The 72089-nt window shown below is 36.5% G+C and overlaps 2 pseudogenes; one reads left to right on the top strand and one right to left on the bottom strand.

Moving 5' to 3' along the window:
* Positions 1-29848: 29848 nt before the first annotated feature.
* LOC119522413 lies at positions 29849-37361 on the bottom strand (annotated as a pseudogene).
* A 20425-nt stretch (positions 37362-57786) lies between these two features.
* LOC119522414 lies at positions 57787-60096 on the top strand (annotated as a pseudogene).
* The last annotated feature ends 11993 nt before the right edge of the window (positions 60097-72089 follow it).

Raw genomic sequence — 72089 nt, forward strand, 5'->3', positions numbered from 1 at the left:
TCTTTAGCTTTGGTATATTACCTTTGTTACATTAAAGGAAACATAATACATAGTTTTTTTTTTTTTTAATAAGCCGAATACCACCCTATTTTTAACACCTTTCAAGGTTGACATTCATTGTTTTTGCCTTCATTTAAAAACATATTTGCACATTTTATCACAACTGTTGAGCACTTTAGGTTTCACTGAGATATACAGTCCCAGTCTTTATCCTTCTTCTCTCCCTCTGACATCCCACATGCTCCTAACCTTCCTCTTTCAACCATACTCACAGTCATCTTTGTTCAGTGTACTTACATGGCTGTGCTACCATCACCCAAAATTGTGTTCCAAACTTCTCACTCCTGTCTTTTCCTATTTGTCTGCAGTGCTCCCTTTAGTATTTCCTGTAGCATAGGTATTTTGCTCACAAATTCTCTCATTGTCTTTTTGTCAGAATATTTTCAACTTTCCCTCATAGTTGAAGGGCAGTTTTGCCAGATATCGGATTCTTGGTTGGCAGTTTTTCTCTGTCAGTGTCTTAAACATATCACATCACTTCCTTCTTGCCTCCATGGTTTCTACTGAGAAATCCACACATAGTCTTATCAAGCTTCCTTTGTATGTGATGGATTACTTTTCTCTCAATGCGTTTTCCTAATATATTTTGTAGTTTTCTGTTGTCTAGGCATCTGGTTTCCTTGGTTACCCCAGTCAGATTTTCCCAGACCAGAATGGGTTCAGGTCTCAGAATGGAGACATATTCAGGTTGTATCTTAGAGCAATGACAGACTTTCCTGTGAGGTTTCCAGTCAATGTTCTTTTCCTAACTTGCCCATCATGTGGCTCCTGTCAGTCTGTCACTCCTGATTGGTGCAAGGAGATGTGTTTTGGCTTCAGTTTCTGTTTGGATGTTTTCCCCCAAGCTCTAGGGTTTGGTTCTGAAGGGAAGTCTGGGCCCCACCTCCTTACTCTTAGGGGAAATACACCCCTTAGGGATTTATCATTTCATTTGAATTGTCTCTCTGTCTCTGTTATCTCCACCCCTGTCTGAGTCAGAGCACTGCAAACTGAAAATGGCTGTGGCTATCTCTTCTGAGCCCTGAGGTTGAGAGAAAAAAGGGACAGAAAGCCCACTTTTGGAGATGGTACACAGCACCCCAGTTTCACTCATCAGCTAGAGGTAACACCCAGTCTTCTGGGCTCCCCCTTCCAGTACAGATTAGTCTTCTGGGTTCTTTAACATCAGTCAACACTAAAAGCCTTTATCTGCTTGTTGGGTGTTTGCATCTTGTATTCAGCAGTCTACATTTGTTAACTAAAACCCCAGTTGGAGCTCAACTGAGCTATATTCCCTTTCTGGGAGAGTGCTGCTAGTTTCTACCACAGCAAGGTTTTGCAGCAAAGCCTTCCATGCGAAGAGGGCTCCCAGCACATTTCTGCAGCTTTTATATTGCTGACAGGGCAATGCAGGAATGAAACACGGACACAAAATATAAAGCTCTGGGAGCAGGGGACTCAGAGCCTTGTAGGCAAAGAGTGCCTCCACTTGATCCACATCATATTTATTAGCTTCATTTTCTCACAGAAAGTAGGGGAGTTACTAACAGGCCAGAGAAAGCAAGATATGGAAGTTAGCAAAACAGGGAAGTCAAGGACAGACCATCCAAAACTTGCATGCTTCTTGTATCAACAATACGGTTGCTGCCATGGACAATGTTCTGTCCGGGCAAGACTTGATGTTCTGCACCCCCAAGCACATCAAGGATGCACTCCCAGCTCAGGCTATTTTCCCACATATCCCCCTTTTTATTTTTATATAGAGAAAAAAACTGAGCGAGCTGTTTCCTTTTGCATTGCCAATATTTACATCTTTTTGCATATTAGAAGGAGCAGTCTAGGTAAAGGACAATAGTAAAACATTGTCATCATGGTCCCAAGACACATATCTTTATGAGGTGTGCCTGCACAGCGTTCCATGCAGGCATGTGGCTTAGTGTTCCAAGCCACCACCCCAGGTATGGCTTAAGCATCATGTAAGACTTGGCTTCCCACATGTCCATGTCCCTCTTTACCTCTTCAGTGCTGACAAGATTGACCAAGCAGTTTCTTTTTGCTTTAGGTCTGAGAGGGTTTTTCTTGTACATCTGAGGACTAGACAAAGACATATCAGAATTAGTAAAATAACAAATACACTACCTAGGAAATGTGGGAAAATGGCCTGAGCCTGTTGGCACAGATTTTTAATTTGTCTCTATGTAGGAGGAAAAGCCTCAGTGGTGGCCAGCGTTGGTTCGATGTGAGTCGTTTTCAGTGAGAGGCCCTCCATCTGCATCACCAGAAGTTTTATGTTTCACACGAACTTTCTTTTTTTCTTGCTTATGGTGCAGTTTCAAAGTGTCATGCAGGTACCTAAATAGGAGTTTGATCTTCACCTGTAGAGACACAAGCAAAACCTCACCCCCATGTTAACAATTTTTTTATTGTCCATTGTTTTATCACAGGGTTCTTCCTCCACACAGGAGGACTTTTAGTAAAAATATATTTGGACATAGTAGACGGGCTGAAAAAATGTTTTTTCTGCAGGAGTGCCATGAAGTTTTTCATAAAAATTTAAATAATTCAAGGTAAACAAAACACAGGAGAGACAGACTGCAGGAGTGATTTTATCCATACTCTCATCTCCCCCTTTTTGTTTTTGTAAATATTTTGGTAATGTTTTGCTACAAAATGTAAAGTTGATGAGGTTTGGAATAGCATTTAAGTGCATCTTATTTAGATTATTGGAAATGACATTTTACAAAATGAATTTTATTTTTAAATTAATATTTTAATAATTTTACTGTAGTGACAGAATAAATTACTGATAATTTATAAAATATTTATTAAACTGTAGTTGATTACATCAGTAGGTTGAAGAAATTCATTGTTTCAATAGTTACCCTAATTTAACTCTCTATTTTGCAAAGCATTGTTTTGTTATTAGAATAACAGAAAGAATGTGAAATAGTTGAGGAAATTTATTTCTATTGCTCACTATGTGGTTATACAAAGAATAAAGAAGCAGATCTTTTATATTTCACCAATTTTATACTTTGTTCACTGCCTTACAAAGTTTTTGGTGCATTTATGATTATAAACTATATATTAAAGTCCTTAAATGAACACTCTCAAATATAACTGGGCACTTTGATATCAATTACAGTTTAAATTTATAAGATTAAATTTATAATTTCACCAAGTAGGAAAAATATGAGTACAATACAATAATAATAATTTTTAGAGAAGAGGATATTGCAAGTGAATTAAATTTAATTTAGATAAATGGATTTAGTTTGGTAAAATTACTTACAAAAAGGAAAGTAAGTTAAGTGTTTTTAAGGGCAAAGAAGCTATTAATAATAGCATGAATTATATTCCTCTACATTTTTTAAGTACTGCTATCATTGGAGCATGATAGACATTATATCTATATATATACACACATATATATAAATTATAGAAGTAATAAATTTTAAGTACTTGATTTAACTTTTTATAATTTAAAAGACAACTAAGTAAAGTGGTTATATTTTTTCAGGCTTTATTCCCACAGTATACTTATGGGACTATATTTGTACAATTTTTAAAAATAGTTTCCATTTACTTACATAATTACTTTAATGTTTTAATATGTCTTAACATGTATTTTAAAATACATTTTAAGTGTTAATTATGTGCAGACAGATATAATTAAATATAATATGTTCTCAGTGAAATCTATTTATAAATATTTAAAAGTAGTAGAGTTCAAAGAGATACATTATCTTTGTTAAGAGTAGGATAAGCAGATTCATAATATAATACTATTATATTATATTATATTATGTTATATAATATTACAAAATAGATTTGATTGCGGCAAATCTTATTTATTGACAAGCAAGTTATGAGTGAGACAATATTCCCTTTATATATGTATATTTTTAATGAGACAATAAATAAGTTAAATAAAATGGCCATTTGAATTAGGCTCTGGGAATATTTTTATAAACTTTTACTAAGAAATAATGCCTTAATAATTTAAGGAAACTTTTAATAAAAGCACATTTAAAAAAATATTTCATATTAAAAGTTACTAATGATTTTGGAAATTGTTTTTAAGCAAATATTTTATAACATACAATTATTATGATGAGAAGTAGAATAGGAGAAGCAGAAAAAGAGTGGCTAGGTTGATAATAAAACAGCAGGAGTATATTTTGTGAATTATTAGGCACATACATACAACATTGAATATTAATTACTGCTTAGGTGGTGGTTAGAATATTTAATGCTATTTTGTTTTACAATACCACTTTTTTTCTTTAAGTTGTGATATTTCATTTTTAAGTAGTGTTATTACTAGTTTTTACTATTTTTTAACTTTGACCACAGAAATAATTTTTTCCACAAACTTTTTACAGCTTTTTGTATTTATTTTTTAACTTTGACTACAGAAATAAATTTTTCACTTTATAAACTTTTTGCAACTTTTGTATTCATTCCAGCTTTATCCTACATTCTTAAACAATTAGTTATTTAGAGCAAAGCTACTTTCTCTTTCCCTCTAATTAGAAAAACATTCTTTATACTTTATACAACATGCTATTACCATTAAAATCGAACTTGCTAGAATAATGCCAAACATTTAAAACACTTTAGTTAATGCATTCTGAAACAGTAATAAACAATCTTTTGGCAGGGATTAATGGAATGTATAGGTGTTACATTGTTCCATAACAGGACGCCGAGAATTGTTAAGAATAGGAATTTGTTTTTTGTGTTGCTTGTCCTGCAAAGGCAGAGGAGGCAGAGGCAGCCAATTTTCCTCTTTTTTAATTACTTCTTTTTTTCGGACTCCTCAGGGAGAGCCCTGGGCTGAACGAGAATGACTGAAGGGGACATAGGGCAGTACAAACTAGCCCCCAGGTTATTAAGGTTGAGACCAATATTTTGCTTTCTAATTTGTGTTTCTTCTTAAGGATGTAGTTGACTAGTTTCCAAAATTTTAAATTTAAAGTGCCTCGTTGAATAGAAGACAGCTGGGGGTTTTTGTTCCCAGTACAGGTGGGGGAGCAGGAGGAGGCAGTGAAAGCTCCTTAAATTGAGGTGGGGGAGCGGAGGGTGATGGAGAGTGTGGCTTAAGGGGGGGGGGATCTTCACTCTCTGGGTCTGCCAGATTATCATTTTTCTCCTCCTCATCCTCAGTTTTTAAGGTCTCAAGAATAGATTTAATTAAATTCCAGGTGGACCAAATAGTAATGGGTAGGTTAAATCCTTGCAAATGTTTTTGCTTTAATTTTTTGCCTACCCTTTCCCAGTCATGGAGTTCAAGAGAGCCGAGGGTGGGAAACCAAGAGCAGTACTTTTCAATAATTTGTAACAATTTCAAAATTTGTGCCTTTCCGACCTTGATGCTACCAGCTCGCAGCAGCTGTCATGGAAGAGAAATACATGGCACATATTTATCGTGTCTTTCCACATTACCCATTACCCTGCTATTATGCTCAGGGTCGTTCTACAAGGAACGCATAAAAACACGGCCGTTACCTCCACCCGAGTTCCAGCACTGCTATACCTCAGTCATTCAAGCGATTCTTCTGTCAGGAACCAGGTCCGGTTCTTAAGGCCCCAACGTGGGGTGCCAGTTATTGCTGACAGAGTGGCGCAGGAATGAAACACGGACACAAAATATAAAGTTCTGGGAGCAGGGGACTCAGAGCCTTGTAGGCAAAGAGCACCTCCCACTTGCTCCACATCATATTTATTAGCTTCATTTTCTCACAGAAAATAGGGGAGTTACTAACAGACCAGAAAAAGCAAGATAGGGAAGTTAGCAAAACAGGAAGGTCAAGGACAGACCATCCAAGACTTGCATACTTCTTGTATCAACAATGCAAGTGCTGCCCTGGACAGTGTTCTGTCCGGGCAAGACTTGATGTTCTGCACCCCTGAGCATGTCCAGGATGCACTCCCAGCTCAGGCTATTTTCCCACACTTTTACTTACAGATTCTGTGCTGTGAACTCAGGCATTCTTCCCAATGCAGGTTAGTGTATGAAGTGTGGACAGTCATGGCTGTCCCCCAGCAATTATCTCAGATTATTTACTAGTTGTTCCTGGTTGTTTATTAGTTGTTTCAGAGGGCTGACTAAATTCCACTCCTCTCTATGCCACCATCTTGCTCCGCTCCCTCCTGTAACAGATTCTGATAGCATCTTGTACCTACCCATTGTTACTAAAATGATTTGTGTTTTTGTGGTATTGTGAATGAATGCATTTTGTGTATAGAAAGATCATGTCATTTTGTGTTCTGGGGGTGGAATGTGCTGGTTGGGGTGTATTATGCCCCCCAAAATGCCATGTTCTTTAACGTAACCTTGTGGGGGCTGACATATTAGTGTTGGTTAGGTTGGAATCTTTGGATTAGGCTGTTTCCATGGAGATGTGACCCACCCAACTGTGGGTAATACCTTTGAGTACATTATGTCCATAGAGGTGTGGCCCCACTGATTCAGTGTGGGTATTGATTAGTTTTCTGGGGCCATATAAAACTTCACAAACAGAAGGACCTCAGAGCATCTGCAGCTTAGAGAGACATTTTGGAAAACACCATTTTGAAATGCAACCTTGGAGCAAACAAATGCCAGCCGCATGCCTTCCCAGCTAACAGAGGTTTTCCAGATGTCATCGGTGTTTTTCAGTGATGGTACCCTATTGTTGATGCCTTTTTTTGGACATTTGCATGGCCATACAACTGTAACTTTGTAATCATAAACCCCCTTTATAAAAACCAATCCATTTCTTGTATTTTGCATAATGGCAGCATTAGCAAACTGGGACACCTAGTCTCCAGAGCCCCAAAACTGCTTCTTTGTGCAGTTTCTGTCTGTTCTCTAGGTGATATTGGCAGAGGATTGAGTTCTGCCTCTCCTTATTCCACTATTTTTCTGGAAGTCCTTCTTTCATTTTTCAAGCTATGTTTTCTTGATCTGGCACTTTCCATGTTATGGCAGCCCTTTAATAGTTTTCCATAGTTTAGAGGAAGGTACTATCTTTAAATCTCCTCAGTGTCTTTTGTCATGAGGAATGGAACTATGGCTGCCCTCAGAGCTGGTCCACAGGGATGTGAAATAGCTTATCAAAAGCAGTGAAAGCAGTGGTCAGTGATCAGACATCATACGCCCAGATTTTGGAGTACTTTATATCTCACTCTAGCACCAGCAAACTGCACCATGAGCTGGGGCTCTGAGCCCCACTGCTGCATGCCATGGGGCTGAAGGATGTGGGTTGCTAGCCACTGCATATAATTTGAAATTCACTAGTAATTGCTAAAATATTTCAAACTCTTATCCAGCTCTTCCTTGGATACTTCAAATTGTTCCCCTATCAAAATAGTGGATTCAGACAGTTCCTGTCAGTTCATAGATGTTTTGGTTGAGGGACAGATTCCTCAGCTTCCTACTCTGCTATCTTCCCATAATCCCTCTTTTATTCACTTATGTGGAAGTCATTTCATTTTAAATATTTTCTATCTTTCAGTTTTATTTTTTTCATTAACCCATTATTTAGAAACATTTTTCACTATTTTCCAACATTTGGTTTGTTTCAAGGTAACTTTTAAAATAAACCTGTTTTCCTGTGGTCAGAGACTTTGACACATATCATCCTATGGCAACATTTTTCTGTAAAGGACCACACAGTAAAAATGTTAGGATTTGTTTCCCATCATTCTCTGTTACCCAATAAACTGCCATTGTAGCAGCAATGAATTATTCATAATCAAATGGGTGTTGCTGTGTTCCAATAAAATAATTTTTATAAAAAGGCAGTAGGCCAGATTTGGTCCATGAACTACATTTTGCTAACTCTGGTGTTTATGATACCATTCTTAAAAAATTAAAAGGAATGTTTTACTTTTTTACAGCCTTCTTTAAATGCCTTATATATTTAGATAAATTTTGTCCAAGTGTCTGTTTCCATGTTTTATATACATACATATGTGTTTGTATGCCTATATCTGTATAGAATTCTGTCATTCATTTACTGTATATCCTTACATATCTTTTGTCTATTTGTTTTCTCCATTAGTCAGATAGGTGTATAATTTCCACATATAATAATAGATTTTATATATCTTCTTGTAGTGTTAATATTTTTCATTTTTTTTCATTTGTTATTCCATTTATTAGGTTAATAAAATCAAAATATCAATTTCTTCATGCAGTATTGACACAATCTTTTTTTAGTGACCCTCTATTTCTCCATTAATGTTTTTTGCCTTAAAGACTGTTTTGTCTCATATTAATATATCTTCATTATCCTTCAATTGTTTAGAAATTTCTGTTACATGTTTTATTCTAATATTTTAATATCAAAATTTTAAGCCACATTTTTAAACAATTTGCAAAAATATTTTTATTATGGAAAACTAAAAATTAATAGTCATATATATCAAACAATCATCATGGATATTCAATATATGAAAGGTTTTTATATTTGTACAGTTCCATGCATAAGAATATACATTTTTATCAAGAATATAAATAAATAGATTGTTTTATGCTACAATGCATTGCATAAAAGCTATCATTACAAAATATATTTTCAAGCATCAATTGCTAACCATGACATCTATTTACTTCCTATACTTTTGATGAAATTTTCCTCAATTGTTTGGCACTTTTCTTAGTTATTAGAAGGTTCATGTGAAATTTTCTCATGTTTTAAGTTTTGAGAATTTGATGAATAGACTATATGACCACATAACTATACTAAGATAAAATTACATTTCAGTTCACTATGCAATTATATCAATTTTATACATTGAAGTTGAAGTTATATTCTAAATAGGTCAGATGTTGCATATAGTAAAATTTTATAGCATATGCAAGCCAGGGCTTATGATACAGTGATAGCAAATTACAGCCCCCATATTCTCTTATTTTCAATAAATATAAGGACTCCACCCTTGAGTCCCTTATTAAATAATCTAACACAGAAAAATCACTCTCTCAGAAGCCTTACTTGGCTATGAATGAGGTATTATTATTCCTTTGCCATTCCATCCACCTCCACATTAACCCACCAATGCAGGTATATGGTAACCCAAAACCAGCTGGGCCTTGGTTGACAAGGCAAGTCTGAGATAAAGGTAGTAATAATTCAGAATATACAAGGCATACAATCTTAAAAGTACACTTCTTTCTCTCTGAACATATCTGCAAGAGACACCTGAAAAACTTCCTGAGAAAGAAATGTCAGGAGGGAAAATATAACAGAAAACCTTCTCCTGGCAAATAATACTAAATTATTGCTTGTGTGCTATACTACACTTTTGTTTGAGTATTTCAGCTATATTTTGGTCCTTTCTCTATGAAGTCTCATTTCAGTAGGTGGGGAGACTTAAGTTTCTCAAAATGCCATTTCCCTGAAAGTTCTTGGCTGGTGTAAACAGGAAAGCATTACATGTGTATAAATATTAAGTCATATGACTGTCGCACAATGTTAAGAACATAAGCTCTGGATTCAGACAGACCAAGAATCCAATCCAACTTGACAAGTGCATTGCCATGTAATTTTAAATGTCTTCCAATTAAACTCTTTAAAATACTGATAATTTTAACTACCTTAAAGAATAAATGAGAGTGGCAGGACAAGATAGTAGCGCAGGGGGTGTGAAACTTGGTTAGACCTCTAGAACAACCAACAAGTAGCCAAGGACAACTAGTAAATAATCCAGAACAACTATTGGGAAAATCCATGACTGGACACATAACATACACCAGTCAGTAATAGGTGGAATGCCTGAGAAAAGAGCATAGAATTGTAAGTGAAGTTCCCCAAAGTGCAGAGATGGCACCCCTCCTACACAGGTGGCCATACCTCAGAGAATTCAGTCCCCTGGTCCTAGTGGGGACAGAAAAACTTAAGCTTGGCTTATGACACCCTTGGCCCCTGACTGGGACAGGGTTCACTGAGAATTAAAGGCACTGTACCTTATTACACCAATGCAGAGCTGTGGCTGACAACAACACCTGTTTTGCAGGATAGGAATAGCACAGAGTCTAGAGGCCTCACAGGAAAGTCTGACACCTGCTGGGGCTCATCTTCAAGTAAACCTGTTACTGATTACACCCTCCTCCTTAGATCTGGGCCTATCCGGTCTGGGAAAATCTGTTTGGGGTAGTCAAGGGAACCAGATGCCTAGATGACAAAAAAATATGAACCACACTAGGAAAAATGAAGATATGGCCCAGGAAAAGGAATAAACTTGCACTTCAAATGAGATAAGGAACTGAAACAACCAATTAAAGATGTTCAAACAAATCTTCTAAATCAAATCAATGAGTTGAAGGAAATGTGGCAAAATAGATGGATATATAGAAGACACTGGGTGACCATAAATAAGAATTTGGAAGCTTGAAAAAAAAACAATTGCAGAACTTAAGGGGATGAAAGACAAAATATAAGACATGAAAAACACAATGAAGACACACAACAGCAGATTTGAAGAGGGAGAAAAAAGGATTCATGAACTGGAGGACAGTCATCTGAAATCCTACCCAGAAAAGAACAGATAGGGAAAAGGATGGAAAAACATGAGCAGCATCCCAGGGAATTTACTGAAAATATGAAGCATATGAACATACATGTCTTGGGTGTCCCAGAAGAAGCAGAGAAAGGAAAAGGGGTGGAAACAATACTGGAGGAAATAATCACTGAAAATTTCCCATCTCTTATGAAAGATATTAAATTACCTATCCAAGAAGCAGAAGCACAGTATATGCCAAACAGAATACATCTGAATAAACCTACTTCAAGACTCTTAGTAATCATATTATCAAATATCAAAGACAAAGAGAATTCTAAAAGCAGCAAGAGAAAAGTGATTCATCACATGCAAAGGAAGCTCAATAAGACTATAGGTGGATTTCTCAGTAGAAACCATGGAGGCAAGAAGGCAGCAGTGTGATATATTTAAGATACTGAAAGAGAAAAACTGTCAATCATAAATTTTATATCTGGCAAAATTGCCCTTCAAAATTGAGAGAGGGTTTAAAATTTTTCAGACAAACAGAAACTGAGAGAGTTTGTGAACAAGTGACCTGCTCTACAAGAAATACTAAAGGGAGAACTACAGGCAAATAAGAAAAGACAGGAGAAAGAGTTTTAGAGGAGAGTGTAGAAATGAAGACTATCAGTAAGGGTAAAATGAGAGAGAGGGAGAGAGAGAGAGAGATGACATATAAAATCCAAAAGACAAACAGGTAGACAGGAGTCATTGCACTGAGTGAAATTAGCCAGAAACAAAAGGACACATATTGTATGGTCTCACTAATATGAACTAAGATTAGTGAGTTAATCTTGAAATGTTAAGTTGAGAACACAGGTTATCAAGAGATAGAAAGAGGGTAGAGATCAGTCATCTGATACTATATTCATGATTTGCAATGGATGGAGTTGGTTTAAGGGTACATTGGCTGATAAACTGCATGGTAAAATGTGTTGTACACATACAACGGAGTACATAATGTTCAATGGGATAGATTTTATACTTCTAGAAGTAGATAGCACAGTACTGTGTGATGGTAGCAAAATATAAGAACTCTGAACAATGAGTGTGACCACACAGGTGAAAGAGGAATGCTAGGGGAATGTATGAAAACAGAAAGAAAGATAGAGGATAAATACTGGGACTGTATAACTTACTGAAACCTAGAGTAGTCACTAATGGTTATAAGTATACTAATATAAGAATGTTTTTTTATGAGGGAGAACAAATGAATGTCAAGATTGCAAGGTGTTGAAAACTGGGTGGTATAAGGGAAAACTACAATCAATGCAAACTAGAGTCTATAGTTAATGGGATAATTGTAACATGCTTCCATTAATTTTAACCAAGGCAATATATCAAAGCTAAATGTCTATAAGGGAGATAAAGGAGTAGTATGGGATTCTTGATGCTGCCATTGTTTTATGACCTTTTCATTGTACTTTATTATATTTTATTTTTCTTCTATCTTTTTTTATTCTTAATTGTTTTTTCTCCTCTTTGTCTTTCATTGCAGAAGAAATGGAATTGTCCTCAAATAGATTGTGGGGGTAAATGCATAACTATGTGATTATAATGGGAATCATTGATGGTTTACTTAAGATGGATTGTATGGGGCTTGAATAAAACTATTTTAAAAATAAACAGAGGGATACATGTGCTGGAGAAAATGTGGAGAGAATGATGTACCTATTCACTGTTGGTGGGGAAGTAGAATGGTGCAGCCCATCTGAAGGGCAATGTGGTGGTTCCACAGGGAGCAAAGTATGGGATTGTCATAGGGTCCCACAACCTTGTTATTGATTGTATATTGGGAAGAACTAAGAGCAGGGGCATGAATGGACATTTGCACACTGTTTGTGGTGGCAATATTCATGATTTGCAATAGATGGAGATGGCCTAAGCCTGAATCGACTGATCAACCAAATAGTGAAAAGTGGTGTACACATAAAGTGGAATATTGAGTGGTGGCAAGAAGGAACAAAGTTGTGAGGTATGCCACTAGGTGAATGGAACTTGCGGACAGTATGTTGAGTGAAATAAGCCAGAAATGAAAAGACAAATATTATAACACCCCACTAATATGTACTAACTATATGCAAACTTTGATAATTGAATATGGGAGCATTGGTTATCAGGCGGAAGCTTATTTTAAAGGTTCCTAGATTGTAAGTTCTTACTACAGTCACTCTATTTGTGATTTGTAACAGTTATATCTAAATTCTGAGATGCTGAGCTGTTTGTGTGTGACCTGGTCAGTCCCTGGAGGTTTGGGTGTCTGTGTGGAGCCTGGTATTCAGAGTCAGGGATCAACAGCTGTTAGTGTTGGCATTGACCCATGCAGCAACTGTTAAAGAGGCTGAAATGGAGATCAGACTTCAATTGGAGATATGAACTAAGTGGACTTTGTTGAAATTGTGGTAGATCAGAATAAAGGGTAGAGGATATTAACTCTTTTTAAAACTTTGGCTCCTAATATATATGTAAGGCCCCCCTGAGGAGACAAGGGAAAATGCAGAGGTGTTGGACTTCCTCACTTGGATTGTTGCTGATGTTCTCACAAACATTGAGGACTGACAATTTGATGTGCCAGGCCCTCTATCACAGGACTTGCTCTTATGAAGCTCCTTACTGCAAAGAAGAGGCTAAATCTGCTTATAATTGTGCCTAAGAGTCTCCTGCTGTTTACCTCTTTGTTGCTCAGATGCAGTCTTTTCTCTCTAGCTAAACCAACTCAGTGGGTGAATTCACTGCCCTCCCCCCTACGTGGATCTGTCTCCCAGGACTGTAAATCTCCCTGGCAATGTGAGATATGACTCCCAGGGATGAATCTATACCTGTCACCATGAGATTGAGAACATCTTCTTGACCAAAAGGAGATGAGAAATGAAACAAAATAAAGTTTCAGTGTCTGAGAGATTCCAAATGGAGTCAAGATGTCACAATGGTGGGCACTCTTATGCACTATATACATAACACTTTTTAGGTTTTAGTGCAGTGAAGTAGCTAGCAATAAATTCCTGAAACTATCAAACTACAACCCAGTAGCCGTGACTCTTGAAGATGATTGTATAGCAATACAGCTTACAAGGGGTGACAGTTTGTGAAAATCTTGTGGATTGCAGTCCTTTTATCCAGCATATGGATGGATGAGTAGAAAAATGGTGACAAAAAACTAAATGAAAAATGGGGGGGGGATGATTTGGATGTTCTTTTTTACTTTTATTTATTATTCTTTTTTTCACTTTGGTACAAGGAAAAGGTTCAGAAAATAGATTGGGGCAATAAATGAACAACTATATGATGGTACTGTGAACAATTGACTGTATACTTTGGATGACTGGATGGTATATGAATATATCTCAATAAAAATGGATTAAAGAAAACTTTGGCTTCTGCGTGGAACCAAAGGAAGAGATATTCATTTGGTGCAAAATCTGTATTTTCTGTAGCACACTGATGGTTAGGTTCATGTGTCAACTTTGCCAGGTGATGCTATCTGGGTGTTTGGTCAAGTAAGCACTGGCCTAACCATTACTATAAGGACATCTGTGGCTGGTTAATAAACCAGAAGGCTCATTTGTTAAATCATCAGTCAATAGACTGCAGCTGTGAATGATTACATCAATGAAGGGTGTGTCTTCCACAATGAGAGAATGCAATCAGCTGGATTTAATCCAATCAGTTGAAGACTTTAAGGGAGAAAGATAGAGGACCTTTTTCTTTTTCTTCAGCTAGCCAATGAAGCATTTCCAGAGGTGTTCACTGAACACTTTCAATGGATTTGCCAGTTTGCTAGTTTGCTGCCTGAGGAGTTCATCAAACACCTTCATCGGAGTTGCCAGTTTGCTACCTGAGGAATTCACTGAACCCCTTCATCAGAGTTGCCAGTTCCCTGCCTGTCCTATGGAATTTGGACTCATGAATTCCCACAGCTGCATGAGACACTTTTATAAAATCTTATTTTTACAGATGTCTCTTATTGATTCTGTTTCCCTATAGAGCCCTAATACACACATTATATAATTTAACTTGTGTGGTCACTTTACACAAACACAATAATTACATGCAACCTTGAATAGAGAATGAGATCTGGTTGGTTTGTACAGGTTATTGTGAAGCCCCAATACATTCCAGAGTAATTTGGGCAGAGAATAGAAAGTATTTGCAATGCCTCCTTGGGGGAATGTGGGAAAATGTGGAAATATTAAACTTCTGCTTCTGGGGAATTCCTGATATTCTCACAAGCTTGGGGATGACAAGTTTAGTAGGCCAAACCCTCAATCTTGGGGCTTGATCTTATGAAGCTTGTTACTGCAAAGGAGAGGATAACCCTACTTAAAATTGTGCCTGAGAATCACCAACAGAGAATATCTTTTGTTGCTGAAATGTGGCCTCTATCTCTAAGCCAACTCAGCCAGTAAACTTGCTACCCTACCCCCTACATGGTACTTGATACCCAGGGGTGTAAATCTCCCTGACAACATGGGACATGACTCCCAGGCATGAGCCCATCCCTGGCATCATTGGATTTTGAAAGTCTTTCTGACCTAAATGGGGATGAGAAATGAAACAAAATAAAGTTTCAGTGGCTGAGAGATTTCAAATGGTGTTGAGAGGTCACTCTGGAAGTAACTCTTTTGCATTATATAGATTTCCCTTTTTAGTTTTTAGTTTATTAGAACAGCTAGAAGGAAATATCTGAAACTGTTGAACTACCATCCAGTATCCTTGATTCTTGAAGACAATTGTGTAACTATATATCTTATACGGTATGACTGTATGATTTTGCAAACCTTATGGCTCACACTCCCTTTACCCAGAGTATGGACAAATGAGTAGAAAAGTGAGAGCAAAAATAAACAAATAATAGCAGGGGAGGAGGGTTATGGATGTTTTGGTTGTTCTTTTTTACTTTTATTTTTATTCTTATATTTATTTTTTGGAGTAATGAAAATGTTCAAAAATTGTTTGTGGTGATGAATGCACAACTATATAATAACACTGTGAGCAACTTTTATACACTTTGGATGATTATATGGTGTGCAAATATATTTCAATAAAATTGCATTAAAAAAGAATAAATGAGAAATTGCACATGTAGAACTTCCCATAGTATGTGGCACATATATTCCTTTGTTAAATTATAATTACTGTTAGGAAAAAAATAAAATGGGATAATCAATTATCACACCATTTTCAAGCATGATTCCTCAGGCCTTAGGGTAATCTGATTATTGTAAAATCTTCTGAATGTGGCCATATCTCAATTGCCAGTTCTCAATTAATGAAGTATAAACCCCTAATGTTCTCTCAAGTAGCCATCCTAACTGACCCAGGCTCCAGGGTATACATATACAAATGATAGATATGGTCTTCCCCTATCCAATCTGGCACATTTAGATAAAAACATAAGGCTCCTTTGCCTCAAAAATGTGCATAGGTTTTATTATTCAGATTTGTAACAGTCTTCTAATTGTTGACTGTATTCTAAACATTTTATTTACCTATCAATATTACCTGGTACATAAAGGCCTGAATTCCAATCTTATTAGGGTGCAAGAATCTCCAGTTATGAGGATGAGCAGAACACATAAACTATCCTTACAAATGAATGTGCAAATGCTTAGGAGAATCTCTTTCTCATTCTACCTGTTATAATATAATTTTGAAGGACACATAATGCTGCTAAGTCTCCATTACTGGATTTTTGAATCGCTCATTCAAATCTGGATGTTAAAAACTGAATATCTTGGCTTTCAATTGTGCTTACCACATAAAATATGATCAAATATACAAACATCTCAGACCAAAGGAATATCTGTATTTGTCCCAGGTTTACTTTTCCTCCTGTACAGACTGCCAAATTGGAGTCAGTGATGAGTTTTCCAGCATTCAAATAATAAGTCAGAAAAGGTTAATAATGGACTGAATTGCTTTTATTACTTTTCTTGGAGAAGTTGGAGGCAGGTTGACTTTTGGAAACCCCTTACCTTTCTTCCCTTTTGAGAGAATGTTAATGCCAAATGTAATTGTCAGAACTTTTCCTTTTCTGTTCCTTTTTTTCTTTCCCTGACCCCTTTAAATATAGCAGCTCCTCTTCTTTTGGCCTTTTAAAAACTGATACTTCTTCCTCCTCATCTCATTTTGTTTTCCCTCTATCACTTTAGAATCAGTGCCATAATAAATTAGTATTGCTAATGAAAATCTATCATATTGCTAATGAAATTTGGGACAGAAAATTAGGTCATGTACTACTGGTCTTTGACATAGACTTTAAAATGGAAAACCATGAATACTAAACCTGCATGAATTCAGTTTATTATATTTCATGACCATCACTATATACCTTACATCAAATACATATATTGGTCACAGGAGTTACAAAATAAATGTTGAAGAATCATTATGACTCTATGTCTGTAACTTCTGAAATAATGGAAATGAATATCCTTTGATAACAGGACCAAATGGATACTCATATTTTAAAACCTTCCCAAGGGATTAATTTTGGTCAATAATTTGACACATCAGTCTATGGATGACTGCATCAGCCTCTCCAGGGGTGCTTTCTTTTCCCCTGGGATGCTTTTTAAAGAGAAAGATAAAAATATAAAAACAGCAAAACAACAACAAAGATAGCTGTGATGAAAGCCAGGAGACCTACTGAATTACAATCTTGGTGATAATAGAATCTGTGAATCTATAATGTAATAACCTCTTGAGAATATTCTCATAGCCTGTTTTGTAAGAAGAGTACTGATTTAAGGTCTAGAACTTGAGAAATGAGAAAGATCAATGTGATGTTTTTATCCTTTTCTTGTACTCACCATTTTTCCAATCATTTAATGAATTTGCAAAAATAATAGGAGTATTTCAACTGGAACAGAAAAGAGTGAAAAACAGAGGCATCATAGGAGGTAAGCATTAGGACTATTTGGAGAATTGTACAGATGCTATGGTATGGTGTCCAGATCCCACCATTTAGAACAAGTATTCATTCCCCCAGCAGTCAGGACTGTTATCTATTGATGATTCATAGCTGAAGATCTCCCCAGGAATAGTCCTCAGTTAAAGGGAGGTGACTTGCCTGAGATTGAGCTGCCTCCACAGTGTATCCCACATCCAATGACTGGTCAATGAGGGAGTACACAGGCCCAGCACCTTTGATTCAATTTGCAACATCTCAGAAGGGTCATCTCAGATACAGCACTTTCCATGGATTTAGCTAAAGCCTATGACACAAATGTACCACAGTTAAACTTCTGCCTTTGCTCAGTTCTTCTTCCCTAACTCCCTCCCAGGAATTGCTGAGAAGAGTACTCACCAACATACTTCCTCTATGAAAATCGCTATCTTGAAGCCTGTGTCACAGGAAACATAAATAGAATATTTGGTCCCAGGAGTGGTCTGAGGTACAGAATCTAAAATGGGATTTTGGATCTGAATCATTGACTGGCTGGATGGCAATGAGAACCCCATAAATAGCACCTGACATCATGCTCTACAGTTGTAATTATATATATATATATATATATATATATATATATAAAATCTCACCTGAATTGAGTTGGAATCAGATACACTGGTGAAAGGGAATACACTAGTGGGTACTGTATCTCAGAAGTTTGAGAGGTTTGGTGCAGTAGTAATTATAAATAAAATAGAATTGGATGACTTCTGCTGAGTGAAATGTTGCATTGGAGAAAGACAACGAAATTCTGAGGGTGATTCAATCAGCAATATAAAGTTACATGCAAAAGTCAGGGCCTCTTTGGCAGCACATAAAGAGACTCTTATTTCTTACAGCTAGGGGCAGAAAAAGTGAGGGTCAGGTTCAGAATTTAGCTATAGGAGTAGTGGAGCTCCAGATATGGAAGGATTCTCAGTCTTTGCAAAGATCATGGTTAGGAAGGAGTGGGATCCTGAAATCCAAAGCAATGCACTTAAATTGCACTTCAATCTCTTGTTTCCACTGAACCTGCTTATGCTACAGAGATAGCCCACTGCTCCCTGTTAAAGTCTAGTACCTTTTTCTGCTTTAGAAGGCAACAAAGGTGACCTGAACTTACCTTCTTCACTGATTTAGGCCTCTAGACCAACAACTTTAGTCAATACACAACATAATTTGTCCAAGAAAAGATTAGACCTGCTAATACAGATTTTAACAACATGGCAATAATCCTGGGAGGTGGTATTAATGCACTTCTAGGATGGTTCTTGGAATCTTGGAAGAAGTGATGATCCACACCAGGTTATGTAGAAACAAAAGATATCCCAAGGAAGATAGTAGAAGATGTATCAAAAGCTTTAGAAAATTGGCCATGATATAGTATATGTATTTGTATAAGAATGGAAAGTCTATCAGCCAACTATGTTCTGTGAGAAGGTTCCATTTATTGAAATAATGTATGTACTGGTAAAAGGGTCACCAAAATTGTTGAGAATATCTGCGGTGGCTGCCCTCAATAATGGCAGGGCTGATAGTAAAATATACTATTATATAGTAGGGCTCCCTGATAGCAATAGCAGGAGCCTGAAATAACAAAGGCCAAGTGAAGGCATTTATATGTAAGAAGAAATATAGGCATGACTATCATAATGAATAGCAAGTTAACAGTGGCAGCCAGGATAGCCTGGCCCTAAGAAAGCTATGAAGATGATTAAGGCAACATGGAGACCTCAGGGGCAAATCTCAAAGGTAACCAACAAAGTGTTGCTAAATCTATAGATTCTAGGTAAATCAAGGATGGGCAACCAGAAGGCTTATAGTAGTAGCCCCACAAAAATAACTCAATTCAATGCCCATGGTAGACTGAATCATGTACTCCAACAAAAGGCATGTTCTTAATCTTAATCTGCATTCCTGTGAATGTGAGCCTATTTGTAAATAGAACACTTTGAAGTTGTATTATCAGTTAAGTCATGGACTCATTTGTGAATAGGATCTTCCAAGATCCTATTTAGGTGTCATCAAACTGAATCAGGGTGGGATTTAATTCATATTAATTGGAGGTCCTATAGAAAGAAGCCAGAAGTCAGAGAAAACAACAGGAGGAGACTGTGATGGTTCAGTCACATGTCATATTGGCTAGATTATGGTGTCCAGTTGTTGATCAAGCAGGCACGGCCAGACTAACTCTGAGGATATTTCATGGATTTGAATCATCAGTTAGTTGATTGTATCTGTGGCTGTTTACATCTATAATCAATTAAGGCAATTGCCTTCAGCAATGGGAGACATCTTATCCAATCAGTTGAAGGCCTTAAAGGGATAACTGATGATTTCAGCAGTCAGAAAGAATTTCTATTTCTACTACAACCTGCCAGCTTCTCCTGGGGAATTCAATGAAACTTTCATTGGAGTTCCCAGCATGAGGCTTGCTCTACAGAATTTAGATTTGCCACTCCTAGCAGTCCAGTCTGGTGAGCCAATTCTGATAATAAATCTCATCATATTAATATTGTACATATCCTCTCAGTTCTTTTACCCTGACTAATGCAGAGACAAGGAAATAATCATGTGCTGGAAGCAGAGATGCAAGACAAAGAACCCAAAGGACAGCAGTGAGCCAGCACAAAAATGCTACTGAACTGCAGAAGAAAGTGTGACCTTGATGGTGCCCTGATTTTTGACCTCTAGCCTCTGAAACCTTGAGCTAACAAATATGTGTTGTTTAAGTCAACCTATTGTGTGAACTAAAAACTGTCTTAGTTTTCCTAACACACTATGACAATGCCCAATTTCCAAATTTTAGACCAGATTCATGAACTCAAATAAATTCTGGCTCCTCATGACAAAGGACTCTGCAAGTCTATGGCAATTATATACAGTAATAATTTCCCTAGTGCTTTCCAACCATACATACATTTATTTGTATAAATACATACATTTTATTTGGATAACTGAACACTGAGGAACTGGAAATACCAGAAATTTTCAATATTAAAAGACATAAGATCTGATCAACATTGATATCCAAGTACAAAAAGTGTCAGCATGGCCCCCTATAAGAGTGGGTATTCATGGAATCTTGGCACAGTTCAGCTCCTACTGAGTGCATTGAGTCTATAGAACTACCCATTGACCATTACCCAGATTCCAAATATGTACTGGACAGACACACTGAACTACACTGGTAGTTAAAGGAAACTTCACATTGAGTAATTGGCTTGTGGAGCAAAATAACCCAGTGGAGGAAGCCAAGTGATAGTCTCTGAAACTACCTCCTTACTCTGAAAAATATAGTGAATATTGAAAAGTACATTCTTAAAGGAATGTAGTAGAATGGCAGAGATTGCATCTATGCTTAAAGAAATAAACATACAATAATAGTAGTCCCTAACATATTCCCATTTACTTCACCAGTCCTAGCCCCTAAAAATTCTAATGGATCCAACAGGATGACAAGAGTGAACTATCATAAACTCTACAAAGTAGTCATCCCAAATGCCCCTACTATGTCTGCTACAGTACATTTTATAGAGCAGATTAACATGAACCTCACTTGTATGATGTGTGGCCACTTATCTGGATATTGATTTCATTGCCATCTCCATAAAGAATGAGAATTAGAAGCAGTTTTTGCTCACATGGGGCAGAAAATATTCATTTGTGGTTGTGCCACAGGCCTATATTATCTCACCCAACCTCTGTCTCAATATAGTCTAAAGGGATCTACACTCTTTGGACATTTTTCAGTAAATCATATTGAATGACTATATTTAATAAATTGAAATATTGCATTACATCATTGATGCAATATTTACTATATTGTTACCTCTTGTTAATCAGAACAGATGAGCAAGAAGTGAAGTCTATTTTGGAGACCTGAGCAAGATATATGAGCTCCAGAGTGTTGGAAATAAAGCCTATTAAGACTTGGGGGCCTGCCACATCAATGGACTTTCTAGAGATTTGGTGGACTCGGGTATGCTAATGCATCCCCTCAAAAGTAAAGGACAAATTATTGCATCTAGCAATACCCATCACTAAGAAGGAAAGACAACATCTGACCATCTTTAGATTCTGAAGGTGGCATATACTATATCTGAAGATACTTTGCCTGCCCATTTACCAAGGACCATTAAAAGCTGATGGCTTCAAGTAAAACACAGACCAGGAAAAGTTTCTGTATTAATTCCATGCTGTAGTACAAGTTGTCCTGCCACTTGTCTTATATGAATCAACAGACTCTAAGGTATAGTGTTACCTGTTGTCTTAGTTTGCTAATGCTGGAGAATGCAAAACACCAGAGATGGATAGGCTTTTATAAAACGGGGGTTTATTTCACTACGCAGTTACAGTCTTAAGGCCACAAAGCGTCCAAGACAACACATCAGCAATCAGGCACCTTCACGGGAGGATGGCCAATGACGTCCAGAAAACCTCTGCTAGCTAGGAAGTCAGCCGGCGTCTGCTCCAAAGCTCCAGCCTCAAAACAGCTTTCTCCCAGGACGTTCCTCTCTAGCAAGCTTGCTTCTCTTCAAAACATCACTCCCAGCTGCACTCTCTTCCTCCCCCCGAGTCAGCTCATTTATGTAGCTCCACCGATCAAGGCCCACCCCAAATGGGTGGGGCCACGCCTCCATGAGAACATCTCATCAGAATCATTGCCCACAGCTGGGTGGGGCACATTCCAAGCAAATCCAACCATCACCAAAACGCCTGCCCCACACAAAACCACAAAGATAATGGCATTTGGGGGACACAATACACTCAAACCGGCACACCTGTAGTGGGAAAGCATGCTTTGTAGAGTTTGTAGAAGCTTCCAATTGGATATAATGGAAAAGCTATGTAGTAAGGCATGCTATTTGCAGTGGAGATTATAGTCCATTCAAAAGAGATAGAAAACCTGGCCATGGGGCAAAAAAATTACCATGCAGCCAGAACTGCTCAACAGGATCTGGCTTCTTTCAAATTCATCATGCTGTAATGTCAGAATGCTCCAGTAGCAATCCATTATAATAAAAATTGTATATCCAGGATTGTGCGTGAGCATGGTCAGTGGGCACAAGTAAGTTGCATGATCAGGTACAGAAAATCCCAGTATCACAGATCACTGTTGCACTGGCTTCTCTCTTTTAGCTCACAAATATGACCACATTTGTGGGTATTCCCTATGACCAACTGACAGAAGAGGCAAAAAGTCGAGCTTGTTCATGGATGGGGAACCTTGGTTTGTGGCCAAAGCAAAAAACATACAATTTCTGCCCTACAATATGATTCAGACTTGAAATTCAGTGGGAAAGTTTCAAATAATATTCCAGTCATCCACATTGCTTAGAAAGAGATGTAGTCTCATATTAGAATATATAATTTTGGGCAGTGGCAAATGGCTTAGACAGTCATTCAGGATCCTAACAGAGTATTTGGGTGGGCCTATACAAATGGACACAAAGTGAGAACTCTTTGTTTCACATGTTAATGCCAACAAGAAAACATACACCTTGGAACAGGTACTAAACCAGGTGTCCAGAATGAATATGTGAGGTGGAATATTCATTCTGTCAGTGCTGGAATCCTGGATGCATTATAAGAGTAAAATGATAGCAGTGATGGAGGATAATCATGGGATAAATATCATAGGTTTCCACTCTTCAAAGATGATCTGACAAATGCTGTTGTCAAATATCCAACCTGAAAACAATAGAAACCAATATTAAGCCCTAATACAGCACTATCCCTTGCAGAGACCAACTAGCCACTTTGTGACAACTTTGTGCCAAGTGATTATTTTGGACTCCTTCCATACTGGAAGTGTATGTGATTCATCATGATTGGCATCAACATGTATTCTGAGTATAGGTTTACCTGTCCTGTCTGTAGGTCCTCAGCCAGCACTATTATCTGAAGGCTTACACATTTGTTAACCTTGTAAGGGATTCCCTCATAGCATCACATTGAATCAAGGGACTGTGGTGGTTTGAAGCTGTATGTATTCTAGAAAACATGTTCTTAAATTTAATCCATTCCTGTGAATGTGAACCCATTTGAAGTAGGACCTGTGGATGAGGTTACTTCATTTAAGGTGTGGCCCAACTCAATCAGGATTCACCTTAATCCTATTACTGGAGTGCTTAAAAGCAAAGTGAAATTCAGACAGAGAGAGAGAAAGCCACAGAGGGAGCATCCAGAGGCAGGATATCAATGGAATCTGGTAAAGAAGGGAGAGACCTGGAAGTGTCATCATAGGCCGTTCCATGTGACAAAGGAGTCAAGTATCAATGGTAACCATCCCCAGAATGCTGGTGTTCAGGAGGAAAGCATCACCTTGATGTTGCCTTGGTTTGTATTTTCTTTTAGCCTCAAAACCATAAACAAAAAAATTCCCACTGTTAACCTGACTTATTTCATGGTATTTTTTTGAGCAGCCTAGGAAACTGAAATAGGGTCTTCTCTATATAGCAAAGGGGATTTGGGAGTGGGTTCATGAATATGGTATCCCCTGGCCATATCTCATACTGCATATACCAGAAACTCTCATATAATCATAGTATGGCCTATTAAAGGTGAAGCCAAAGTGTAAGCTTGGAAATGATACCATCTGTGGAACAGCATATACCCTAAAGCAATAAACAAGGTATAATTTCTGTGTTTCAAGTAGTTAGAGTACATGAGTTTGGGAACCAAGAGGTGGAAAAAGGACTAGTCTCTTAACCACCACTCCAGTTATTCACTTGGAGAATTTGTGCTTCCCATCCCCACATCTCTGGCTTCTGCATTTATAGAGGTCCTAGATCCCAAAGGAGGATGCTTTCCACCAGAGGAGCAAGGAGAATGACCTTGTGGAGATTAAAACACAATAAAAGTGAAATGTGAAATAATCGAGGGAAATACTAAGAAGAAAAATATGAAAATTTTATAAGTATACAAATAAAACATATCAAGTTAAGAATTTACTAGATGGATTTAACAGCAGAAAAAGTAGACAGAGGAAAAAGTCTGTGAATTTGAAAATAGATACATAGAAATGATATAATATGAAGGAAGGCAAGAAACAGGATTGGAAAAAAAAAATGAACAGAGCCTGAGGATCCTGTAGGGAAATACCAAAATGTCTAACATAGATGTAATTAGTGCTCCAGAGTGAAAGGAGACAGAGAGAGAAAGGGACAGAATAATTATTTGAAGAAATATATGGCTGCTATTTTCCAAAATTTGATGAAAAATATACATTTAGAGAGTCATGAAGTTCATAGAAACCAAGCAGGATAAACACAATGAAAACTAATTCTAGGAATATCATAGTAAAATTGTTTAAAATATAAAGGTATTGAGAAAATCTTAAATAGAGGAAAATGGCACATTACATTCAGGGAAACAATGGTTCAAATGATGACTAACATCTTAACAGAAACACTTTGGGCCAGTATAGAAAGGAACACCACCTTCAAAATTCAGAACCAAAAGTAATAATATCAACTCAGAATTCTATATCTAGTGCAAATATCCTAAAAAAATACAGGTGAACTAAAGACATTTTCAAATAAAAGAAAATCATGACAATAAGGTGCCTTCAGACCTGTACTATAAAAAAAAATGCCAAAGAAAGCTACACAGGCTGAAACAAAATTATACCAGATGGAAATTCAGATCTTAAAGGAAATACTACAATCTGAAATAGTAAATATATGGGTTAATATAATAGAGTATATTTCTTAATTTCTTTGAAAATAAATTTGAAAGTATAAAACAAATATTGTACCATTCTCTAATGTGGTTTATAATAAAATATATAATACAAAATTGTTATATGTGTATATCAATATATAAGAAAATTGTGACATGATAGAATGGTATGTGGGCAATTACATAAACCTATACAGTTGTGAGTTTTCCACATTTTGTATGAAGTGAGACAATATTAACTCTATGTAGGCTGTGAAAAGGTAATGGTATACATTGTAATACATAGAAGAACCTCTAAAATAAATTCAAAGTATAGTTAACAATTAAATAGTTGAAGATGGAAGAAAATGGCAGGATAGAGAGGAGTGGAATCTAGTTTGTCCCCCGGAACAACTAATAAACAACCAGGAATAACTAATAAATAATCTGGAATAACTGCAGGGGGACAAATATGACTGTCCACTCATCATACACCAACCTGAATTGGGAGGAATGCCCAAGATTGCAGCACAAAATCTATAAGTAAAAACTGCAGATCCAAGCCAGGAGCCCCCTCCCCCAATGGCCCAAACTGCAAAGCCTCATGGTGCTAGAAAGCAGCATTCTCCCAGCAAGCAAATATAGCTTGGCTGAGCTCCAACTAGGGTTTTAATTAACAAAAGTGGACTGCTCAATACAAAATATGAATCCCCAACAAGCAGACAGGCTTTTGGTGATGACTGACCTTGGAGAGCTGGAGGGTGACTGAAGATTGGCCCTGAAGGGGGATTTCTGTCCCTTTTTCAGCTCGGTGGAGAAAGCCTCAGCCATTTTCAGCTCTCAGTGCTCTGACCCAGACAAGGGTGGAGATAGCACAGGCAGAGAGACTATTCAAATGCTAATGACCTCTCCCTAGGGGTGTATCTTCCCTAAGAAGAAAGAGGAGGGGCCCAGCTCAACTACCCACCTTCCATTCAGAGCCAGACCCCAGAGCTGGGGGAAAACAGCCATGGGCCACACCTCCTTACAGCAGTCTGGAGCTACAGGCTGACAGGTGCCAGCTGCTGGGTGAAAAGCACAGTGACTTGAGGACTCAGAGGGTGTACTAATCTTCTAAGACATCCTCAGGGAAACAAGATACTATTCCCTCCTTCCAAGACCTGAGCCCATTCTGGTCTGGGAAAACCTGATTGGGGTAACCAAGGAAACCAGATGCCAAGACAACAGAAAACTACAACCCACACTAAGAAAAACAAAGTTATGGCCCAGTCAAAGGAACAAACTTACACTTCAACTGAGATACAGGAATTTAAACAACTAATACTAAATCAGTGCAAAAAGTTTAGGGAAGATATGGAAAGTTTAGGGAAGCATATAATGAAACACTGGGTGTATGTGAGGTAGAAATTGAAAGTTCGAAAAACAACTGGAAGAAACTATGGAAATGAAAGGCACATCATAAGAGATGAAAGACACAATGGAAACATACAACAGCAGATCTCAAGAGGCAGAAGAAAACACTCAGAAACAGGAGAACAAGGCACTTGAAAGTCTACACACAAAAGAATAGATAGAGAAAAGAATGGAAAAATATGAGCAACATCTCTGGGAACTTAAGGAAAAAACAAAATGCAGGAATCTATGTATCACAAGTGTCCCAGAAGGAGAAGAGAAAGGAAAAGGAACAGAAGCAATAATAGAGGAAATAATGAAAATTTCCCATCTCTTATGAAAGACATAAAATTATGGATTGAAGGAATGCAGTGTACCTCAAACAGAATAGATCTGAATAGGGCTATATCAAAACACTTCTTCAGATTATCAAATGTCAAAGATAAAGAGAGAATCCTGAAAGCAGCAAGAGAAAAGTGATCCATCACATACAAAGGAAGCTTCATATGACTATATGTGGATTTCTCAATAGAAAACATTGAGGCAAGAAGGAAGTGGGGTGATATATTTAAGATATTGAAAGAGAAAAAACCACCAAGCAAGAACCCTATATCTGGCAAAACTGTCCTTCAAATATGAGGGAGAGCTTAAAATTTTCTCCTACAAACAGATAATGACAGAGTTTGTGAACAAGATAGCTGCTCTACACGAAACATTAAAGGAAGCACTGCAGACAGAATGGAAAAGACAGGAGTGAGAGGTTTGGAAAACAGTTTTGGGAGACAGTAGCACAACAATGTAAATACACTGAACAAAGATGACTGTGCGCATGATTGAAAAAGAAAGGTTATGACCATGTGGGGCACCAGAATGAAAGATGAATGATAACGACTGAGACTGTATAACTCAGTAAAACCTAGGGTGCTCATGATTATAATAAAAGATACAAATATGTTTTTACATGAGGTAGAACAAATGAATGTCAACATTGCAAGGTGTTAAAAATAGGGTAGGATTGGTGGGGAAATACAATCAATGCAAACTAGAGACTGTAATTAATGGAAACATTGTATTATGCTTCCTTTAGTGTAACAAAGGCAATATACCAAAGCTAAATGCCTTTAAGAGGGTAACATAAGGGAGGGGTATAGGCCTCTTGGCATTGGTGATGTTGCCTGTCTCTTTTATTCTACTTTAGGTTAACTCTATCTTTTCCTTTTGTTGCTTTTTAGCTGTTTTTTTTTTCCTTTCCTTGTCTTTTTCTTTTGTCTCTCTACCTTTTTTACTCTTCCTCGTCTTTGGGGAAGAAATGGAGATGTCCTTATATAGATACCGGCGATGGTGCTGAATACATATATACATGACTATACAGGGAACCAACGATTGTTTACCTAGGATGGAATGTATGGTGTGTGAACAAAATCGCCTTAAAAAATGGGTTGATGAAGAAACCTTGAGGGCACTATATTGAGTGAAATAAGACAGACACATAAGGACTAATATTGTAGTGTCTCACTGATATGAATTGATTATAATATGTAAACTCATAGACATGAAATATTAGTTACCAGGATATAGAATGAGGCTAAAGAATTGGGAGTGGTTGCTTATTATGAGCAGAATGTTCACCTAGGGTGAACTTAAACATTTGGAAATGGACGGAGGTGATGGTAGCACATTGTGAGAATAACTAACAGTGCGGAATGATGTGTAAATGTGATGGAAAGGGGAAGCTCAGAGTCACGTATGTCACCAGAAGGAAAGTTGGAGGTTAAAAGATGGGAAAGTTGGAGGTTAAAAGATGGGAATGTATAAAATGGTGAATCTTGTGGTGGACAATGTCCATGATTAACTTTACAAATATTAGAAATCTCATTAACTAGAACAAATGTATAACACTATAACTAGAAGTTCATAATAGAGGGGCATATAGGAAGAAATATATAGCCTATTGCAAACTATATACTGCAGTTAGTAGTATTTTAACATTCTTTCATCAACAGTAACAAATGCACTATACCAAAACTAAGAATCAGTAATGGAGGGGAGTGGTTAGGGGTATGGGAGGATTTGAGTTTCCTTTTTTTTTGTCTTTATTTCTTTTGTCGAGTAATGAAAATGTTCTAAAAATTGAAAAAAAAGTTCATTGTGTTGATGGACGTACAGCTATATGATGGTACAGTGGGCAATTGATTGCACACTTTGGATCTTTGGATAATTGTATGATATGTGAGCAATCGCAATAAAAATAATTTAAAAATTAGTTAAATTAAAATAGAATTCTAAATTATTTAAATAATCCAAAGGAAGTCTAGAAAGTCAGAATAGAGGAATATATAACAGATGGAGAAAGAAATAATAAAATGGAGGACATAAAGTCGATACTTCCAATATTAAATGAAATGGTAATGGGCCAACCACTCCAATTAATAAGCAGATGCTGTCACAGTAGATTTTTTTTAAAAGACCCAAATAGATGCCATCTGCAAGAAATACACTTTGAATATACAGGCATAGAGAGGTTGAAATTAAATGGATTTTTTTAAAAAAGAACAATGAAAACAGCAACCATAATAAAGTTGGAGTGGTTATGTTAACATCAGACAAAATCAACTTCAAAGAATAAAATATATGACCAGAGATAAGGAAAGACAGTTCCAAAGATTGTAAAGGGATAATTCATCAGGAAGTCATAATCATAAATGTGTATGCACCTAACAACAGAACTTCAAAATATGAGGTAGAAATTTACAGATTTAAAGGAGATTTTAACACCATTCTCTTGGCAATTGATTAAACAACTAACCAAAAAGTCAGTAAAGACAGATAATATGAATGACACTATCAGCTACCATGACATAATTGACACTTACAGGGAACACCACAAAACAGCTGAAGAATATTCACTCCTATCAAGGGCACATGGTAAATTTATCAAGATAGACTTTATGTTGGGTCATAAAACTTCTCTCAGTAAATTTGAAGGGATTAAAATCAGGTCCTATGTGTTATTTTGCCACAATAATTAAATTAGAATCCAATTACAATAAAATATCTAGTAAACCCCCAAATATTTGGAAATCAAACATTATAATTCTAGATAATGCCTTTGTCAAAGAAGAAATCACAAGGAAAATTAGAAAGTATTCTGAACTGACGGATAACAGAAAATACAATATATCAAAATTTCCGAGATGCTTTTTGTTGTTGTTTGTTTTGTTATTTTTTTTTTGGGGGGGAGCAAATGCTTTTTAATGGTTTTTATTTTTTTACAAATATACTGGAGAATCATGCAATGCTAAGAGCATTGAATGCAGTCCTGGGTCACAAGTCTGCACACTCTTTTGCAACTGGTCCTGTGATGGCAGAAACTTTCATCTCTCCTTTATTGTTTACTATGACTCCTGCATTATCTTCAAAATAAAGAAGCACTTCATCTTTTCTCCAGTATGACTTTTGCTGTCAAATTACCACTGCTGGATATACCTTCTTTCTGAGTTCTGGTTTGCCCTTGTTGACTGTGTCCATCACCGTGTCACACATACTAGCAGCAGGATGTCTATTCAGCTGTCCCTTGATCCTCAGTGTTGTCACCACAGTTGATCATGACTCTGACAGGAAGACCCAGGGAAATCTGGAATTTTGCATGTGAGGTCCCACCACATCCTTCCTTAGTCACCTCAAATTCCAGAAAAAGAGAGAAAGGATCGAGATGCTCTTTAAGCAGTAAACTAGAGGGAAATTTATAGCTTTAATGGCTTATATTATTAAATGAGTCTTGTCTAAAATCAATTACCTAATATTTCATTTTAATAAGATAGTAAAAGAAAAAAAAAAGAAAAAGAAAATGAGCCCAGAATAATTAGAAGGAAGGAAATAATAAAGGTAAGGCCATAAATGTAAATAAAACAAACAATAGAAAACAATCAACATAGAGTTAGCATAGTCGAAGTTGTATTAAAAAGAATAAATAAAATTGACAACCCCTAGCTATATGAATTAAGAAAAAAGGAGAGAGAACCAAAATCAGCAATATGAAGAATCAATGTTATCACTACAGATACAATAGACATTAAAATGTTAAAAAGACAATTAAAAATTACTTTATGACAACACATTTGACAACTTAAATGAAATGGGCAAATTCCTTTAAAAATACAACTTACCAAAGCTGAATAAGATGAAATGAAATCTGAATAGCCTTAAATATGTAGGATAGAAATGAATTCCTCTTTAAAAACCTTTCCAAAAAGAAAACTCTATGCTTTGTTTGTTTCAATAGAGAATTCTATTAAATATTTAAGGAAAAGATAAACTGATTTTACAAAATTTTTATCAGAAAACAGAGAGGGAGGGAGCACTTTCCTATCTTCGTGACTTGCAAAGAGTTACAGCTTTGGCTAGATCACAGAAAGCATGACCCATAATAGAAATAAAAATGAGACATTAGACTATCAAAGGACACTGTGACATAAATGAATAGGCAAGTCACAGACTGGGGAAAAACATTAGCAAAATATATATCTGAAATGGACTGATATAAAGGATATAGAAAGAATTTCTGTAGTTCCATAATAAAAAGATAATTCAGTAAACAAATTGGCCAAAGATTGGAAGAGTTAATAAACAAAAGGACACAAACAAATAGACAATAAACATAATAAGCATGCAAATAGCTTTCTATATCATTATTCATTAGGCCAATGCAAATTAAAACCATAATTAGATACACCTATACACCCATCAGAATTGACAAAAATTAAAAGGAAATGAAACCAAATTTTGGTGAAATTGTGAAGAAACTGGAGATCTCACACACACCATTGGCAGAAATGTAAAATGGCATGACCACTTTGGAAAAAGATCTGGGAATTCAACATAAAGTTAAACATTCAAGTCAAGCACTCCACAATTACTCATTACTCAAAAAGAACAAAATAGATGCTCATTAAAATGTTTACCAGCTTTGTTTATATTAGGCAAAATTGAAAATGGTCCAACTATCCATCTACAAATGGATAAACAAACATTCAATTGTCCATAAAATTGAATAACACTCAGAGATAAAACAGAATGAATTAAAGATACACATGACAACATATATGACTATAAAAATATTATGTTAAATAAACTTCACTGGAGTAAGTATGGTATAATTTTATTTATATAAAATTTTGGAACAAGCAAAAATAATCTATGGAAAAAAAATATACTGATACTTGCCTCAGGGGACTGTGGGTGAGGATTCACTGGGAAGGGGAATGAAAGAACTTTCTAGTATGATGTCCAGTACATTGATAAGTGTTTCAAATACACCAGTGTATATGTTTGTAAAATTCAACAAATAATCACTTAATGTTTGGGCATTTCATGTGTAAATTTTACCTCAAAAGAAAAAAAACTGTAAACAATATTGAACTTAGTGATATACATGCTAAAATTTGGAAGAATTATACTGATTTACTTTGAAATTCACCAAAATTAAAATGGTCTAACTTACTTAGGACTAGAGGGGTGAATGGACAGACAGGTATAGATAGATAGATGATAGATAGATAGAAAGATGATAAACAATTAAAGGAAAATATTAATGGTGTACTCTAGGATTTGATATATAGATCTTCCCCTAAACTACAGTAAATTTTGCTTTGAAAATTTTCATCATAAAATTATGGAGAACAAAAAGCAACATCACCAAAAACTAAGTTGCTTTTACTCACTTATCATTCTACCTGATGTATTTGTCATCCCTTAATACTGTTAAAATTCCTCAGCCTCACTTTGAAAATCCCTCCTCTATTGGATCTGCTAACACTATCATTCTCACAGCATTCTGACCACACTTACCTAGAGAAAGCTACTTCTTCCTGTAACCAATCATTGGGTTCTGTGACATGATTTACTATTTCATTTACATAATAAATAATTATTAAGAATCAATTATGTGTAAGAAACTGTTTTAGGTACTTGGGATATATCAGGGAATACAAGGCAATACCTTCCACCCTTAGGAAGTGTTTATTCTAGTGTGGGGGACACACAATAAACAATATATATAATAAATTAGTATTTTAAGACATTGGTGCTATGGGAAAATAGTGCAGAGTAAGAGGTATTGGGAAGGCTAAGGAAGTGAAGGACAACAACTTTCATTTTAAACAGGTTAGTTACAGTAAGCCCCATTGAGGAGATGACATTTCAGCGAAGTCTTGAAGGAGATGAGAGAATTAGTCATGCCAATTTCTGTGGAAGAGGATTCCAAGCAAAGAGAATGTCTAGAACAAAACCTTCGCTGGAGCATGCCTGTCATTTGTGAAGAGCAGCAAGAAGTTCAGTGTGACTGGAATCATGTGAAAGGAGAGAGGAATATATAAGGTCAGAGATGTAATAGGAGACCAGGCCTATTACTCTTGAGTAAAATTAAGAGCTACTACCATATGCTGAGCAGAGGAGAGACACAATTATTGTGGCTGCTGTGTTGAGAATAGACTATAGGGACTAAGGGTGGAATAAGGAAGATAGATTAGCAAGCTTGTGAGTAATCTATGTGAGGGATAACGGTGACTTGGACAACAGTGGTAGTAGTGGAGATGGGGAGAAGTGATTGAATATTGAATAATTTTTGCAGCTAGAAATAAAACAATTTCCTGATGGATTAGATGTGATGGTGAGATAAAGAAAAGGGTCAAAGACAACATTAAGGCTTTTGGCCTGAGCCACTGAAAGGATGTAGTTGGCATCAACTGGGATGGGAAAGATTGAATGTGTAGCTGGTTTGGGAGAAACATCAAGTGTTCAGATTTGAAGAGGTTACAGATTGAGATGTCTATTACTGATCTAAATGGAACTGTTGAATATGCAGTTGTATGCACATGCCTAAAATTTAGGAGAGAGGCCTGGAGAGAAGACAAACATTTGGGAGTTATCACCACATAAAAGCCATGAGACTGGATGGGATCACCTAGGAAGTAAGTACAGATTCATGTATCCCTAGTGCCTTCTTACACTAGCAGGTCAAGGAGAAGAGGAGGAACCATGAAGGAGACTAAGAAGTAGTAGTCAGTGAGATAGGAGGAAACCAAGGTAGTACAGCATACTGGAAGCCAAGAAAATAAAGTGTTTCAAGGAGGAAGAAATAATCAATGGTGTCAAATACTACTGGAACATCAAGTATAATGAGGATTGCTAATTGGCCATTGGATATAGTAACATAAAGGCCATTGGTAACTTTGAGAAGAAAAAATTCTTTTTAGTACTGAAGGAAAAGACCTGATTAGAATGGGTAAAATGTACATAGGGAGAGAGAAATTGGAGACAGGGAGAAAAAAAACACCTTTTTTAGGAGAGATGTTTAAAAATAAATAAGACAAAATGGGGCAGTAGGTAGTGGGGGATGTAGGGTCAAGAAAAAATGTAATGATAGGAGATAAAAAATCATATTTATATGCTAATGAGAATGATTCAGGAGAGCAAAAGAAAATAACATAGAAGAGAGAGGGAAGACATGTTGTAGTGATGTCTGTACAGGCAGACAGAAATGTGATCTATTGCACATGAGAAGGATAGGGCCAGTAATAGTTTCTTCCAGTAACAGGAAGAAAGCTAATGCATATTCATGCAGATGCTGGTAACTGTGTAGATATGATGAGAGTCTGGAAGTTCCTTTTTGACTAATTCTGTTTTATTAATGGAAGTAGGAAGGAAAAGTCATCAGCTGAGGATTGGAGAAAAGATGACAGAAATTTGAGGAGAGAGGAAAAGGTGTGAAATAGATACCTAGATGTGTAAGAGATTGAATGGACAAGAGAAATACAGTATGACTGCTGGGGAGTATTAATGGTCCAGTTGAGGTTTGCAATCAAGGATTTAAATTAAACTGAATTGCCATAGTTGTAATTTATTTTTCCTTGCAGCCAGAGCCTACTTCTCCCTCTCCCTTACCTACCCATCCACTCGAACCCACCCCCAATCATTCCAATAGGTCACTCAATACACGTAATTACAACTCAGAGATGCTTCTCAAATTTCTAGTATCATCCCCATCTTTGCTGTTATTTTCCCAGCCTAGATAAAGAATAATCATCATCTGCAGGACTGCAAATGTCTTAGCTGGTTTCCCTGCTTCCATTTTTTCCTCCTTCTAAACATTTTTTTGATACTGTATCCAGAATGATCTCTCTAGAACCCAAAAGCAGATCCCAGATCAATGACATAAAATGGAAGGGTACAGAGAATGGATATACAAGAATATGTTACATTGACTTACTTTCTTATGTGTAGGAATTTGAAACAGTGAAAACTTAAACATAAGTATTTTAGGATCATCTAAATGGCTATAAAGGCTTAAGAGTCAAAAATGAGTAATATTAGCCTGGGTTATTTTATTTTGTCTAAAGATGGAGTACCCTAAGATTTAGTAATTACTTGAGAATTAGAGCACAATTTTATACACCTATATAATGCCATATTTACATTTTGGAAACAAAGCTTTAGTTAAAACAAAGAATTTTGTTTGATTGTGATCTTGATATTTAGGATTTTGATAGCCACTACCAGCAGAGGTTGGAGCTTAGTTTTTATTTTGAACCAATCCTTCCACAATAAAGTGAGTCACAATACCAATTGTGAGCAATATAAAGCTCATTAAATTTGTGGTGAATCAAGTTTTTACCTGGAATGATTATGAAATGATGCAATTGGCAGAAAGACTGAATCATATTTATGCCTGCTCTTGGTGCAGCAGATCTTGTTCTACCCTCTTTTTTTGTTCTGTAGATAAAATATCCACTTTTAGAGCTCTTTGTACAGTCATCGCAAAAAAGCAAATATACATTGTTAGCTTTTAAAAATATTGAGCATGCTTGGAAATTCTTAATTTCTACAAAACTTGGATTTATTCAACTGCATTTTCAACTAAAAGGTATTTCAAAAGTAATGTACTATTGAAAATGTTTAAACCTCTATATTATGAGTTCAAAATACAAGAGATATGGTTCTCAGATCATGAAGTCTTGAAATTTTTCATATTTATTTATTTAGAACCTCTGTGAGAAGAGTCAGACAAGATTTCTAACACCATTGTATCGAAAGGGAAACTGAGAACAGAAGGATTAAAGTCATTCAAAGATATCCAACGAATCACTTGGGGAGCTTTAAAGATATTTTAGTATCATGTCTAGAGATTCTAATTTAATTCCTCCTGGGAGGGGCCAGGACACTTTTTGTTTGTTTCTTTTAAAGTTCCCTAGGTGCTTCTAATTTACAGCCAGGACCAAAAAGTACTGATCTAATTGTATGCAATGACAGATATAACAGAGTGCCAGATTGTTTCTTGAGGGCCCTTGTATTGTCCACATGTGGTTGTAGCGCCTTCATTAAGAGTATAAATATCCATGAGCTCTGTGTTAAATCAGCATTACAGTAGATTATTTTGAAAAATTCTTTTCTCTCCCTCATTTCCTGAGAACAATTTGATTAATGACCTAATGTAAAGGGATAATTTCATTGATATATTTGCAATGCCTTCTAAGTGACAGATTAAAGTACCTCTTTTTAAATTTGATTTTTTCGCATAAAAAGCTGAATCATATAATCCTTTTCTTATTCTCTTTAATAAGTTCTACTTTATATGAAGCCCATGACAGAAAATTGATAAGGATTATAAAAATCTGCTTCATTTTTGGTAAATACCAACATTACCTTTGGAATGGGATTTCAACAAAATGCATGTGGAAAACACTATTTTACTTTTCCCAGGCACTTCAATAACACTATAATACTATGTACTTGGTACCTTAGCTCTCTACCATTATTTATTTAATAATCATTCATTTCTTCAATGGTCATTTTCTAAGTATCTATATTAGATTCAACATATTGTGTTTAATAATATGATAATAAGAAGCCATCATAGAAGTTTCAGATATTACCCCTGCTCTCAAAAATCTTCTTTGCTAAAAGGAGAACAATGTTAATGTAAATCAGAAGTTAAAATCGTATGGCATTATAGTAGAATTAGAAATACTGGCATTGTCACTACCTACAATCTTGAGTATGTGTCATATATTGCAAATACCCAATCCTTGGAAAAAATGATATATGACTTGCAAAAGTAAAAGTGGAGAAGTTACAGGGGGACAGAAAATGCATCTGGAATGGCCTGTGAATTTCAGACCTGTGGTGGCAAACAAAACAAAACAAAACAAAAAACAAACAAACAAAAAAAAACCAAACAAGTTGTTATTCATTACTGTCCCTCAAGTAAGAGAATTCTTGTAGAATCCAAACTGTACAAACAAGTGCTGCTGTAATCATGGAATAGGGAAATACTCTGTATAAGAGAATAAAAGGTCAAAGGAGAAACACTTTTCTTAAAGGAAGTTAATATGGAATCTCACAATAAAAAGAAATTCAGTAAAAATTCTAGAAAAAAACAAGAATAAAATTTTACAAACACAATTCTAGAATAAATAAGTTTAAATCAATAGCACCCCAAAAATTTGTTCAAATGTATTACCATCTATAGAGAAAGAGAATTTGTCTGTTCTTTCACCCAGTTTAAGACTTCAAACTCTTTTGCAGCCCAGACATCTCTGTTTACTCACAACAGCATCACAGGGTTTGAATTTTCATTCTTTGATTTCTTTGTTGGCTTCTTTTCTTTATCATCAATCAAGTTGTCTGTTATGTCTCTTGCTATTAGAAGGCTAAAAAATGGTCTATCCACAACTATATCTTGCATTTTTTTAGATAACATCTTGGTTGTTTCTCGTAAAGTGGGTATTTCAAGCCAATTAAGCATGTCTTTGAGCACATGGCTTCAAATCACACTGCGTAGATAGCAGCCTACTCCTATAAATTCAACAGGCCCACCTTGACTCTTGTTCAACATCTAGTTAACTTATTTTTCTTTGATATTGTTCATTTCCCAATTTTTCTAAAAATCTTGCCATAACCATGAATAGCCCTTTCTCTGACAATTACTGACACATCCAAAGAGTTACAGTCTATATAATAAAATTTGTCATACACAGAATCTACATTCAGGCATGTTAAAAAGCAAATTGCTTAATTTATGCTTGATATTATTATATCTGTACTAAAAAACATGTTATTATTTGAAGTCGTCAATTTTCTATCTGCCCTAAATCCTCAATTTAATACATTTTATTAGAGAATATAAAGCATGACTCCTTCCTCTAAAGTGTAGGAATCACTGAAACACTTCTTAAAAAAATTAAAGTGGCTCTACCTTTCTAATGTATGAAGATAATAAACTGTAAAGTTATTGATCCACTAATTGCTAGTTACTAAAATAAATCTTAAATGATTGTAAGTGTTATCAAGCTGCATTACAGCAATGACACTTCCTCATTGTCTTTACAAAACTCAGACATAAAGCTAACCCTTTCCAATGTCTAAAGTATGTTAGATTTAACAGTGTAAGTGAGAAATAACTCTGTATTCTCCCTGAATTCTGTAGCCCTCGTGGATCTTCGTACAGAAGATTGGCTAGTGTATTGTGGATATAAAATAAAAATCCAAAGTTTCACTGAAAACTTTTTCACGTGTGAATTTTTTCCAAGCATGTAGGTCATTCTATAATGGTAATGCTCTCTTCCATGAATAAATAAATAAATAAATAAATAAATAAATAAATAAATAAATGTCAAATTGTGACTATTCATTGAAGACAATGTTTCACTTTCATGGCTGTAAAAAATGAAAACAAAAACCTTCTCTTTTATCATTTTTCTTTGAAGAGAATAGGCCAAACTATCACTCCATTTTCTGGGATATGGAATAGGGGTAACTTTAGTCCATTTTAAAAAAAATTGACTAGGGCAGCTGAATGGCAACCATGTCTTAGTTTTTATTAGATGACTTAAGAAGGTAGCATAGCCCATGATATCTCTGAGCTTATTTCAGCAAGTCAATGAATGCTATTAGTGTATATTGCAGTATCTAGCCTATCCCCACAATTAGTCCTTTACAGGAATTTCTTTAATTAGGGTCGTTGTATGATATATATGTCTGAGAGAATAAAGACACATTTATGAGTAGGAACAGATTGCAAACCAATTGGAAGGGCATGGTCTGATAAAATAACAAATGATTACGTAGTAACAAGTATGATTAGTGTAAATGATTCAGTGAAGTGCTGAGAAGACAAACTAAGAGAATGGATTGAGTAGGATGAGGTTCATTAGCTTTCTTAGCATGTTGTTGCTCAGAGTTTTCCAATAGAGGTTGGGGAAAGTCATGGAATTAGATAACCAAAGAATTGGAGGGAACTTTTATAGGTGCATTAGTGTGAACAAAATCTTAGTTCTTGAAATAAGAAATGCATGAATTTGATCAAGACATTGCCTTGGCTATAGTGGCATTGCCCTACATTTTGTGGTGATAAGATAAATTTGGAGGGCTCTGACTTCACTGCTGATAAAATCAGACTTTGTAACATATGTTGATAACCAACCATAGCTACTGAATATTTGGGGAATTGGAGATTCGGGGTACTGCATTTTCACCTCTATTTATATTGAAATAGTGTAAATGATCCTAGCTACTATTAATTATAGACCTTAAGTAAACTCTCACAGTCTCTTTCTCAATTTTTCTCCTAGGATTTTCATCATGAATTACTGCCTAATCTGTAAAGTATAGTATGTGGGAAATATGCTATATGAAAATCATCAAAGAGAGGGCTTCAAATAAATTGTACTTTATTGTGTGATGAAAAATATATTTGTACCACAATGTCTGAAATGTGAGCTCAGTTTTCACGATGATGTTAAAGTCAGGAAAAACAGAAAAATATTGTTTACTCTGTATGAAATGAAAAGAAAGCATAATTACACTATTACCATGGTCCATGTAGATGAATTAACTGGATAGGTCAGAGCCCAAAGTGAGGGAGGGGCATTTTTTTTTTTTTAAATCAAAACTGCATCCTTTGGGTCTGTGATGTCTTAACAAACAAGAATTTTTTCAACTCTATCCTTTTATGTGTAATGTGCAACCTTGATCCTACATATCTATGTGTACATTTTACAAAAACAGTTTAGTATTTTGCTTTGGGTAAAAGAAAACAATAGCATTTTATTGAATAGGAAATCCCATTATAACATTAATCCTGGTCAGCAACATATTTCTCTTGTCAATTGTGGTTATCAGTTTGAATCAAGCAGCCTGATATTTTAAATTTGATTCATCTAAAAAATAGATATTGGATTCTAAACACAAATTTCCTAAGTATATCAAAAATATAGATTTTTCTATTCCAATAAACATCTAGACATACCCAATATTTTGCCATAATGACTACTTCAAGGTGCTTAAAAAAGAAAATTTTTATTTTTCACAATATAGTTTTAAATAGATAATAGTGCCATCTTTTAAAAACAAAATTAACTCATTTGACCTTTAACTATAATTTCAACACTCATCACATTTTAATATGACTTTAATAATTAAAATGCTATCCAGCTGATATATGGCAGGAATTAACACATTGACCTGTTTTGCCTGCATTGCCAAATCTATTCTAAATGACAAAATTCATTTAAATGATTTTTGCTGCCTTGATTAATGTCTGTTAATATATCACAAGGTGTTCAAATCTGGCAACATAATATATATTTAAAATAACCTTTATAGAACATTTATTAGGGCATACTCACTATGCTGAATGCTTTTGTAAGATACCTCAGTAAATCCTAATAACAATATCTATGAGATGTGCATTTTAGTAGCCCTATTTTACAGATTACAAAGAATATGCACTTGGTTCTTGGTTTCAAACAACAGAAATCATGTTTGACTAATTTAAACCTTAAAGGAATACATTGGAGAGATGTCAGGTAGTCCACAAATGAATTTGAATGTGGGAGGACAGAGGAAAACAAGGCATGTCTAAGATACAGTCAAAGGAAAATTGCTTAGGTTTCTGTTCATGGAGACATTTACACTGGATACTTACTGTTACCAGTTGCTTTACTGTCTCTGAAAACTAAACAATATGCTACCGGACTCTCCATTCAACCACAACCAACATGAATGATCTCTAATTGGTCCTCTGCATTATATCCAAATTCTACACCCTGTATATTTCTCAAAGTTGTTCTACTGCACCATAATTGCTGTCTATATTCCCCCTACCCCCCATAGCCAAGAACTTGATACTGTAAAATTTAATCCATGGAGAAGAAGGGCAGAGCAAATTATGTGAAAAATCTGATTCCAAAGTGGAAAAGGAGATGGAGGATGGAGTGAAGTGCAAGAGAGCAGGAGGAAAGAGTTGAGCCAAGCATGCCCAACTTTCTCTTACCAAATATTTCAATATTTCAATATTTTCCATCTTACCTTCTACACAAGTGAGGATAAAGTGTTATGGAAATGGATGGAATCATCAGGCTATTTGGAAGGAAAGATCAGGAGAGGGGAAGAGGCTTCCCATTTCAGATTATACAACTTTCTCCGCCATTGAAAAGCAATCTCCTTAAGAGTAGATATCATAATTTATGCTTGTAGCTTCCATTCTGTAGCACTGAGAATTGCATATAGTGGATACTCAATTGTATATTTTGCTTTTACATAATAAAATGATATGGGGGGAGGGTCTCTGATTAGTCTTTTTAAAAATTTTCTTGAGGAAAGCAATGAGCAGATTTGTAGTAACATGGGAAATTTTATTTCAATGTCCATATACAAAATGTTCAGTATAACTCAAGAGTTATTAAAGGAGACATAAAAGTTAGAATGTTTGAAACTCTTAAAATCTTGTCATCTGAAATTCCACTTTTAGGATCATACTGCAAGGAACTCTGTGGATCCACCCCCCATTGAAACCAGCAAAACCAGTGAAAACCATAGTAAATAAACATTTGAAGTTTCTGAAAACAGTCATAAAGGCATACAGCAAATGAAGAAACATTTATCAAGAAAATCTGCCAAGACACAGAAAGAATAGGAGGAGTCTGTAGCACTGGAGCTATGAACTACTGCCTCACTCCCCCCCTTCCTTCCCCATTTCATTTTGACAGAAGGTCCACTTCAAGCAAGTGTGACAAAGAAGATGGGGCCCCCTCAGTGCCCAATCAAGGATACTGTGTTTCACTGGGAGGGGCAATCTGCCAGCATTTTTAATCCCCATCATCTCCTATTGGAAAAGGCTAAGTTCCTGGTGAAAGTGACCAAAAGAACAGGGTCTCACTTCCTCCAAAGGGCCCCCAATCATAAGATGGAAGCCCTACCCCAGGTGTGGCAGATTGAGAATCCTGGAGCCCTAATTGTCCTCTCCCCAGATAACTCATAGTGAAGAGGTTTGACAGTGGTAAAGAAAAGCCCAGAAAACAAAAATATAGCACTCCAACAGTGCCCTGAGTAGTGTCTCAGAGATTTTTGCCAGGTGGAGAGCTTGAGATCTCTCCCTGAAGGAATTGACTTCATATGAAGCAGGCTGTGGGGGAGTTCAAACAATCTCAAAAGCAATAGCTCCTCTTAATTAAAACAAAGTAAAACCATAGGCCAGCTAGTTCACCAGTTATTATCAGGGAAAGAGATGGCTAACAAGAGCACTCCTGCAGTCATAAAAAAAAAAAAAAAAAAAAAAAAAGCATGGCTTCAAAAACTACCTTTCCTTGGATTTACTTGAAAAAGACTTGAGCAATTTATGCCCTAAGGTATTGTTGAAAATGAAAGAGATATCAGTGGGCTATTAGTGGAGCCTAATATCTGGTTTTGATATCAAATGTGTTGAACAGAGAGATCAGGGAAATTGAAATTCTAAGAGACCAACACTGTAATCTCTGGGTGTATGTTTTCAAGTCAAAACCTGAGCTCCCTGAGAAACAACACAGTAGTCTTTACTAAATAGTCTAGCCAAATAACTAGACACATAAAGATGCAAACCAAACTTGACTCAGTAGGGATGGAAGGGAATAACTGTGCTAGTTTGAGTTTGGATGTTTTGTGTCCCCCAAAACATCGTGTTCTTTAATGCACTCTTGTGGGAGCAGATGTATTAGTGTTGATTGGGTTGAAACCTTTTGATTGAATGTTTCCATGGAGATGTGACTCATCCAACTTTCAGTGACATCTTTGATTAGTGTGTGACTTTTGATTAGGTTATTTCCATGGAGGCATGGCTTCACCCATTCAGTGTGGGTCTTGATTAGTTTACTGGAGCCTTAGAAGAGCTCAGACAGAATGAGCTCACTGCTGCAGCTGAAAAAGACATTTTTGAGATGGCTATTGGAAGCAGACTTTTGCTGATGCTGACACTTGGAGACATTTGAAGATGTGGAGAGAAGAACGTTTGGAGATGCTAAGCTAAGAGATGAAGTCCAGGGTGTGCCTTGGGATATGCTATGACAGAACCTCCAGGCACTTTGAGGGAAACATCCTGGGAGAAAGAACCAAGAATGCAAAGGAGTTGGGAGAGAAGCTGGAACACAACCCAGGATCAGCAGACACCAGTCAGGTGCCTTTCCAGTGGGCAGAAGTTTTCCAGATGCCACCAGCCATCCTTCAGAGAAGATATCATTTGTTGATGCCTCAATTTGGACACTTTATGGCCTTAGGATTGTAAATTTGTAACTACATAAATCCCCTTTATAAAAGCCAATCCATTTATGGTATTTTGCATAATGGCAGCATTAGCAAACCAAAACAATGAGTATCTAGACTTTCCATAATATATTACCTAAAATGACCATTTTTCATTAAAATATTATAAGACATGCAAAAAAACAGTAGTATTCTAGTTTACTAATGCTGCCAGAATGCAAAACACCAGAAACAGATTGGCTTTTATAAAAGGGGGTTTATTTGGTTACAAAGCTACAGTCTTAAGGCCATAAAGTGCCTAAGACAACAGGGTACCTTCATTGAAGGATGGCTGATGGCATCCATAAACCTCTGTTAGCTGGGAAGGCATGTGGCTGGCATCTGCTTGCTCCAGGATTGTGTTTCAAAATGGCATTCTCTAAAATGTCTGCATCAGCTTCCAATGGCCTTCCTCAAAATATCTGTCTTGGCTCCAGCTTGCTATGAGCTCCTTCTGTCTGTCTGAGCTTATATAGTGCTCCAGTAAACTAAACAAGGCCCGTGCTGAATGGGCAGGGCAATGCCTCCATGGAAACTACCCAATCAGTGTTATCACCTTCAGTTGGGGGGTCACATCTCCATGGACAATGAAACAATAGGTTCCAACCCAATCCACACTAATACATCTGCCCCTACAAGAATGCATTAAAGAATATGGCTTTTTCTGGGGAACATAAATATACTAACTGGCATATTTCACTCCTTAGACACCAGAAAAATATTTTCTTTCCAAATACAAAATACATTCATCCCATCACAATGTCACAAAACTTAAATCATTTCAGTAACAATAGGTAAGTACAAGATCCCATCAAAACGATTTACAAGCATGGTCTATCCTAAAGCAAAATTACCCTCTGGCTCTGTACCTGTGAAACTTAGAACTTATCTGCTTCCAATGTACAAAGGAGGGACAGTCATAGGGTAAACATTCCCATTGCCATAAGGAGAAACTGAAAAGAAAACAGGGTTTAGGGGACCAGAACAGTTCCTAAAACCCACGGGAGAAACTCCATTAGATTTCAAAGTCTGAGAGTCATTTACAGAACTATGTTGTATCCTTGGGGCTTGAAAGAGTGGGAGTCTAACCCTTCCTAAGGGCCTTTGCAGCAGCCCTTTCCTCTCCAAATGCTGGGGTGAGTGCTCCAACATATCCACACATTGGGGAGACCAACTTATTGGCCCTACCCTCCTCAAACATTGGGGCAGCACCTGGATTCTCTTTCATATCCAGGGCAAATGCTCAAGCCCTTCAGAACAGTGGGGTGGTGGCCAGGCTCTCCCCAGTCCCTTAGGAATGTGCTCCACCTTCTTTGAGGCCTGAGGTGGCAAAATTCTTCCTGAGCATCAGGGCAGAAATCCCACCCCTGACCTCTGGGCAAACTCACCCTTTCCATACATGTGGGCCACTCCACTCTCCCAGCCCAAGACCTCTTGACTCCAGACCTCAACCTCCATGGCTCTGTCTTTGAAGAAATTTTTTCTTAAATTCGTTCCTTGTCTGTCTCCTCTAGTTCAGACAAGCAGCATCTCCATCTGTAAAGATCTCACAAAAATTCTGTTGGCTTCGCATGAAGAACACAGGGGTCAGAGCCATCAGAAAATAGAACTTTCCGCAAATCCTTTCTGCTTTAACTCCTTCTCCAATCCTGGCTTGTACCAAAATGGTGGCTGGGTTCCATGTTTGGTTAAATCCTCACATTGGGCTGTAGCTTCTGGGGTTCCACTCCCTGGAAACCTGGAATTTTCCAAACCATCAGTTTCTGGTTTCTGTGAACCCAGGAGTTCAGTTCTAAGTTTATCCCTCTCTAGTCACATTTTACTATAAGCTGCAAGGAGAAGCCATACTATATACAAAAAATTTAGATTCAAAATCTCATCAGCCAAGTATCCCAGCTTGTTGCTATGAAATTCTTCCTTCCCTGCAACACTAAGACTCAATTTTGTCAAATTCTTTGCCACTTTAAAACAAGAATTGCCTTTCTTCCAGTTCTCAACAACACATTCACCATTTTTGCTCAAGTCCTCATAAGAAGTATCTTTAGGGTCCATATTTCTACCAACAGTCTCTTCAAAGCAGTCTAGGCCTTTTCCATTAAGCTCCTCACAGTTCTTCCAGAATCTTCCCCTTATCCATTTAAAAAGCCACTCCAACATGTTTGGTATTTGCAAACTCAGCAGCACCCCACTTCTCTGGTACCAAAATGTGTTATAATTTGCTAATGCTGCTGGAATGCAAAACACCAGAAATGGATTGGATTTTATAAAAGGGGGTTTATTTGGTTACAAATTTACAGTCTTAAGGCCATAAAGTGTCCAAGGCAACAAGGTACCTCCATTAAGGGATGGCCAATGGTGTCCATAAACCTCTATTAACTGGGAAGACACATCTGCTTGCTCCAGGGTTGCATTTCAAAATGGTGTTCTCCAAAATGTCTGCATTAGTTTCCAATGGCCATCCTCAAAATGTCTGCCCCAGCTACAGCTTTCTTTTACCATGTCTGTTTAAAATTATACTGAAGATTCAATCCAGGACAATTAATCAAGAAAATAAAATAAAGGCATTCATATTGGAAAGAAAGAAATAAAAAAAATCTCTATTTGTAGATGGCAGAATATTATATGTAGAAACCCCTAAGAAATACACTAAAAATTTATTAGATCTAATTAATGAGTATAACAAGGTAAAGGATAAAATACCCTGGACTTTTGTCAAACATTGAACATATACTGTTCATATGACCCAGAAATTCTACTGGTATAGAACTGAGTGAAATTAATACATGTCCTTGCAAAAAAGTTTATACAGTGATAGCAGCATTATTCATAACAGCCAATATGTGGAAACAACACAAAGGTTCATCAGATGAATGGATAAACATATTGTTACATGGTACAACATAAATACACTTGAAAATATTATGCTAAGTGAAAGATGTCACTCACAATGGACCACATATTATATGATTTCATTTATGTGAATGGCACATAAGAATCCAATCTATAGAGACAAGAAGGAGATTAGAGGTTGCCTGGAGCTTGGTAGAATGGGGGAATGGGTAGAATGGGTGAAAGGTGAGAATTGTAGAATTTATTTATGGGGTTAAATGTTCCAAAATCAATTGTGGTGATGGTGGCAAAACTCTGTGAATATAGTAAAAACCATTGACTTATACATTATAATGGGTTAATTGTGTGTATGAGAATTGTATCTCAAAAATGGTATTGAAAAACTGTAATGTGTAAAAATTGTCATGATTTTTGCCATCATCTGCCTATCCTAAGCACACCTCTTAACCTCTGTACTTCAAATCCTTGTGTAAAAGTGAATTTGTTTATATTGAATAAGAATAGAGAATAAATAAAATGATATTTGAAAGCTTTATGATTAGTATGGATAATGACATTAACTTCCATTGTGCAGAATAAAATACCAGCTTTCTGTAAAATCCACAGTCAGATCATTCTGATAGCAGTGAAACATCTTCCTCTCCCTTGGGCTCAGTTTTTTTTTAAATCCAATTTTATTGAGATATATTCACATACCATACAGTCTTCGAAAGTGTATAATCAATTGTTCACAGTGCCATCATATAGTCATGCATTCATCACCCAAATCTATATTTTGAACATTTTCCTTGTACTAGAAAAAGTAAAAATAAAATTAAAAATAAATGCAAAAAGAACACCCAAACCATCCCCCCTCCCACCCTGTTTTTCATTTAGTTTTTTGTTTCCATTTTTCTACTCATCCATCCATACACTGGATAAAGGGAGTGTGATCCACAAGGCTTTCACAATTTCATGGTCACCCCTTGTAAGCTACATTGTTAAGCAATCGTCTTCAAGAGTCCAGACTGCTGGGTTGCAGTTAGATAGTTTCAGGTATTTACTTCTAGCTATTTCAATGCATTAAAACCTAAAAAGTGTAATCTATATAGTGCATAAGAATGCCCACCAGAGTGACCTCTCAACTCCATTTGACATCTCTCAGCCACTGAAACTTGATTTTGTTTTATTTTGTATCCCCCTTTTGGTCAAGAATATGTTCTCAATCCCATGATGTCTGGTCCAGATTCATCCCCAGGAATCATATCCCACATTCCAGGGGGATTTACACCCCTGGGAGTCATATCCCACATAGAGGGGAGGGCAGTGAGTTCACCTGCTGAGTTGGCTTAGCTACAGAGAGCGAGCCACATCTAAGCAACAAAGAGGTACTCAGGAGGAGACTCTTAGGCACAATTATAAGCAGTTTTAGCCTCTCCTTTGCAGTAATGAGCTTCATAAGGGCATGATAGAGGGCTTGGCACATCAAACTGCCAGTCCTCAATGTTTGTGAGAGCATCAACAACAATCCAGGTGATGAAGCTCAACACCTCTGCATATTCCCCTGGCTCCTAAGGGGGGGTTGGGCTCAGTTTTTGACCAGCAAAATAGAGTTTGACTAAACTTGGTGTTCTCGCATCTTAATCATCTGTGTTTTTGCTGTGTGCCTCTTTCCTTTTCTCAATCTAACCAACATATTTTCTTTCCTGGAGAATTGGTTATCTCTGAGATATATTTTTATTCCATTTTACCATGTTCTCAGTCGGTAGTCAGGTGTTCTGTATCATACTAAAATGAAGCACTATTTTTTTTTATAAATTGGAATCTAAAATGATCCCAGCATGCTTCACTCTTTTTAATGCCAATCTGGTAGGTCAAAGATAAGTTTTTAGGAAATTACTTTTAGCTATGTCTTTGAAAGGCATAAAAATAGAATTGTTGCATCTCTTACAGATATGTAGGATACTCAGAGGAGGTAGATTCCTTTTTGCCTGCTTAAAAAAAAAAAACATTTGTAAATGACTATCTAAATTTTAACTCCAACAGAACATGTAACCATTATCACATTGATGTTAACTTTTAATGGAATTTTATTGTGATATAGTCACATACCATACAATCAATCACCCCAAGTGTGCAATCAATTGTTCACAGTATCATCATATAGTTGTTTAGTCATCAACAAAATCAATTTTTGAACATTTTCATTACTCCAAAAAATAAAAATAGAAAATAGGAATAAAAATAAGAATAAAAGTAAAAAAGAATACCCATAACATCCCATACCCTTCCTACCTGCCCCTATTATTCATTTACCTTTGATCCCCATTTTTCTACTCATCTATCCACACACTGGATAAAGGAAGTGTGAACCACAGGGTTTTCACAATCGTACAGTCACAACATTTATGATCATCTTAAAGAATCAAGGATACTGGATTGCAATTCAATGGTCCCAGGTATTTCCTTCCAGCTATTCTAATACACTAAAAACTAAAAAGGATATCTACATAATGCGTAAGAATAACCTCTAGAATGACCATTTGACTCCGTTTGAAATCTCTCTACCACTGCAAATTATATTTTGTTTCATTTCTCTTCCCCTTTTTGGTCCAGAAGTCTTTCTCAATCATGCAATTCTGGATCCAGGCTCATTCCTGGGAGTCATGTCCCATGTAAGGGGTAGGGCAGTGAGTTTACCTGCAGAGTTGGCTTAAAGAGAGATGCCAAATCTGAGCAACAAAAGAGGTTCATTGCGGGAGACTCTTAGGCACAATTATAAGTAGGCTTACATTCTCCTTGGCAGTAACAAGCTTCAGAAGGGCAAACCCCAAGATTAAGTGCTCAGCCTTCTGAATTGGTAGTCCCCAGTGCTTGCAAGACTATCAGGAATTCTCCATATGGGGAAGATTAATATTTCCACATTTTCCCCAGTCCCTCTAGGAAGCTTTGCAAATACTTTTTATTCTCTGCCCAAATGACTCTGGGATATATTGGTGTATCACACTAACCTGTACAATCTAACTAGATTTCACTCTATATTCAAAGTTCCATGTAATTATGGTATTTGAATAAATTAACCTTACAAGTTAAATTATGTAGAGTGCTACAGAAAATATAGATTTTACACCAAATCAACACCTCTTTCTTTGGTCTCACACAGAAGTTGATGTTTTAAAATAAAGTCAATATCATCCTTTACCCTTTAGTCAGATTTACCTTAGTCCTAACCAAGTACATTTCATTCATATTTCTAATTGAAGTCTGTGCTGGTTTGAATCTATAATGCCCCCCACAAAAGCCATGTTCTTTAATGTAATCTTGTGGGGGCAGACTTATTAGTCTTTTGAGCAGGGTGGTACATTTTGATTGAGTGTTTCCATGGAGATGTGACTCACCCAACTATGGGCAAGACCCATGATGAGATCATTTCCATGGAGGTGTGGACCCTGTCCATTCCAGGTGTACTTTAGTTAGATCACTGCTGTCCTTTAAAAAGAGCTCACACAGACAGAAGAAAGCTGAGAGAAGCTGAGAGAGACATTTTGGAGAGTAGCTAAGGTATTAATACAGAGTTTGCCCCTTGGAGAGAAGCTAAGAGCTGAAACAGACTCTGATGCTTGCTGACACTTGGAGATGCAGACAGAAAGATGTTTTTAGATGCTTAGCTAAGAGATGAAAGCCAGAGTTTTCCCTGGAGAAGCTAAGTGAGGACCCCCGGATGCTTAGAGAAGAATGCCCTGGGAAAACAAGCAAAGATGCAGAGAAGCTGAGACAAGGAAGCTGGGAGACACATTTTGGAGAATGATATTTTGAAACAGAATCCAGGAACAAAGGTCCAGAAGACCGGCCATGTGCCTTCCCAACTGGCAGGTGTCCTGCATGGCCTTCCTTCAGTGAAGGTATCCTCTTATTGATGCCTTAGTTTGGACACTTTTATGACCTTAGAACTTAGGTTATTTGTAATCTAATTATTTCCCTTTATAAAAGCCAATCCATTTCTGGGTGTTTTGCATAACACCAGAATTAGCAAACTGGAACAAACTCTGATCATTTTTCCAGCTTCTTTATCATTTGCTATATGGGCTAATGTGATGTTCATAGCTGCTGAACCCTGGCACTCTCTCAGATGTCACACAGATACTCAAAGTTCCAGGGACCATCCAGGTTATAAACAAATGGCTCAGCATCTCGGAGTTTAGAAATAACCATTACAACTCATGAATAGATAGATGTGACTGCTGTAAGAGCTTACAATCTTGGAAACTTTACCATAAGCCTTCCCCTGGTAACCTGTGCTCTCAGATTCAATTTTCAGAGTTTTCACATTATAGTTAGTCTATATTAGTGAGGTGTTACAATGTTTGTCTTTTCATTTCTGTTTTATTTCACTAAACATACTGCTCTCAATGTCCATTCACCTAGTTGCATGCCTCACAACTTCATTCCTTCTTTCCACTGCTCAATATTAAGTTGTATGTATATGCCAGAGTTCACCATGTTTATCAGTCGATGTACCCTTAGACTACCTCCATCCATTGCAAATCATGAATACTGCTGTTATAAACAACACTGTGCAACTATTCATTCATGTGCCTGCTCTCAGTTCTTCCAAGTATGTATCCAGTAACAGGGTTACAGGACCATATGACAACCCCATTCTTAGCTTCCTGTGGAACCACTACACCACCCTCCATATGGGCTGCACCATTTTAGTTCCCCAGTGACAGTGGATAGGTACATCCCTCTCTCCACATTTTCTCCAGCACTTGTATCCCTCTGTTTATTTTTAATCAGTCTTATTCACACACCATAATTCCCTCCTAAGTATACAATGGCTCCCACTATGATCACATAGATATGCATTCATAGCCACAAAAAAGGATACTTCTATTTCTTCTGCAAAGAGGAAGAGGAGGAAAAAATAAAGAAAAGATGAGATTAAATAAAAATCAAAATAAAATAAAATAATAAAATAAAATAAAATAAAATGAAATAAAATTTTCATCTACAGCACCAAGAATCCAATGTCAATCTCTTATAACCCCCTCTTATAAACATTTTGTTTTGGTATATTATCTTTTTTACAATTAATGGAGTCATATTACAATGTTACTGTTAACTATAGACTCTAGTCTGCATTGATTGTATTTTTCCCCTATATCATCCAATTTTCAATACCTATTCCTTATTAATAGATTATATTTACCACTTGGAGTTTCCTGCAGATATAATATCAGAGTCAAACCTTTGTTTAAACCCAAACATTCTACAATGAAACTGTTAAATAAGCCTTGCCAGTCAGTGACAAGCAAAGACTATTAAAACTTTTATGTTTCTTGGAACATAGACTCCTATTATAAAAATATTCTCCAAAAATAAAAGACACTGGAGAATCACATCAAAAGATATTTAATGGTATAATTACCAACACAATAAAAGTAATCTAGTTGAGATATATCATATGCATAATAGAGTTTTTCTGGCTCTTGTTCATGGTTACTGCTCATAAACTGTTAACATATTATTCTTATAAAGATCAATTAACAATAACAAAAAGTCAACTTAAAAGAGTATAATTCAAACACAAGTGTCTTAAAAGAATTATTCAGATGTACTACCCTCCATTTCCTGAAAGTCTGTTGGCTTGGTTTGCACACCTTGCAAAGTAATGCATAGTATGCTCACTTGTTACAATGGTATAAAATTTTGTAATCATGGAGATATATGATGCCAGTTAGCTAGAAACCCCACTATAAAGGTTGCTCATGTAATGTTGAGATCCTGAAAAAAGAAATGGGGGAACATATAGGGTGAGATAAAGTATAATGGAAAAAAAATTCTGACCATCACCTGCAACATTCAATAAATATATTATACAATACTTAAGGTTAGTGACCTCTGTGTTATCACCAAGGTAGGTGAATATTTGGCAAGGAGAAGAGGGTTAGACTTTTTTACAGGTGTCAGAGCCCAGGTAATAGTGAAAGACACTGTAATAGAAAACAAGTAAGGTATAGGTTAGATTGAAAACTGTAGAAAATTTGAAGACCAAATTTTATTTAGCTCTACCATATACTCACCCTGGGATCATTAACACATTACTTAACTTTTTGCCCTTTCTTTCTAATCTGTAAAACATGATTAATAATGCTATCCTGCTTACACAGTATATGTGACAGAAAATATTAACTTAACATTTTATTAAGGTGTGCTTTCCTCCTCCAAAAAATAATATGCAGGTTAATGCCAAAATAACTTAAAATTTTTAACAAATTATTAATTATTCATTTGTTGACATACAATTAGTTAGCCAGAAACATTTATTGAATGCCTACAATTTGTCAGCTGCTAAACCTACTGGAGATGCAAAGGGAAAGAGCCTTGACTTTTAGGGAACTTGCAGTTTAGTAAAACATACAGATAAATATAAAAGTAAACACAATATAGTACAAGTGCTGTGATGAGTGAACAACAAGGAGCATTAGAAATAGAGAATTGAGAAACTAAAGCTAGTTTTATTGGGCATCCCAAGGGAAGCATTCTCTTAATTTTATCCTGAAACAGTGAATGAAGAAAGAAGGAAACAACACAAGTAAAAGACCAGAGAAAGGAGAGAACATAGCAGATGTTAAGTAACTGAAATAATTTTTGCATGGCTAGAGTTAGAGAATGGAATGAAAAGGAGAATCAAGTATTTTCAATACTCATGAATTTTCAATTACAAAAATCATGTTGATTCTAGGATTCTAGTGACTATGATCAGCAATTGAGTTATAATTTTTGTCATACAAATGATATATTTTGAAATGTTGAATTAGGAGAATCATGTAAAATATCAGTTAATCAAAGGGTGGTAAATTTCAAAAAATGTAAAAATGATAGCTTAGGTAAAGGTTGAAAGCATTCTTACTAAATGTGCCAAGATCATATGTGTATACATGTGTGTGTATGTATGTATCAATGTTTCTAAATCACCTAGATGTAAATTAGTGCAATTAAATTATTAACTTTTCCTGAAGTTGAACATGTTTGAACATTAGCCAGTGGAGAACAATCAGCCTAGAAAGTAATAATATTACTTCAAAACACTTTCAACCTGAAATTCTTTGATGAAATTGGTTGTTTAAAGCAGAAATAAATCTGAAGACTACTGTCATAAAAAAGCAAACCATGAGTATAATGCCATCACTTAATTGTAACTAAAGTGATTTTTAAGCAAAAAATCTTTGTACCTTGTTCTCATAAGATAAACATCATAGAGGAAAGGAATTGATTTCCAATAACATATCTTAGAGTCTAAGTGGATGATTGAGGATAACAAATGTCTTTTTAAAGGCCTTTCAAACACTAGAACAAGGTTGGGCTATATTTAAATAGAGAAGGTAACCATCTAACTGGAAAATTGCAAATGAGGCTCTGAAATTTATTTTGCTACCTGAAAGAGCATTAGTGATACTTTTAGCTTCAGCTACTGCCTCAAGGAAACACTTCTTTAGTCACACAAGCTACCAGGAATTGTTAATTCATTAATTTTTAAAATTAGTTATCAGATTACCTTGTTCTCACTAGTGAAGACCAAGATACAGAACCAATGCATTTCCTAGGATACCAAATACTGAATGACTAAATTATATGTGGAAAGAAGGGTGTTATGTCACAAAAAGGAGGTAAATGTAATAAACTTTAAGTTTAGTTTATTTACTATTTATGTTATTGAGATATTTTTGCTTATTTTTCATAAATGCTTTCACATATATGGCATCAGGATCACAAAATCAAAGAATATATATCAAGATTCTCATATTCTTTCTTGAAATGTCTTGTCTACTTGCCTACCAGGAACCCAAGATATACTCATCCAAGTTAAGTCTTTGGTTTATGTTCCTAAACACTGTTTGGTATGTTATTTGAGCAGAAAAATACAGCAAGATAGGGCACTATCTGCTTGTACTTAAAAATCATTCAGAATTCATTAAGATCAATTCTGTGAAAAATGAGTGCCATATAGCAAGTATATGTACAAACAGTTGTTTGTGGTTTCATTTATTGTTTATGGAATTAAAGTTAATCAAAGTCTTCCCCATAATTTTGCTGTTTAACATGCCATAGAGTATACAGAATAAAAATAAAATTCAGAAGTACTTCTTTTTAGTGTCAAACCTATGAGTAAACAAAATTTTCCATAACTAGGATTTTTAAGAACTCACAGAAATTAGCCCTGTGAACCATATCTCAAAAACAAAGGGTAGGGAATAGCAACCCAAAAGATGTGGGATGATGGCAGACTAGGAAGCTTCAAAAATCAGCCCGTACATCAAAACAACTATTGAACTGGAAGGAACTGTCTGAATCAACTAGTTTGCAACTCCAGAATCTAGAAGAACACTGTGCAGCAACCAGGGAGGAGCAGAAGGAAGAGACTAGTAAATTGTGGTGAATACCAGAGAGTTCCATCCTCCCTTTCATGGGTATGATCCTCTATCCCCCAACTTTGTGGCATGTAGAAATTGGAGACTGCAATTGGGCCCTGGCACAGCTTGCTGGTGCCAGGGTGGGACATATGGCCTAGTTGTCTAAACTTCGGGGGAGGGGGGCAGTGTGATCAGATAACTGATCATTGTTTTTCTTTTTAACTCAAAAGAGTCATTTATTTGAACCCAGTAAGCTACAAATTATCCAGCACTTAGCATCATTTTACTTTATTGCACATTTCTCTGACATGTTACTATTTACTGCAAAGATAACAAAAAATTCTATTGATTGATATAGAAGTACAATGCCCCAATTCTGTGAATAAGTAATGAGAGCAAATTAAGAATATCTTAAGCTTATCATTTTTCCATTTCTTTTATTTTAATGCAATTTTATTGAGATATATTCACACACTATATAATCCATCCAAAGTATATGATCAATGACTCACTGTATCATCATATAGTTTTCTGTTCATCACCACAATTTTAGATCATTTTTATTACTGCAAAAAAAAAAACAAAAATATAGACAACAGCCAAAACATCCCATACCCTTTATCCCCCTTTTATTTATTTAATTTTTGCCTTTTTTTTATTACTCATCTGCCCATACACTGGATAAAGGGAGTGTCAGTCACAAGGTTTTCACAATCACACAGTCACACAACAAAGTTATATAGTTATACAGTCATCATCAAGAATCAAGTTTAATGGATTACAGTTCAACAGATTCAGGTATTTCCTTCTAGCTATTCTGATACACTACAAACTAAAAAGGAATATCTATTACATAGCTTTAATATAATAGATGCATAAGAATAATCTTGACTACTTGACTCTATTTGAAATCTCTTAACAACTGAAACTTTATTTTGTTTCATTTCTCTTCCCCCTTTGGGTCAAGAGGGAATTCTCAATCCCATGATGCCAGGCCCAGGTTCACTCCTGGTAGTCATGTCCCAAATTGCCAGGGAGATTTAAACTTCTGGGAGTCATCTCTCTCATGGGGGTAGTGAGTTTACTTGCAGAGTTGACTGAGAGAATGAGACCACATCTGAGCAACAAAAGAGGTTCTATGGGATGACTCTTGGGCATTATTATAAGTAGGCTTAGCTTCTCCTTTGCAGGACTAAGTTTCATAATGGCAAGCTCCAAGATCAAGAGCTTGATGTATTACATTGGGAGTCCTTAAGGCTTGAAAGAATATCAAGAATTCCCCAGGTGGAGAATTTTAATATTTCTACATTTTCCCCAAGTCTCTTGTGCCAGTTTGAATGTATTATGTCCCCCCAAATGCCATTATCTTTGATGTAATCTTGTGTGGGCAGGTATTATCAGTGTTAATTAGATTGTAATTCTTTGAGTGTTTCTTTGGAATGTGCCCCACCCAGCTGTGGGTGATGACTCTGATTGGATAATTTCCATGGACGTGTTGCTCTGCCCATTCAGGGTTGGTCTAAGTTGAGTCACTGGAGCCATATAAATGAGCTGATGGACAGAGGGAACTCAGTGCAGCTGTGAGTGATGTTCTGAAGAGGAGCTACAGCCAAGAGGGACACTTTGAAGAAAGCACTGGAGCTGCAGATGAGAGACAGTTTGAAGACAGCCATTGAAAGCAGACTCTTGCTCCAGAGAAGCTAAGAGAGGACAAATATCCCAAGTGCAACTAAGAGTGACATTTCGGAGGAACTGCAGCCTAGAGAGGAACATCCTGGAAGAAAGCCAATTTGAAACCAGAACTTTGGAGCAGACACCAGCCACATGCCTTCCCAGCTAACAGAGGTTTTCCAGACACCATTGGCCATCCTCCAGTGAGGGTACCTGATTGCTGATGTGTTACCTTGGACACTTTATGGCCTTAAGACTGTAACTGTGTAACCAAATAAACCCCCTTTTATAAAAGCCAATCCATTTCTGGTGTTTTGCATTTTGGCAGCATTAGCAAACTAGAACATCCCTCAAGGGGATTGTGCAAATAAATTTTTTCTGCCCAAAATACTCTGGAATGTATCAAGATATTACATTAACCTTTGTAGAATAACAAGATCTCATTCCCTATTCTAGGTTCCATGTAATTATGTTGTTTATAAAAACTGACCATACAAGTTAAATTAGATAGTATGCTACAAATAATATACATTTTGTATCAAATAAACATCTCCTAAATAACAGTTATAACTCAGGAATAGATGTGACTGCTGTAAAAGCTTACAATCTAGGAACCTTTGCCATAAGACTTATTGCACTTTCTGTACTCCTGCATTGTCAGTTGCTCAATTTATACCCACATTCTATCCCTTGATAATGTATGCTCTCATTTTCAATTCTCAGCATTTTCTCATTATAGTTAGTTTCTTTTAGTGTGGTCTTACAATATTTGTCTTTTTGTTTCTGGCTTATTCAACTCAACATAATATCCTCAAGTTTTATTCACCTAGTTGCATGCCTCACAACTTCATTCCTTTGGCAGATGCTCAATATTCTGCTGAATGTATACTCCACATTTTGCCCATCTGCTCACCATTTGATGTACCTTTGGGTCACCTCCATCCATTGAAAATTGTGAATTCTGCCACCATAAACACCAGTGTGATCACAGTTTTTGATCAGCTATGTCAGATCACTGGGGGTCAGCACTGAGGGTAGCCATTGTTCAAACACCTCTTAGGGAAAGCCTGCAGAGGAATCTTAAAGAAAGTAACCTTTTGAAAAAAAATGGAAATAATTAAAATGTAGTATTAAGTGAGAAAATGCTGAATCAAGAAAATTCAGAGGTAACATCATCAACATGGTGACATTAAATATCCCCTGAAATAACCTCCCCTGAGATTCAGTGAATAAAAGGAGAAATCAAACTTGCAAATAACTCTGGAAAATGGTAGAGACAAGAGACAGATTCCACAAATCCTGAATCAAAGGAAATATATGTCAGGTAGAAAACTTCCTTCCTGGACATGTTAGTCCTCTTCCCTCTCCCTCACTCAGTCCCATGCAGTTTAGGAGTTTCTCAGAGGCAGAGGCCCAGATCCCTCTCACCTCCCACCAGTGATCCAACCTATAGATGCACTCATATCAGCAAGTTATAACCACACACATATCCAGGCATAGGGATCCAAGCCCACAGGGACCCATGAAGGAGTGCTACATACAAAGCAGCTCCCAGGGGAGGGGAAATGAGAGAGACCCTGGTAGAACTGTGGCTGGCAAGTGGCATACTTACCCAATACAGTGTCTGTTGGTTGGAAAACCTAAATGAAAATGAACTTTTATGGAGTGACTCATAATTCTGGATTGACTGACCTGGCTCGCACTATGGGATATGCTAATGGGGAAGAAACCAGAGACAGAAAAGCCTCACAGAGAAAAAAGTAAGGGGCAGGAGCTAAACTGAAATGCTGTAAGACAAGAGGGTTCCAGAACTAAAAGTGTAAGGAAAATGGGGCACTGAGTGGAGGAGGGAATTTTAACAAACTATAGAGCTGGGGAGAAAATTCTGACCAAAAATAAGCAGATGAGATTAAGATTCCCAGAGAAGGAACAGAAGAAAGGAAGCTTTCTCCTGGAGGTGAAAAAATTGCACAAAAATTTCAATCTTAAAAATTATACTGCATATCCAAGGCAAGAATCAGGTGAAGACCTGAGGAAATCTGATCAGTTAAACACAAACTATTTTAAGAGCTAGAATAAGTTGGATCAAACATCAAAGAAGAGCTTTAACACAAAGCCAATCAATAAAATCCTAGACAAGTGGAAGAAACTGATCTTCAGATTTAACTCATCAAGATAATCAGATGCCTAGATATCAGCAAAAAATTACAAGCCATACTAAGAAACAGGAAGATATGGCTCAGTCAAAGACACAAATTAAAACTTCAGAGGAGACACAGAATTTGGAACAACTAATCAAAGACATTCAATCAAATTTCCTAAAGCAATTCAAGGATACAAAAGAAAATATGCATAAAGAGATAAAGGATATTAAGAAGACAATGAGTGAGCACAAAGAAGAATTTGAAAGTATAAAAAGAAACATAACAGAAATTATGATGCACAATAACAGAGATTAAAAATACACTAGAAGCACACAGCACAGATTTGAATGAGCAGAAGAAAGAATCAGTGAACCAGAAACAGGACAATCAAAATGATAGGTCAGAAAAACAGATGAAAAGAAAAGAAAAAAAAAATTAGCAGTGCTTCAGGGATTTGAGTGACAGCACAAAATGCATGAACATACATGACATGGTTATCCCAAAAGAAGAAAGAAAGGAAAAGGGACAATGAGAATATTTGAGGAAATAATGGTGAAAAATTTCCCAGATCTTATGAAAGACATAAACATACATGCCCATGTACTGCAACATACTCCAAATAGAATACATCCTAACTGGCCTACTCTGAGACACATACTAATCTGAATTTCAAATGCCAAAGATAGAGAATCCTGAAAACAGCAAGAGAAAAGAGATTCCTAACATACAAGGGATCCTCGGTAAGACTAAGTGCCTATTTCTCATCAGAAATTGTAGAGCCTAGAAGGCAGTTGTGTGATATATGTACAGAATTGAAAGAGAAAAACTGCAAGCTCCAAATTCTTTATCTCACTAACCTGTCCTTCAAAAATGAGGGAGAGTTTAAAATGTTAATGGATAAACAGAAACTGAGAAAGTTTTTAACAGAAAACAAACCCAAAAAAATAAATAAATAAGAGGGTACATATAACTAAAATCAAAAATGAAAAGGTACCATTACTACCAACCATACAGACATAAAAGGGATTATAACATGATACTATGAGAAACTGAACAACAGACCTCCTGCTCAGGCACCAGCCCCTGCCTTAGTGGAGGAGCTGCAGGGGCTGCTGCTGCTTGGAAAATCCCTTTTGGAGGCTATGCTTCTATAAATCAGAGGAGAAGGGGCATTGGTGAGAATTTCAGCCCTCAACTGGTAGCCATTTGTGTACTGATGGCTGGCCTTCATTAAGGCAAAATGTGGCACATTTTCAATTGATTTAACCAAAACGTGTCTCAAGAGTCAAGGCCAGGAAAATGATGTAGTGTTTAAAGAAATTCCATATTGAGGCCTGTTGCATGCATTAGTGCAGATAGGCAGAAAAGAAGGGCTGAAAGCATTATATACAGGGATTGTTCCTGCAATGCTATGCCAAGCTTCCTATGGCACCATCAAGATAAGCATTTACCAGAGCTTGAAGTGATTGTTTGTCAAATGGCCAGAAGATGAAACCCTACTGATAAATGGGTAGAATTCTCTCTGGAGTCATTTCCTCAGTCATTTCTAATCCAACTAATGTTTCAAAAATCTGGATTCAAGCACAAAATAGCAGCACTCAGCGAGGAATGATTGGGAACTTCATCAACATTTACCAGCAGGAGGGAAAGAGAGGGCTGTGGAAGGAGGTGTCTCTAACTGCTCAGAGGGCTGCTATCATTGTTGGTTTGGACCTCCCTCTCCATGATATCACCAAGAAGCATCTCATTCTCTCTTTCCTAATGGGAGAAACTTTATACCCACTTCCTCTCAAGCTTCACCTGGGGTATGGTGGGAACCCTGGCCTCAAAACACTTGATGAACCAAAAAATCCTTTTAAATTCTTCCTGAAAAAAGAAGAATGAAGTTGGAGGACTCATACTTACCCATCTTAAACTTATTACAAATCATGTTATCAAAACAGCATGGTACATACAAAAGGACAGATATATAGAACAATGGAATTCAAATGAGAGTTCAGAAATTAATGCTCATATTTATTGCCAACTGATTTTTGAAAAGGGTGCCAAGACCAATGAATTGGGAAAGAATAGTCTCTACAACAAATGATTCTGGGAAAACTAGGTGTCCATATGCCAAAGAAGAAAAGTAGACCCCCATCTCACACCTTATACAAAAATTAACTCAAAATGGATAAAAAATAAAACCTGGAATGCAAAACCCCTGGAAGAAAATGTAGGAAAACATCTCCAAGATGATGTGGTAGGCAATGGTTTCTAAGACTTTACACTGAAAGCATGAGCTTTGAAAGAAAAATAGATAAATGTGATCTCTTCAAATTAAAAATTTTGTACTTCAAAGACCTAATCAAGAAGGTGAAAACACAACCTACTCAATAGGGGAAAATATTTGGAAACCATATATCTGATAAGGGTTTTATATGCAGAATACATAAAGAAATCCTACAATTCAATATTAAAAAGACAAATAGCCCAATTAAAAATTGGTGGAAGACTTGAATAGACATATTTCTAAAGAGGAAATACAAATGGTTAAAAAGCACATGAAAAGAAGCTTAACATCACTAGCTATTAGGGAAATGCAATTCAAAACTATGATGAAGTATCATTTCACACTTACTAGAATGGCCATTACTTAAAAAAAAAAACAGAAATCTAAAAGTGTTGCAGATGATGGGGAGAAAGATGAACACTTATTCATTATTGCTTGGAATGGAAAATGGTGTAGCTGCTGTAGAAAACAGCTTGAGAGTTCCTTGACAGTTCCTTGACAGTTCCTTGGAAATTGCAGACTTTCTATAAGAACAGGCAGTCTTACTTCTAGCTGTATACTCAAAACAATTGAAAGCAAGGATGCAGATATTTGATCACTGATATTCATAGCAGCATTGTTTATAATTGCAAAAAGATGGAAACAGATTTGATTGACTGTAAGAACTTTCTAAAATTTATAGTCACCTAAAGAAGAAAGAAGAGATATCTATCCATAGTAATGTCAGCAAGGTATTATAAAACAACCATTCTATTGCATAAAATTGGAAAATGGGCACAGTATTACAACATTTCTGCTGAAAAGCATTAGAAACCTGTAAGAAAAAATGTGACAAATACCAATGGGACAAAGACATGGGAGAAGATGGGAACTTGGTTATGTGAATGCAGCATTTAGGCCTCTTTTTCTTTGGATTCCTCTGTGGATTCAAGAAGATGCTTTGAGTGGCAGAATTACTGAAAATTCATTTTGAGAATTCTATAAGACTAAGAGGACAGAAATTAAAGTTATATTCTACCAAGGAGAGAACACCTGGTAAAATTTTCATGCTTTGGAATGGTTACATCCTAGAAATAAGATGGCACTGGAAATAGTCATGCAATAGCTGGAATTAGGAATTCAGTGGCTATTTTATCTGTAGGTTTAACACAATTGCAGACATATTTATTGAAATTGAAGATAAGTAAGAAAACTAAACAGAATGAAGCATGGAGAAATAAAGAACTTTAGAGACAGAGGGAATAATGTAAGAAAGTCTAATATATATATATATACATATGTAATTGAAACCCTGAAAAAGAGGATAGAGGGAAAAGGTCAGAAGCAAAATTGAAGATTCAATGACTGAGGACTTTCCAAAATAGAAAATACTAATAAGACTCAGGTTCAAGGGAAACTATACATCCAAATCAGGATAAATTAAAAGAAAAATACACTTAGGCACCTAAGAGCCAACTTGCTGAAAACTGTTGGAAATGAGAAAAAAAATAAAAAGTAACCAAAGACAAAATAAATTTCAAAGGAGAAACACTTAGTTTTTCCTCTGTCTTCAAAATGAAAAAAGGAGGCCAGAAGACAATGAAATTATATATTCAAAGTGCTGAAAGAAAATAAATTCTAAACTAGTGTTTGATAATCTACAATAATATCCTTCATGAATGAAATTAAAATAGAGAAGTTTTCAGATATTCAAAAACTAAAACAATTAGTCATCATCAGACCCCAGTAAAAATTAAAGGGAATTCTTCAGAAAGAATGGAAATTATTCAAGATGGTATGTCAGAAATGTAATGAGCACAATTTGAAAATATATACAGTTTGAAATTATGTTAGGCTACTCAGTAACTAAAAAAAATCAACACACTAAAGTCATGCAGAATGTGTTCGAAAAAAGGTGGATAAAGCTAGTAACCAATTTTTTTTTTTAATCATCATTTTATTGAGATTTATTCACATACCACGCAGTCATACAAAACAAATTGTACTTTCGATTGTTTACAGTACCATTACATAGTTGTACATTCATCACCTAAATCAATCCCTGACACCTTCATTAGCACACACACAAAAATAACAAGAATAATAATTAGAGTGAAAAAGAGCAATTGAAGTAAAAAAGAACACTAGGTACCTTTGTCTGTTTGTTTGCTTCCCCTACTTTTCTACACATCCATCCATAAACTAGACAAAGTGGAGTTTGGTCCTTATGGCATTCCCAATCCCACTGTCACCCCTCATAAGCTACATTTTTATACAACTGTCTTCGAGATTCATGGGTTCTGGGTTGTAGTTTAATAGTTTCAGGTATCCACCACCAGCTACCCCAATTCTTTAGAACCTAAAAAAGGTTGTCTAAAGTGTGCGTAAGAGTGCCCACCAGAGTGATCTCTCGGCTCGTTTTGGAATCTCTCTGCCACTGAAGCTTATTTCATTTCCTTTCACATCCCCCTTTTGGTCAAGAAGATGTTCTCCATCCCACGATGCCGGGTCTACATTCCTCCCCGGGAGTCATATTCCACGTTGCCAGGGAGATTCACTTCCCTGGGTGTCTGATCCCACGTAGGGGGGAGGGCAGTGATTTCACCTTTCAAGTTGGCTTAGCCAGAGAGAGAGGGCCACATCTGAGCAACAAAGAGGCATTCAGGAGGAGACTCTTAGGCACAAATACAGGGAGGCCTAGCCTCTCCTTTGCAGCAACCGTCTTCCCAAGGGTAAAACTTATGGTAGAGGGCTCAACCCATCAAACCACCAGTCCCCTATGTCTGTGGTCATGTTAGCAACCATGGAGGTGGGGTAGGCGAATACCCCTGCATTCTCCACAGGCTCCTCAAGGGGGCACTACATCTTTTTTTTTTTTTTTCCTTGTTTGTCTTTTTTCTTTTTTTTAACTTTCCCTTCTTTTTTCAAATCAACTGTATGAAAAAAAAAGTTAAAAAGAAAACAAACATACAATAAAAGAACATTTCAAAGAGACCATAGCAAGGGAGTAAGAAAAAGACAACTAACCTAAGATAACTGCTTAACTTCCAACATGTTCCTACTTTACCCCAAGAAAGTTACATAATATAGAAACATTTCAGTGAACTTGTTCCTACTACATCCATCAGAAATTAACAGACCATAGTCATTTCTGGGCATCCCCAGAACGTTAAATAGCTTATCTGTTCTTCTTGGATTATTGTTCCCCCTTCCTTAATTGCTCTCTACTGCTAGTTCCCCTACATTCTACATTATAAACCATTTGTTTTACATTTTTCAAAGTTCACATTAGTGGTAGCATATAATATTTCTCTTTTTGTGCCTGGCTTATTTCGCTCAGCATTGTGTCTTCAAGGTTCATCCATGTTGTCATATGTTTCACCAGATTGTTCCTTCTTACTGCCGCGTAGTATTCCATCGTGTGTATATACCACATTTTATTTATCCACTCATCTGTTGAAGGACATTTGGGTTGTTTCCATCTCTTGGCAATTGTGAATAATGCTGCTATGAACATTGGCGTGCAGATATCTGTTCGTGTCACTGCTTTCTGATCTTCCGGGTATATACCGAGAAGTGCAATCGCTGGATCGAATGGTAGCTCTATATCTAGTTTTCTAAGGAACTGCCAGACTGACTTCCAGAGTGGCTGAACCATTATACAGTCCCACCAACAATGAATAAGAGTTCCAATTTCTCCACATCCCCTCCAGCATTTGTAGTTTCCTGTTTGTTTAATGGCAGCCATTCTAACCAGTGTTAGATGGTATCTCATTGTGGTCTTAATTTGCATCTCTCTAATAGCTAGTGAAGCTGAACATTTTTTCATGTGTTTCTTGGCCATTTGTATTTCCTCTTCAGAGAACTGTCTTTTCATATCTTTTGCCCGTTTTATAATTGGGCTGTCTGTACTATTGTCATTGAGTTGTAGGATTTCTTTGTATATGCAAGATATCAGTCTTTTGTCAGATACATGGTTTCCAAAAATTTTTTCCCATTGAGTTGGCTGCCTCTTTACCTTTTTGAGAAATTCCTTTGAGGTGCAGAAACTTCTAAGCTTGAGGAGTTCCCATTTATCTATTTTCTCTTTTGTTGCTTGTGCTTTGGGTGTAAAGTCTAGGAAGTGGCCTCCTAATACAAGGTCTTGAAGATGTTTTCCTACATTATCTTCTAGGAGTTTTACGGTACTTTCTTTTATATTGAGATCTTTGGTCCATTTTGAGTTAATTTTTGTGTAGGGGGTGAGGTAGGGGTCCTCTTTCATTCTTTTGGATATGGATATCCAACTCTCCCAGCCCCATTTGTTGAAAAGACCATTATGACTCAGTTCAGTGACTTTGGGGGCCTTATCGAAGATCAGTCGGCCATAGATCTGAGGGTCTATCTCTGAATTCTCAATTCGATTCCATTGATCTATATGTCTATCTTTGTGCCAGTACCATGCTGTTTTGGCAACTGTGGCTTTATAATAAGCTTCAAAGTCAGGGAGTGTAAGTCCTCCCACTTCGTTTTTCTTTTTTAGAGTGTCTTTAGCAATTCGAGGCATCTTCCCTTTCCAAATAAATTTGATAACTAGCTTTTCCAAGTCTGCAAAGTAGGTTGTTGGAATTTTGATTGGGATTGCATTGAATCTGTAGATGAGTTTGGGTAGAATTGACATCTTAATGACATTTAGCCTTCCTATCCATGAACATGGAATATTTTTCCATCTTTTAAGGTCCCCTTCTATTTCTTTTAGTAGAGTTATGTAGTTTTCTTTGTATAGGTCTTTGACATCTTTGGTTAAGTTTATTCCTAGGTACTTGATTTTTTTAGTTGCTATTGAAAATGGTATCTTTTTCTTGAGTGTCTCTTCAGTTTGTTCATTTCTAGCATATAGAAACATTACTGACTTATGTGCATTAATCTTGTATCCCGCTACTTTGCTAAATTTGTTTATTAGCTCTAGTAGGTGTATCGTTGATTTCTCAGGGTTTTCTAGATATAAGATCATATCATCTGCAAACAATGACAGTTTTACTTCTTCTTTTCAAATTTGGATGCCTTTTATTTCTTTGTCTTGCCGGATTGCCCTGGCTAGCACTTCCAGCACAATGTTGAATAACAGTGGTGACAGCGGGCATCCTTGTCTTGTTCCTGATCTTAGAGGGAAGGCTTTCAGTCTCTCACCATTGAGTACTATGCTGGCTGTGGGTTTTTCATATATGCTCTTTATCATGTTGAGGAAGTTTCCTTCAATTCCTACCTTTTGAAGTGTTTTTATCAAAAAGGGATGTTGGATTTTGTCAAATGCTTTTTCAGCATCTATTGAGATGATCAATTGATTTTTCCCTTTCGAGTTTTTAATGTGTTGTAATACATTGATTGTTTTTCTTATGTTGAACCATCCTTGCATGCCTGGAATGAACCCCACTTGGTCATGGTGTATGATTTTTTTAATGTGTCTTTGGATTCGATTTGCAAGTATTTTGTTGAGGATTTTTGCATCTATATTCATTAGGGAGATTGGCCGGTAGTTTTCCTTTTTTGTAGCATCTTTGCCTGGTTTTGGTATTAGATTGATGTTAGCTTCATAAAATGAGTTAGGTAGTGTTCCATTTTTTTCAATGTTTTGAAAGAGTTTGAGTAAGATTGGTGTCAGTTCTTTCTGGAAAGTTTGGTAGAATTCCCCTGTGAAGCCATCTGGCCCTGGGCATTTATTTGTGGGAAGATTTTTGATGACTGATTGGATCTCTTTGCTTGTGATGGGTTGGTTGAGGTCTTCTATTTCTTCTCTGGTCAGTCTAGGTTGTTCATATGTTTCCAGGAAATTGTCCATTTCTTCTACATTATCCAGTTTGTTGCCATACAGTTGTTCATAATATCCTCTTATAATTTTTTTAATTTCTTCAGGATCTGCAGTTATGTCACCTTTTTCATTCATTATTTTGTTTATATGGGTCTTCTCTCTTTTTGATTTTGTCAGTCTAGCTAGGGGCTTGTCAATCTTGTTGATCTTCTCAAAGAACCAACTTTTGGTGATATTTATCCTTTCTATTGTTTTTTTGTTCTCTATGTCATTTATTTCTGCTTTAATCCTTGTTATTTCTTTTCTTCTACTTGGTTTAGGATTGGTTTGCTGTTCATTTTCTAGCTTCTTCAGTTGATCCATTAGTTCTTTGATTTTGGCTCTTTCTTCCTTTTTAATATATGCGTTTAGTGCTATAAATTTCCCCCTTAGTACTGCTTTTGCTGCATCCCATAGGTTTTGGTATGTTGTGTTCTCATTTTCATTCGTCTCTATATATTTAGCAATTTCTCTTGCTATTTCTTCTTTAACCCACTGATTGTTTAGGAGTGTGTTGTTTAACCTCCAGGTATTTGTGAATTTTCTAAGTCTCTGATGGTTATTGACTTCTAATTGTATTCCATTGTGGTCAGAGAATGTGCTTTGAATAATTTCAATCTTTTTAAATTTATTGAGGCTTGTTTTATGTCCCAGCATATGATCTATTCTGGAGAAAGTTCCGTGAGCACTAGAAAAGTATGTGTATCCTGGTGAATTGGGATGTAATGTCCTGTAGATGTCTGTTAAATCTAATTCATTTATCAGATTGTTTAGGTTTTCAATTTCCTTATTGGTCTTCTGTCTGGTTGATCTATCTATAGGAGAGAGTGATGTGTTGAAGTCTCCCACAATTATTGTGGAAACATCAATTGCTTCCTTTAGTTTTGCCAATGTTTCTCTCATGTATTTTGTGGCACCTTGATTGGGTGCATAGACATTTACGATTGTTATTTCTTCTTGCTGAATTGCCCCTTTTATTAGTATGTAGTGGCCTTCTTTGTCTCTCAAAACATCCCTGCATTTGAAGTCTATTTTATCTGAGATTAATATTGCTACACCTGCTTTCTTTTGGCTGTAGCTTGCATGAAATATTTTTTTCCATCCTTTCACTTTCAGTTTCTTTGTGTCCCTGTGTCTAAGATGAGTCTCTTGTATGCAACATATTGATGGTTCATTTTTTTTGATCCATTCTGCGAATCTATATCTTTTAATTGGGGAGTTTAATCCATTTACATTCAACGTTAAAACCGTAAAGGCATTTCTTGAATCGGCCATCTTATCCTTTGGATTATGTTTGCCATATTTTTCCCTCTCTCTATTAATATCCTTTATTGTACCCATACCGAATCTCTTTAGTACTGAACCTTTCTCCAAGTCTCTCTGTCCTGTCTTTGTTTCTCTGTCTGTAGGGCTCCCTTTAGTATCTCCAGTAGGGCAGGTCTCTTGTTAGCAAATTCTCTCAGCATTTGTTTGTCTGTGAAAAATTTAAGCTCTCCCTCAAATTTGAAGGAGAGCTTTGCTGGATAAAGTATTCTTGGCTGGAAATTCCTCTCACTCAGAATTTTAAATATATCGTGCCACTGCCTTCTCGCCTCCATGGTGGCTGCTGAGTAGTCACTACTTAGTCTTATGCTGTTTCCTTTGTATGTGGTGAATTGCTTTTCTCTTGCTGCTTTCAGAACTTGCTCCTTCTCTTCTATGTTTGACAGTGTGATCAGTATATGTCTCGGAGTGGGTTTTTTTGGATTTATTCTATTTGGAGTTCGCTGAGCATTTATGATTTGTGTATTTATGTTGTTTAGAAGATTTGGGAAGTTTTCCCCAACAATTTCTTTGAATACTCTTCCTAGACCTTTACCCTTTTCTTCCCCTTCTGGGACACCAATGAGTCTTATATTCGGACGTTTCATATTATCTATCATATCCCTGAGGTCCATTTCGAGTTTTTCAATTTTTTTCCCCATTCTTTCTTTTATGCTTTCATTTTCCATTCTGTCATCTTCCAGGTCACTGATTCGTTGTTCAACTTCCTCTAGTCTTGTACTATGAGTGTCCAGAATATTTTTAATTTGGTGAACAGTTTCTTTAATTTCCATAAGATCATCCATTTTTTTATTTAGTCTTGCAATGTCTTCTTTATGCTCTTCTAGGGTCTTCTTGATTTCCTTCATATCCCGTACTATGGTCTCATTGTTCACCTTTAGTTCTTTGAGTAGCTGCTCTAGGTGTGTCTCTTCTGGTCTTTTGATTTGGGTGCTTGGGCTTGGGTTATCCATATCGTCTGGTTTTTTCATATGCTTTATAATTTTCTGTTGTTTTTGGCCTCGTGGCATTTGCTGAACTTGATAGGGTTCTTTTAGGGTTTGTAGACCAGTTGAAGTCCTTATCTCTAATTTATCAGATCTACAGCTTCGTGGAGTACACTTTCTCTAACTAACCAGCAGGTGGCGTCCACGAGCCACCTGTTCTCCACAAGCCAGATCTCCCCTGCTTAGCCTTTTTGGTGAGTGGGGGAGTGAGTCTTGTGGGGCCCAATTGGTGTACCAAGCTTGCGTGTGTAGTTGGTGTTGCCTGCCCTGTATGTGGGGCGTGTTTCTGGGCAGTCGGGGAGGGGGGGAGGCCCTAACAATCAAATCTCCCTGATGATCCTAGAGTTTTAAAGCTACTGCAATAGTCTAATCCTTCAGTTCAGTCCTGCCACAGTTTGTCTCTGCCACTGACCCACAAGTCTTTGGTATTGGCGTATGGCTCCTGAGACTTGCAAGTGGGCCCCTCTTCCAGGCAGTGCACCCCGGGTCCTCTGTTGAGGGATGACTGTGCTATGCCACAGGTGAGTGCCGTCCCCCCAGGGCAGTTCTGGGCTGCTGGGCTGTGTTGGGAGGCTCCCAGTCTGCTCAAATGATGGCTGAATGGGGCTCTGTTAATTCACACTGCTCCCCCTTCCCAGCTCTGGGACATTCAGCTGAGGTTGCAGGGAAGGCTAATGTCCACGCCCAGTTTTGTGGTGTGTGCCTGTTATTTGAAGCACTTCCGTCACACTGGGTTGTCTGGGGCAGCTCTGGGCTATGGGGCTGGCGATGGGCAGGAGTGTTTCCTGTCCACCAGGATGGTGGCTGTGAGCGGACACCCCCCTTTTCTTGGGAAGTTGTGTTGTTTAGTGAATTTTCTCAGCCACTGGATTATTGCCTTTTGTCTCAGAGCTCTCTTAGTTCTGCTCTTGACTTGACGTGCCCAAATTTCAATTCTTTGAAGCTTTCTGTATTGAGCTTCTTAGAGTCATTGTTTTAGAAAAAGCAAAAAGGATTTAAAAAAAAAAAAAAAAAAAAAAACGGCCCTCCTCAGAGATCTAATGGGTTATTGAAATGCTAATAGACAAAGCAACCAGGGCCATTAAGGAAAGGTGCACAGGGCAGAGAGATCAGCCTTGCTTCGGGATTTGCATATGCTCCTCAAGGCCTGATCTCCGCCCTTCCCCTTTCTGTGTTCACCAGAACTCCAAAAATCCTCTGCTTTTATTTTGGAGTTTTTCGTGTTGTTTTTTTTTCTATGCCTGTCTCCTCTCTGCTGGGCTGGCTGCTCTCAGAGTCTCTGGTGTCTGGTCTCAGTCTATCTATGGTTGGAGTTTGAATCAGTAGAATGAGTTTCCGATAAGAGCAGCCACTGCAATTCTCCCTTCTCCTTCCTGGAGCTGACAGCCCCACCTCCCCCGGGACTGAGCCTGGCAGGGAGGGGCGCGGGTCCCCTGGTCGCAAAAACTTACAGATTTCGCTGATCTCAGCAGTTCCACGTTTTCATGAGTGTTGTATGAAGTATGCCCAAAGACAGATTGCTCTGTGGTGTCCAGTCCACGCAGTTCCTGGCTTTTTACCTACTTTCCTGGAGGAGTAACTAAAACATACAGCTCACCAGTCTGCCATCTTGCCCCGCCTCTCGTAACCAATTTTTAAAAGCAGTAAAATTGTCCATATACATGGAAGGTAAGCAAAACACTAAATAATTCATATGTAAAAAATAAATATTCACAATGGAAATCAAAACTTTGGTGAACTGAATGATAGCATATCAAAAGTTGTGGATGCAACTAAAGCTAATGTTAGAGATAAATTAATAGAATTAATGCACATATTAGAAAAGAAGAAATTCCAGAGAGAAAGGATAGTAGGCAACCATCTAAAAATTTTATATCAATTTTAAGGTAAATATAAATAACAAAGGAAAACTGAAAATCAATTCATGGTTGTTTATAGATTTAAATGTAAAGCAAAATAGAGTTTCTAAGCCATAATATAAGAAAATGTCATCATAACCTTAGGCTAGGAAAATATTTCCTTAAAATAAACAAATTTTACTAATGAATAAAAAATTTCATTGATCAAATTACATAAAAATTCTAAACTTTTGTTCACTGAAATACATAATAGAAATTGAAAAGATAAGCCACAGATTGGGAAATTATATTTGACAAATCTATGCTCTACAAAGGTCTCATTTAGAAAATATAAAACAAGCTGGTATAATTAATATGGAAAAGGCAGACAACTTGACAGAAAAATGAGGAAAATGTTTGAACAGACATTGCACAAAAGAGAGTATCCAAAGGACCAAAATATATGAAAATGTGACTGAGCTCATTAATAATCAGGAAAATGAAAAGTAAAACCGCAATGAGATCCAATTGTTTACTCTTCAGAAGTAGTGAAATAAAATATAAATAAGACTGAATTGAAGACTGGAAAGAATGAATAGAACTTTCATCTACTACTTATGAATATGTAAATTGATAAAACCACTTTGTAAAACAAAAATGGTCTAATAAAGTTGAATATTGTCTAGCAAATTTACTCTGAGGTATACACCAACAGAAATGGGAAGAAACATATACCTAAAGACATGTGCAAAATTATTCATCACAGTGTTGTTTCTACTGGTGAAAGATTGAACATGATTTCCATCAAAAGTAGAAAGGATAAATAAATCATAGTACATTCGTACAATAGAATACTAAAAATCAAAGAGAGTTCACACAATGCACACACACATATATCCACAGAGATACACAACATGAATAATGCACCCAAAAAAATGAAAAGTAAAAGAAAAGTAAAAGTTATCTGACAAAAGACTGATATCTTGCACATATAATGAAGTCCTGCAACTAAATGACAATAGTACAGACAACCCAATTATAAAATGGGCAAAACATATGAAAAGACAGTTCTCTAAAGCGGAAATACAAATGGCCAAGAAACACTTAAAAAATGTTCAGTTTCACTAGCTATTAGAGAGATTCAAATTAAGACCACAAAGAGTTACCATCTCACACGAATTAGAATGACTGCTATTAAACAAACAGTAACTCCAAATGGTGGAGAGGATGTGGAGAAATTGGAACTTTTTTTCATTATTGGTGGGAGTGTATAATGTTTCAGACACTCTGGAAGACAGTCTGGCAGTTCCTTGGAAAACTAGATATAGAATTACCCTTCGATCCAGCAATCACACTTCTTGGTTTATACCCAGATGATCTGAAAGCAGTGACACGAACAGATACCTGCACACCAATTTTAATAGCAGAAATATTCACAATTGACAAAAGATGGAAACAACCCAAATGTCCTTCAACAGATGAGTGGATGAATATAGTGTTGTATGTTCACATGATGGAATACTACACGACAGTAAGAAGGAATGAAGTCATGAAACATATGACAAAATGGATGAACCTTGAAGACATAAAGCTGAGCAAAATAAGCCAGGCACAAAAAGAGAAATATTATATGTTACC

Source organism: Choloepus didactylus, chromosome X (assembly GCF_015220235.1).
Source record: "Choloepus didactylus isolate mChoDid1 chromosome X, mChoDid1.pri, whole genome shotgun sequence".
NCBI classification, from domain to species: Eukaryota; Metazoa; Chordata; class Mammalia; order Pilosa; family Megalonychidae; genus Choloepus; species Choloepus didactylus.